The sequence below is a fragment of the Miscanthus floridulus genome, chromosome 8 (genome assembly GCF_019320115.1).
Source record: "Miscanthus floridulus cultivar M001 chromosome 8, ASM1932011v1, whole genome shotgun sequence".
NCBI classification, from domain to species: domain Eukaryota; kingdom Viridiplantae; phylum Streptophyta; class Magnoliopsida; order Poales; family Poaceae; genus Miscanthus; species Miscanthus floridulus.
Window position 1 is genome coordinate 39,524,325 of NC_089587.1, and position 72,089 is coordinate 39,596,413.

At 47.8% G+C, this 72,089-nt stretch overlaps 1 protein-coding gene, 1 long non-coding RNA gene and 1 pseudogene across 2 annotated transcripts; 2 read left to right on the forward strand and 1 right to left on the reverse strand.

Moving 5' to 3' along the window:
- The first annotated feature begins 4,679 nt into the window (after positions 1-4,679).
- Positions 4,680-29,916, forward strand: LOC136476219 (casein kinase 1-like protein 4). The gene is made up of 16 exons (XM_066473978.1): positions 4,680-5,035; positions 5,138-5,178; positions 9,544-9,613; positions 9,703-9,851; positions 10,298-10,397; positions 21,060-21,129; positions 21,254-21,322; positions 21,523-21,594; positions 23,894-23,978; positions 24,068-24,194; positions 24,287-24,369; positions 24,543-24,597; positions 24,828-24,952; positions 26,242-26,446; positions 28,972-29,071; positions 29,503-29,916. Exons 1-14 carry the CDS (start codon positions 4,960-4,962, stop codon positions 26,395-26,397), a joined length of 1,278 nt encoding a protein of 425 aa, XP_066330075.1. The 5' UTR covers positions 4,680-4,959; the 3' UTR covers positions 26,398-26,446; positions 28,972-29,071; positions 29,503-29,916.
- A 566-nt stretch (positions 29,917-30,482) lies between these two features.
- On the reverse strand, positions 30,483-32,586 carry LOC136476220 (lactoylglutathione lyase GLX1-like; annotated as a pseudogene).
- A 621-nt stretch (positions 32,587-33,207) lies between these two features.
- Positions 33,208-35,861, forward strand: LOC136476221 (uncharacterized). Its single transcript, XR_010763452.1, has 3 exons — positions 33,208-33,815; positions 33,910-35,429; positions 35,610-35,861. It is a non-coding gene; the product is annotated as an uncharacterized lncRNA (long non-coding RNA).
- Positions 35,862-72,089: the final 36,228 nt, after the last annotated feature.

Below are 72,089 nucleotides of genomic sequence, written 5' to 3' on the forward strand. Positions count from 1 at the left end.
AGTTGGACCCCAGACAAACAAGCTACCATTGCAGCAGCCTCAAGCTTTCATCCACTTATGCTGCCTGCAAGAACACTCAGGTATGCAAAGGTAATTAAAAGTTCATCTACTCCCTCACTCATTTTTATCTCCATCTAACTTGATTATGAAAATTCATGCTTCCCTTGTTTATGTCATATGCTCTAGTTTGGGTGTACTCATATATGGTACATCCATAGGCTTTTTAAATTAAGTATGGTGCTTAGGTTAAAATAGCCTTCTTTAATCAAAATTAGACATGGTATTTAATTTTGATTAATGAACTTGAGTAATCTCATAAACAATGGAGGTAAAACATAATGGAGATGAATCAAGGCTATGATTATTTCTACAACTTTACTTTAGCCTTGCTTGAGTTAAACTAAAAAAAAAGTTGGACGAACACATAAAATAAAAAATAAAATAAACAAATAAACAAATAATACTAATAAGAATTTAGGCTCCCTAATTTTTTAGCTGTTAGAGCCCTTGTTTGTTTTCATTTTTTTCGTTGAATAAAGCAGGTACACGAATAAGTGTGGGGGAGATCTCTCAAGCAGAACAACCACACATTCGAGATCTCCCACCAACACGTTGCACAATATCGGGTCAGTCCAACATGCAGATGGACAGGACAAATAGCTCAAGAGAGAATTGACTGAACTTCTGGTTCAGCCAAATCATCTCTGATCCCTAAACTCCTTCCTCTTCAAATGATGGTTTGTGCAACATTTCTCTCAAACTCCCTACAATAAAGAAAAGCTAAAACTAAACAAATTAAAAATATAAAACAAATGACACTCCATCTCTATGCTATCCTTTGATGAGAATTTTGCATACTCTTTATTCCTCGTCAATATTCTTAAACTTATGAACAACTTATCATAGGGACCCCATTTTATCTAGGTAATTGGAATATGAGATATAGTAGGATAGAAATAAAACTTGCTCACTTTTACAAAGTACTTGGGATTTATTTATAAAATCAAAATCTCGATTAGCATGCTCCTCAAATTATTATAATTCCTACCAAGGCCATATGACAATATTCCATGATACAAAATATTAGTCATATGCTGCTTGTTTTTACATTGAGCTTTGTCAAATTGTTATGACCCTTGTTGAGATTCCTGTCATGGACCAATGATCAAGATTCATGCACATCCACAAAATAAAATGCTGACTCTTACACTGAGAGTTACACAAAAATATACTTTTCCGTCCACAAAAATAAATACTTCATTTATTTTTTCATGAGTCTCTCTCTAAAGTTTTCATATGCCAAAAGAAAAGTATGGGCTATGCTAAAAAATATATCCATGCTAAAAAGCATAAAAAAAGTCCATGCCAAAGAGCATGAATAATCCCATACTAAGAAGCATGAAGAAAAGCAAAAGAAAGAAAGAAAGATAGCCCATACTTTCAAATAAAAGGCAATCATAAAAGAGAGAGAGAGAGTCATGACCAAAGGAGTACAAAAATATTTAGAGTTAGGAAAAATTTCAAATCCCATACACTTGCATAATCTTGATCAAAGTGTATGACTTGCATCTTCTTGGATCCGATTTTTGACTTAGCAATATTATATGATGTAAGTATGCCTCTCTTTCTTACCTACTACCCAAAACTCCACAAAAAGCCTTTAGAGGTAGGATAAAAAGAAGGAAAATATCAAAAGCCTTTGGTGAGGGCTATACACATTGAGTGATCGAGTGAATCATTTTGAGGAGCAAAGTTAAATTTCATGTTTTTAAAATCGAACAAAACCCAAGTTTCTGAGCAAAGTGAAGTGAGAGGATTTAAATTCTTACTGTTCCATTATCCAATCACTCAAGATTCTATGGTAGACACTCAGAATATTCACAGGTGCAGGTGAAGCTTGGAATAACTTGTATGCAGATATCATATCAAGGAGATGACCCATCTTAGCCCTTAAACTTTACTCGAGGATGAGCAAAGGACTAAGTGGGGGGGGGAGCTTGTTAGCGATCCTTAAGTCACAATTTTTATCGCCAACATTCGTATAAAAATTCACTCAAATAAAAACCAAACCTAGTAATAGGGCTTTAAACTAATAATTTCCATAGGTTTTGGTAAGTTGTGCATTTGAAGGACACATGCATGGAATACATATGAAAAACAGTCAAAGTGCGCAACCAGGAAAGCGTAAACGTAGACTCTACACAAAGAAATAAGAAGAAGGCCCACTTACCTGAAGAATCTAGGGCCAAAACCTATGTGGCTGCGCTCCTGGGCCAACAACAAACCGTCATGCGAAAGGCGGTGGTGGGGAGGCCACACCTGGGTGCGGCCACACCCAGGGTGCGCCTGCACCACCAACTACGCCAACCGCCTCTAGCCACCACATGTCATCTCCTAGTGATCCCTCCATGATGGTTGCATGGGTGCATGCAAGGAAATCCTCCCCAAACCGACCATCTCATGACTATATATAGATGGGAGAGGCCTCCTCATTCATCATCAATGCAAGAGACAACACAATGTGACAAGAAGAGTAGAGCTACACTCCTATTTTTAGTCTTAGCTATTTTTAGTGTAGGGAGTGAGTGAGGAAGAGAAAGAGTTGGAGAAATACCGGAATTGTCGGCTACCTCCTCTTGTGTACTTGGCGAACTTTGTACACTGAGCGGAAGGAATGCCGGGAGTGTCGGCTCCCTCTTTACTTGTACCTCGACGAATCTAGTACTATTTGGAGTGCAAGGTTCGTGTTTATCTTCGGTGGTGAGTTCTACTTTAAGTTAGTTTTGTTTATTATTTACTTGTGGGTTCGTCGTCCGTTCCCGTGCTGGATGCTCTAGCAGAGGGCCCTAATAAAGACGGATAACCCTGATCACACTAGAGTAGTAGTCGATAACATAGACGTGGTGTCTAGGCTAGAAGCTACCTTCGTTTGCCTCGTATCCTCCGGTTGAGGGGTAGGCGGCAGATGGTGACAGCCCTATCCGTCCTTCGTAACCCCCCACGTTTGGATACATCGTAGAGCTATAGGCCGACAATGCTTGGCAGACCAAGTGTTATCTGGTGTCCGAAACAAGTCTATAGTGGCAAAACTATCTGAACTTAGGATCTCTATCCTTAGAAAACCTCACTACCCGAGCTATCTTTCTTCTTGTTACCTTAGGTGAACTAGCTAAGAGACTTTTACACATTCGTTCCTCGTGAAAATACAATACCCTGAATACTTCTGGGTGAAATACTACCACAGTAATTCCGTGCGCTTGTGGATTATTTCTGTATGCGTTAAGAAATACCAACAAGAGCCACATTGAGGAAATGTTTGAACCATGAGGCAACCCTTATCCCGGCACGAGTATGGTGGTTCGTCCTTTTGGTATCCGTGTGGGTACAGTTGTACACCTCTGCAGAGATCCTTTCGAAAGTCTGAAGTCCTTCGGGACGAAACCTTTTTTGTTGTTCTTACTTCTAGACTCAATGTAGCGTTGATGACGAAACTTGATAATGAGATGAATTACAATTTTGATCATTTAACCATGTTCTCAATGTTACTTTCCAATGAACTTATACTTGTTAAGAATCGAAACATGAGTCATGAGCATGTCATCCTATTAATGAACGCCACGCTTGTCTGCAAAGGTACAAATGCTTGATAATTCACTTTGCATCCACCAAATATGTACCTTGAAATTAAGTCTTGTGAGTACGCAACGTACTCATGGTGTTACCAATAAGTTGTTTTGCAGGTATTTTGGCTTGGTGACCGTCGAGCCAAGCTCAATGAAGTCGAAAGTTAGCGGACCTTGAGATGGGCATCCCCAACGTGAGTTGCATGTTATTTTGATGATAGCGTTAAGAGTCTGAGAGGGAACCTATGATATAGAAATGGGTTAAAGCATGATCATGTAGGCAGTGTATGTAAACTTACATCTTAGATATTTTATGTAATGGTCAATGATGTTTCAGCAATTAAGTCCATTTTTTCATATATAATGGTTGTGACGAGCAAATTGCTTGATGAATGACTCGTGTTGTGTAGCTCAACCATAAAAGTTATTGAAGATGAGGTACGGATGACACTCTCCTGAGGATCTCGGTGTCGACTTAGGGTAATATGGGTCAGTCGAGTGAACGACACCCGGGTTACCCACGCGGGCGCTCCGAAGACCTCACAAACTCACTCTCCAAGTCATCTTTGGAGAGCCATTTGCATAAAAATCGTGTTCTATGTCTTTTTATTTTCCAACAGTTTTTCTCCATTATAAAAAAACAGTTTTTCTATATCTTGCGTAAATTCTAGAGGGTCATTCTCGTTTTCTATATTTGTCTAGCGAGAAATCCGAAATAGAAAATATCTATATTCTCATAACCAAATAAAGAAGCGGTTGGAGAGTACTTCTTCGTTAAAATCTCCATTCCTAGCAATTAGGATAGCGCCTATTTGCTTTTAGGACTGAAAATTATCCTACCTAAGACATCCAAATTTTGACGCTCGGAGCCTGGGGCAGATATATATAGATTAAAAAACCATTGATGTCTCTGGTGTTTATAAAAGAATAATTATTGATCTTGTTTTTTTGTTAAATAATTATTGATCTTGTTTGTTTTAAATCAACAATACTTTGGTCTTATATTTTCAAAATCCATTGGTGCTGCCAGGTGAAGACGTCAAAATAGCCTGGCTCGGAGCTCAGAGAAGTTTGCTGCTGCACTTTGAAGCCAAGCAAGCAAGCTGCTCCGACATCCCTTTCTGTCACCGTTCAACGTTGCGTGTGCGCTGCAAATCTAATCCATTTCCGACCAGAAGCCTTTCAACCCGCCGCTTTGCCTCTTCCGTCTTCGGTACCCATTTCGTCGCAGCAGTCGGAACCCTAGTCCCCCCCCACATTTTCCTTCCGCCCGCCGTCGCGGCGCCGATAGAGCTAGGCCTGAAAGGCGTAGGATAAGGTGGTGTTGGAGGAGGGGATGGACCGGATCGTCGGCAGCAAGTACAAGCTGGGCCGCAAGATCGGGAGCGGCTCCTTCGGGGAGATCTACCTCGGTTCGACCCCAATCATGACCGCTGTTATTCACTTTGCTTGGTGTTTGGATCTGACGAGGTTTTGGTGCTGTGCTTGTTGTTGTCCCGTCCCTCTCTATGCAGCGACGCACGTCGACACCTACGAGATCGTCGCCGTCAAGATCGTGAGCACCTCCCCTCCCTCAGCGTTCCCTCGTTTTTGTTTGATTTTGTTGGAATTCGTCTAGGGTTTCGCGGCTTCTGGTGATGCCTATTGCGTGGCGCAGTAGGTTATGAGGTGGAGCTTGAAAATTGCGTAATGTTGATTCGGCGTCCTGGATCCCTAGGTTTTTTGTGCTCTAGGTTACTTGCAGCCTCTTGTGCATGTATGCGCGGTCCGGCTATTACAAGTTTCTAGTCTTGAGTTCATTTTCTGGTAGATATTGAAGTATCAGACCTGGGCAACATGCCTTTATGTTACTGTTTATAGGTACTGTGGAGCTGCGAATTTCACAAAGGAAAGTGGCGCTCTTTTGTGTTGAATCCCCTTCGATCGTTGTTGTTTTATGATTATGAGTTGCTGCTAGTAAGAGGAGCAATGTTTTTGGAGGTGTACGTTAAGGGTTCTGTGAGCTCCCAGAGTTTCTAACTTTCCAGTGGATATGTGGTTTCAAATAGTTTTCCCGCCACCACAGTGATACTTTTGTGTTACCTTAGTCTCATAGATGGAAATGCTATCTAAAAGGTCTTCTGATATGAATCTGTTTTTAATTCTATCCAGTTTCTCTTCATGTTAGTTTATATCAACATATTACGTTTATCTGCGATGCTTGCCGCCTTGCACTGAAGCATGTATTGTGAATGTGAAATAGGAAAGTACAGTGCTATGTTCGACGTAGGGGTAGTGTTCACCAATAAGAACTGGAATGGATCCCTGATGTTTAGTAAATAATAATTTGACATCTAAATACTAGGAAACACCTCTAGGCCATGGGAGTATCAGACTAATTGTCAAACACTCTATTGTTGGCATGCAATCTTGTGACCTAAGCTTGGCAGAGCCATCACATGTCTGTCTATTCTGTGAAATTTTCTCCAGAAAATATCAACCGATGTTGTTATTTGTTTCTTTGATTTCTTTATTTTGTAAAAAGCTCAAAACATTCTTGCTCACAGAGTTGTCATTTGGCAATGTCGTAGTGTAATGCATTGTAAGATTTATTTCTCTTCTGTCAGAGCTATGCGGGTTGTGTTGGGTTGGCACTTCATGACATATAATTTTTCTTTTTCGGTGGTTTTGCTTGCACCACATACTCGCAGTCCAACTTTTAGAAGTTTTTTATGAGTTGAAACACTGTTAGAGATTGAAGTATTAGAACTGGGTAGCACACCTTTATCTTGCTGTTTAATGGTATTGTGAAGCTGTGAGGTTAACGAAGCAAAGTAGCTTTCCTTTGGAATCATGGGTTTGACATGATATGACCTGTTCCCCACTAAAAGTAGTGTTCTTTTGGAGGTGTGCATTGCTTTAGTTCTATGTAGGGTTCTGTACTTTTAAGTTTTCCAATGGATGTTGTGGTTTCAAATATTTTTCTCACCACTGCAGTCAACATAAAGGTCTTGTGATATGAATCTGTTTTTGATTCTATCCAGTTTGTCTTAAGCTAGTTCATATCAATGGATTATGACTATTTGTGATGTTTGGTGCCTTGCATTGAAGCATGAGACTGAAATCGGAAAGTGCTAGTGATAAGTTGCGTGCAGGGGTAGGTATCATTAATAAGAATTGAACAGGCCTAATAACTTCTAAGTAAATAGTGTTTTGACATTTATATGCTAGGAAGTTGCTCTAGACCATGAGACCCATGAGCAAACAGTCCATTATTGTGGACCATCAGCCAGTGTGTGTAGTCTGGGCAGCTTGCCTTTGTGTTGCTGTTTGTTGGTATCGTGGATCCGCGAATTTCATGAAGAAAAGTGCCGCTCTGTTGCCAATTAAATCCCCTGTGATATTGGGTTTTATATAATTGTGTTGCTTCTAGTAAGAGGAGCAGTGTTTTGGAGGCGTGTATTGCTTCGGTGTTCTGTGAGGTCCCATAGTTTCAAATTATCGAGTGGATATTGTGGTTTATAGTTTTCCTGCCACCAGTGATACTTTTGTGTTACCTTAGTCTCAGATGGAAACAAGGCAATGTAAAATGTCTTCTGATATAAATCTGTTTTTGATTCTATCCAGTTTCTCTTATGCTAGTTGATATCAATAGAGTATGTGTATCTGTGGTGCTTGTTGCCTTGCATGGAAGCATGCACTATGAAATAGGAAAGTACTAGTGCTATGTTGCACGTAGGGGTAGCTATCACAAGTAAGAACGGGAATGTATCCCTAACATTTAGTGAACAGTGATATGACATTTATATGCTAGGAAACATCTCAAGGCCTTGAGAGTATTAGACTAATAATCACTAAACATTCTATTATTCTATTATAGTATTATTGGTGTGCAATCTTGTGACCTAAGCTTGGCAGAGCCATAAGCCACATGTGTGTCTATTCTGGGAAATCTTCTCCCGGAGACATCAAATGATGATGTTGTTTGTATCTTTGATTTCTTTATTTTGGTAAGTTTCATACGTTATTGCTTGTAGAATTGTCATATGGTGTGGTGTAATGCAGTACAAGTTTAATTTCTCTTTTGTGGGAACTATGCAGGTTGTGTTGAGTTGGCACTCCATGACATCTAATCATGTCAAACATGTTACTTCTGGTTTCAGGATTGTGCATTCTATTCGTATTTTTTCTTGTACACACAATAGAGTTGTGTGCCATTATATTAGAGATAGTCCTAGAAAAAAAGGTTTTTTGTTCGGTAGTTTTGCTTGCACCATGTGCTGTGCAGTACTTTTAGGAGTTTTTGAGTTGAGATGCTGTTAGAGATTGAAGTATTAGAACTGAGTAGCACACCTTTGTTTTTCTGTTTAATGGTATCATGAAGCTGTGATTTAACGAAGCAAAGTAACTGTTACTTTGGGAAATTAGAAGAGAGACAACAGATTCATAGATAACTGATGGACCTTCATACACTTAACATTATATTTCCTTTTGGATCATCTGTTTGACATGATATGAGCTGTTCCCGCTAAAAGGAGCAGGGTTTTTTTGGAGGCGTGGTAAAAAGTCTTGATATGAATCTGTTTCCAGTTTGTCTTAAAGCTAGTTCATATTAATAGACTATGACTTTCTGCGATGTTTGGTGCCTTGCATGCAGGGGTAGCTTTCATTAATAAGTACTGAACGGGTCCCTAACTTCTATGTAAATAGCGATTTGACACTTGTATGCTAGGAAGCTGCTCAAGACCATGAGAACAATCACAAACATTCCATTGTTGGGTTGCAATCTTGTGACATAAGTATGACTGTATGAGCTTGGCATAACCATCAGCCACGTGTCTGTCTAGTTTGAGAAATTTACTCCCAAAGCCATCAAAGGATTTGGTTGTTTGTAACTTTAATTTCTTAACTTTATTAAAATCTCCTGAATTGTTGCTTGTAGAGTTGTTGTATGGTATGCTTTAATGCATTACAAGTTCAAATTCTCTTTTGTAGGAGCTATGTGGTGTTTCTTTAAGTTGGTATTCCATGACATCTAATTGTGTCAAACGTTTTCTTACTGTTTCATTCTGCACTACTAAGTATTTGCTCTTTGTACTTGCACTGTTTTATTTCCCCATCACTAGCAGTGTTAGCTGGACACGGTTGCAGGTATCAGAGTTCGAATTGGGATATTAGTGTTCCGATTTGGCAAACTCTAGAAAATAGGTTAGAGGATCTAATATATATTAATTTTCAGTTATATAAGGTCAATTTTAAGTCTTTTGGCACAAAACAGGCTCCTAATGAATGCCATAGGTACTAACCTATATAATTACTTATGGTGAATATAGGTCCACAAGATAAATGGGGAAGGGGGGAAAATAGAGAAAAAACAAGACGGGCTTCCTTGTACTTGGCCTGCTGGCCCATCCAGCCCAACTATAGAGACCTTAATAATAATGCCGTAATCCCTCCTCTGCTCCTGACAGACACACAGCGGCACAGCTGCCCCCCGCAGTTTGAGTTTTTTTTCCCCCGTTAGTCACATATGTTGGTGTAATGGTGTGTGAGCCACATATCCTGCAATTTCCATATCTTTTTGTCCTGATTAGGGAAATAAGAGTTTCTTCATAGTCCCTCATATCCAAAATCAATATGTTCGGCTTGTGTACATGACACTTTTAGGCAGAATCTATCCCGTTAGTTGTATGTGACTACTGATCTCCCACTAATGAGCAATGAATAGAACAATCAAGTGCAAACAGTTCACTCAGAAAACAAAATGAAAACAAAACCATCTCTGTAAAATGACATCTATTAGGATAGGATACGTAGTTATTTAATGAAGTTACAACTGAATGGAGCTATTTGACTTTTCACAGTACAAATTAATATATGCTGTAGATGTATATTTGACATGTTTTTTTTGGAACTTATGTTGCATTATTATTATGTACAGGAAAGCAGCAAAACCAATCATCCACAGTTGCTATATGAGGCCAAACTGTACAATGCTCTTCAAGGAGGGAGTATGTGTTTTGAGTACATACAAATCTTACTTCGCTGATTGTCATACCATTATTTGTGTTGTAATTGTTGCTATTTTGAATCCATGTAGCTGGTATCGCAAACATAAAATGGTGCGGCATTGATGGCGATGAAAACATCCTTGTTATTGATTTACTCGGACCAAGCCTTGAAGATCTGTTTGTTTATTGTGGCCGGAGATTCTCACTGAAGACGGTCTTGATGCTAGCGGATCAGATGGTAATAATTCTTCTTCAACCTCCCTAGGTTTTATTTACTAATAATGTGATGAATTTGTGAAAGGTGCCAACCACTTATGTTTATTTTTCAGTGATGCCTGTCTAGCACACTTTTACTCCATATTAGTCACAGTGCATCCCACAATTGCTATTTGTGCATATGCCATTAGCACCTGTTTGTGATCCACTGGATTGTGGCATATGTTAGGGAACACTCAAATTTAAGTGGATTGCACCCCATTTTAAGTGGATTACACACAAATAGCTGCCACTGGAGCACACTCAATCTCAAGTGGCTTACACACAAATAGCTACTTTGGGATAGCACATGAGCAAAACAGTGAAAAGGCCCTGTCTTTCTGTTCCTTATTGAACCTTACAAAATATCATCTCTTTTTTTTACCCATGTTGTAGTTGGTTAGAACTGGTTTTGTTTTACTATTGCAGATAACAAGAATAGAATTTATGCATTCTAAAGGCTATCTGCACAGAGACATCAAGCCTGATAACTTCCTCATGGGCCTTGGTCGAAAAGCCAACCAGGTTGGTATGTGGGCCCTTTCTGTTTTAGCTTGCAGATTGTTATACAACTAGAAGCATACCCGCACGTTGCTGCAGGGATCACAAATGATTTGGATTGAAAGTAGACGACTTATATTTACTTGCGTGAAGGAATAAACTATTATAAATGAATTGTAGTCAATGGTGTGGTATGCCGACGTGGACAAATAAATGCATGTTAGTGGCTTGCTGACGTTGATAGCTTGAATGTAAGCATGCAAGGTGGGGCGGGCCGTCGCTTCAACCCACTGGGATGCCCGCGCCACCAACCCACATAATACCACAGCCTAGACCACTTAGAGTGGGCTGAAGTGTCCGATGAAGTGACAAAAACATTGACCTTTCTACCCTGGGGGGGTATTTAGGTTGAGTGCTTTATGTAAGGACAAATTTGGAAAGAGTGAAGTGCATATATATAGTGGAGAAGGCTAGTCCAGATAAACATCCCTTGGAGGTCTCATTTTGTGTGTGAGTGAAGGTTAGGGTTAGAGGGAGAAAGGGAGGAGGGGCTCTTTGTTCTTGAGCAATTTGTTATTCTAGATCTGTATTAGACTAGGAGAAGCTTGTAATCGTACATCTTGAGGTAATCCAGGTATCAATCTTGTGCAAGTTTGTTCCCCGCTGGTTAAATCTGAAATTTATCTTTTTTAGATTTTCGGAGCCAATGTTTGGGGAATTTTTATGTGCTGCTTGGGATGAGTTATAGAAATGTTTTTGGAGTGTTTTGGTACCCTTGGAACTTGTTCATGTGATGACTTCAAGCCCTGCAAAAATCCTCATTTCTTGCATCCTTTCGTGGATTTCGTGAAAATTCTTGAGCTGGAGTTCTTTGATTCTTCTTGAGTGGTTTCTAGGTATATGTCTTCCTTTCAACATATTTCCCATTACTATTTGCTTCCATGAGAAAACCTGGTTTCAATAGAGGAATTCTTCAGTTCATAGTGAATCTCTAATCTTTTTGTAGTTGTTCTTTGGGCTGAAGTGTCTGACCCACATCGAGCTTGAGAAGTTCAGTGTTGATCCCATCGAGCTCCTTCGGTGGACGACGCCCACCTCGCCCCCGAGCCCAGCCTCAACCCCGTGTTCGTGGCTATACCGGCCGAGGAACTCGTCGCCCACCTCAACCGCCACCGCCGCGTGGCTGACTTCGCTGACACGGCGCTCGTGTTTGCCGTGTGCGAGCGCAGGCTCACGGAGGCCGGGCTTGTCCCCACGGGAGACGAGCGCATGGACATGATGCGGGACGAGATCAGGGTGCGCGAGGCCTAGCCCACTTAGATAGAGTGGGCTGAAGTGTCTGACCCACATATCCCGACGGCAACCTACATCACCGCCACTTCCACTCCATGGCGAACGCGGCCACCTACCTCAGACCATGTTCCACTTTTGGTGTCTATTTCGACCCACCACACGTGTTCCAGTTCGAGAATTGTTGGCTGCTTCATAACGACTTTGAGAGCAAGCTGACCCACACCTGGTCTGATCAATTTCTCCGGGAGCATGAAGTGGTCTCATGTGTAAACGCTAGTGTTCCCCTGACCAGCGTAAGTCCGACCTTCGGATCCTCATAAATGCCCTTGATCAATGCCACCACTGCCACCTCCACTACCGGCGCTTCAGAACAGAAGTTAAGTGTCGATCCCATCGAGCTACAACTGCGAGCGAAGCATGGCCTCCTCCAGCTCTAGATCACGTGGCCGCGGATCCAGCTCCCAAGGCAGCTGTCGGGCCCCGCCAGAGCTCCTCCGGTGGATGACGCCCACCTCGCCCGCGAGCCCAGCCTCAACCTTGAGTTTGAGGCTATGCCGGCCGAGGAACTCGTCGCCCACCTCAACCGCCACCGCCGCACGGCCGACTTTGCCGACACGGTACTCATGTTCGCCGTGTGCGAGTGCAGGCTCGCGGAGGCCGGGCTTGTCCCCTCGGGAGACGAGCACATTGATATGCTGCGGGATGAGGTCAGGGCGCGCGAGGCCTAGCCCACTTAGAGTGGGCTGAAGTGTCTGACCCACATATACCGACAACCCACATCACCGCCGCCACCACCCCATGGTGAACGCGTCCGCCTACCTCAGACCATGTTCCACTTTTGGTGTCTATTTCGACCCACCACACGTGTTCTGATGGATAAGTCTGGCTGCTGTGGTCTTTGTGGGGCTGTTGTGGTATTTGTGTTTTTAGGACAGCATCTTAGACTGAGGACAGCATCTAGGACAGCATCTTAGACTAGCATCTAGAGGACAGCATCTTAGCATCTAGGACAACATCTTAGACTAGCATCTTGGCATATGCTTGGCTGGCTAGCAGCCTATAAATATGTATCCCCAAAACATCGGGTTGGTATGGCATTGAGAAATAAACTAGAAAATTGTCTCAACTCCTAGTGTTATTCTCTTTCGATGAGAGTAAGAATTCTGCTACTACCAAGAGTGAGAATTCAGCGACTAACAATTGGTATCGGAGCCGTATTATCCTGTAGCCTGAGCATCTCCTGCTCATCTCCTCTCCCAGCCACACAACAGCCCCAGCTGCGAGCAGCAGCTCCGGCCGCTCCTGCTCACTCCTCCCTCGCGCAGCTCGTCTGAAGTAGCCCTCTCCCCATGCAGCAGCCCCCCGGTAGCGCGTCATGTCCGCAGGACAGTCTCAGCGCTCGGTCGCCTCGAGCACGCGGCGTCGGCAGGAGGCTGAACTTGCCGCGGCAGAGGAACGCGAGCGAGTGGCGGCAGAGACCGCTGCGGCGGCGGCAAGGGCGTCGAGGCTGGCAGCGGCGGAGCTGGCAGCAGCCAGAGCGGAGGCGGAAGCAGCGGCGGCGGCGAATGCAGCGCGTGTGGCGGCAGCGGAGGTCGAGGCTCTGCGCGGCAGCATCGGCAGCTCCATTTCCGCTGACGACACCGCCGACGCGGACCTCGAGCTGCTAGAGAGGGAGGCAGCGCGAGCGCGGGCGGCGCAGTGGGCAGCCGCGCACGCCCACGAGCGTGGCGGCAGCCTAGACAGGCGCGGACGCGCTGGCGACGCTCTTGGAGGAGGCGCGCACGGCGTTGGCGCTCCTGGGGCAGCCGGGCATGCCCACGAGCGCGGCGGCAGCCCAGATAGGCGCGGACGCGCCGGCGGCGCTCCTGGAGGAGGCGCGCATGGCGGCGGCGCTCCTGGAGGAGGCGCGCACGGCAACGGTGGCGGACGGGTCGATGGAGAGCGCGGCCTTCACAGGCAGCGTGGCTCTCTCCCCGGATCGGTACTGACGGGTCGATGGAGAGCGTGGCCTTCACAGGCAGCGTGGCTCTCTCTCCCCGGATCGGTACCGTGGTTACCATGGGCTCCAGGCTGTTGTCAGGGACGTCGGTCCCGGCGGTGGGTGGCCTACCCTCACCAAGACCAACTACGTCGAGTCGGCTGCGGTGATGAGGGTAAAGCTCCAGGTGCGGCACATGTGGGAGGCAGTCCGATACGGCGACGTCGACTACGACCTAGATCGACGGGCGCTGAATGCCCTCATCGCTGCAGTCCCGCCTGAGATGCAGTTCTCGCTTACCAACAAGCGGACTGCCAAGGAGGCTTGGGACGCCATCGCTGCGGCATGCATCGGCAGCGACCGCGCCCGCAAGTCCACACTACAGGCACTTCGCAAGGAGTGGGAGAACCTGGCCTTCAAGCCAGGTGAGGACGTTGATGACTTTGCTCTCCGTCTCAACACTCTGTTGCAGAAGATGGTGCAGTTCGGCGATGACACCTACGGCGAGGAGAGAGCTGTCGAAAAGCTCTTTCGCTGCGTCCCCGAGAAGTACAAGCAGATGGCTCGCTCGATCGAGTCCCTACTGGACCTCTCCACGATGTCGATCGAGGAGGCGATAGGTCGCCTCAAGGTCGTCGACAGCGATGAGCCATAGTCTCTCTCGGGGCCCATCACCACTGGCGGGAAGCTCCTTCTCACTCGGGAGCAGTGGCTTGCTAGCCAAGGTGACCGGAGGAAGGGGAAGCCTTCTTCCGCGACAGGCGGTCGCAAGCGTGGCAAGCCACGCAAGGCACGCAGAGACGCCCAGGCCGGGGCGCGAGGACGTGCCGAGGGTGATGCCCGCGGAGGCGCCCAGGGCGGTGCCGTCGGTAGGCACAAGCCGGCACGAGACGACACCTGCCGCAACTGCGGCCAGCTTGGCCATTGGGCCAAGGACTGTCGACAGCCACGACGCAGCCAGGCCCACGTCGCACAGGCGGAGGAGGAGCCGGCTCTGTTCATGGCACATGCAAGCATCGAGCTACCTCCAGCGGCACCGGCCGCAGCGGCTCTCCACCTTGACGAGCCAAAAAGCACACGCCCTCCTCGGCGACAGCTCTGGCAACGACAAGACTGACGGGTGGTGCCTCGACACCGGCGCCACCTATCACATGACCGGTCGACGGGAGTTCTTCACCGAGCTTGACTCTAGCGTCCGAGGCTCCGTCAAGTTTGGGGATGCCTCCGGCGTGGAGATCAAGGGCGTCGGCTCCGTCATCTTCACCACCGTGTCTGGTGAGCACAGGCTGCTCACCGGAGTCTACTACATCCCCGCGTTGAGGAACTCTATCATCAGCTTGGGACAGCTGGATGAGAACGGTTCGCGCGTGGTGGTTGAGGATGGAGTCATGAGGATTTGGGATCGCCGTCGTCGCCTTCTTGCCAAGGTAACCAGAAGCGCAAATCGACTCTACGTCCTCAACGTGCAGGTGGCACAACCCCTCTGTCTCGCTGCTCATCGGGACGACGAGGCGTGGCAGTGGCACGAGCGTTTCGGGCACCTTCACTTCGAGGCCTTGAAGCGGCTCAGTGCCACGGAGATGGTGCGAGGCCTGCCGTGCCTCGACCATGTGGACGTCTGCGTGTTGACGAAGCAGAGGCGACTCCCCTTTCCCCAGTGGGCGAGCTTTCGAGCCAAGGAGAGGCTCGAGCTTGTGCACGGGGACTTGTGTGGCCCGGTGACACCGGCCACACCGGGAGGACGACGCTACTTCTTGCTGCTCGTCGACGACCTCTCCCGCTACATGTGGGTGATGGTCCTCGGCAGCAAGGGAGAGGCTGCGGACGCCATCAGGCGTGCGCAGGCTGCTGCGGAGGCGGAGTGCGGCCGCAAGCTGCGCGTGCTGCGCACTGACAACGGCGGCGAATTCACGGCGGCTGAATTCGCGTCGTACTGCGCTGACGAGGGCATTCAGCGCCACTACTCCGCGCCGTACAGCCCGCAGCAGAACGGCGTCGTTGAGCGGCGCAACCAGACGGTTGTGGGATGGTTCGGGCCCTCCTCAAGCAGAGGGGGATGTCGGCTGTCTTCTGGGGAGAGGCGGTGGTGACGGCCGTCTACATCCTCAACCGCTCGCCTACCAAGGCGCTCGACGGTAGGATGCCGTACGAGGCTTGGCATGGGCGCAAGCCGGCGGTCTCCCACTTACGGGTCTTCGGCTGCCTCGCGTTCGCTAAGGAGCTTGGCCACATCAGCAAGCTTAACGACAGGAGCACTCCGGGAGTGTTCATCGGCTACGTGGAGGGCTCGAAGGCCTACCGCATCCTTGACCCGAAGACACAGCGTGTGCGCACGGCGCGCGACGTTGTGTTCGACGAAGGGCGAGGATGGGTGTGGGACAAGGCAGTGGACGACGGCTCGGCTCCGACGTACGACTTCACTGTCGAGTACGTCGACTTCGAGGGAGCTGGGGGAGTAGGCGGCTCTGCTTCGGCGAGCGCGTCTACCCCAGTCCCCGAGCCTCCACCGACCTCGGCGCCTGCTACTCCGACAGCACCACGCTCTCCAGCCAGGACTTCGGCTGCGATGAGTTCTTCGCCGGCTCCACCACAGCCGGCAACGCCACGCACTCCAGCACCGACAGGCACCACTCCGGGCACGTCTACTCACCACCAGCTCGTGTCGAGCACGGCCCGGTTGAGCTCGCTACTCCGCTCTCTCACGACGAGGAGCGCGTCGACGCGTACCATGACGGTGAGCCGTTGCGGTACCGTACGATGGAGAACCTTCTCGGCGACCAGCCGGTGCCGGGACCGGTGCCTCACGACCTGGAGGCGCAGTTGCACCTTGCGTGTGACGACGACGAGCCTCGGTCGTTTGCAGAGGCCGAGAGACACGCGGCATGGCGCGCCGCGATGCAGTTGGAGATGGATGCGGTTGAGAAGAACCGCACCTGGGAGCTTGCTGACCTTCCTTGTGGTCACCGCGCGATCACCCTTAAGTGGGTGTACAAGCTGAAGAGGGATGAAGCCGGTGCCATCGTCAAGCACAAGGCTCGCTTGGTGGCACGAGGTTTCGTGCAGCAGGAGGGGGTCGACTTCGACGACGCCTTTGTTCCCGTGGCACGGATGGAGTCCGTGCGACGACTCCTTGCGCTAGCTGCCCAGGAGGGCTGGCGTGTTCATCACATGGACGTCAAGTCGGCGTTCCTTAACGGCGACTTGATGGAGGAGGTCTACGTGCACCAGCCGTCGGGATTTGTGATCCCCGGCAAGGAGGGCAAGGTGCTCCGCCTGCGCAAGGCCCTCTATGGCTTGCGGCAGGCACCGAGGGCGTCGAATGCCAAGTTGGATTCCACGCTAAAGGGGATGGGCTTCGAGCAAAGCCCGCACGAGGCGGCCATCTACCGACGGGGCAGTGGAGGTAATGCTCTGCTGGTGGTTGTCTACGTCGACGACTTGATGATCACTGGCACCAAGGATGCGGAGGTGGCGACATTGAAGGAGGAGATGAAGGCCACCTTCCAGATGAGTGACCTGGGGCCTCTCTCCTTCTACCTGGGAATCGAGGTGCACCAGGATGACTCCGGGATCACGCTTCGACAGACCGCTCCGATGGAGGAGAGGCTGAAGCTGAGCCGCGACAGCACGACGGAGGAGGTGGACGCTACGCAGTACCGGCGTCTTGTGGGGAGCCTTCGCTACCTCGCCCACACACGGTCGGACCTGGTATTCTCCGTCGGCTACGTTAGTCGGTTCATGCAGCGACCGACAACGGAGCACCAGCAGGCTGTGAAGAGGATCATCCGCTACGTTGCGGGGACACTCGACCACGGCCTCTACTACCCTAGGTGCCCTGGGGCGGCACACTTCGTCGGGTACAGTGACAGCGACCACGTCGGCGACATCGACACCAGCAAGAGCACGAGCGGGATCCTCTTCTTCCTCGGCAAGTGCCTCGTTAGCTGGCAGTCGGTCAAGCAGCAGGTGGTGGCCCTGTCCAGCTGTGAGGCCGAGTACATAGCGGCCTCCACCGCTTCGACTCAGGCGCTCTGGCTTGCTCAACTGCTTGGTGATCTCGGCAGAGACACTAGAGCGGTGGAGCTCATGGTGGACAGCAAGTCTGCTCTTGCCCTGGCAAAGAACCCCGTCTTCCATGAACGCAGCAAGCACATCCGGGTGAGGTACCACTTCATCCGAGGCTGTCTTGAGGAAGGGAGCATCAAGGCGAGCTACATCAACACCAAGGACTAGCTTGCGGACCTGCTCACCAAGTCCCTTGGGAGGATCAAGTTCCTTGAGCTCTGCTCCAGGACCGGGATGGTTCAACTTTCCCACAAGACGACGCACAAGATTTAGGGGGAGAATGATGGATAAGTCTGGCTGTTGTGGTCTGTGTGGGGCTGTTGTGGTCTTTGTGGGGCTGTTGTGGTCTTTGTGTTTTTAGGACAGCATAGGACAACATCTTAGACTAGAGGACAGCATCTAGGACAGCATCTTAGACTAGCATCTAGAGGACAGCATCTTACCATCTAGGACAGCATCTTAGACTAGCATCTTAGACTAGCATCTTGGCATATGCTTGGCTGGCTAGCAGCCTATAAATATGTATCCCCAACCCCTCGGGTTGGTATGGTATTGAGAAATAAACCAGAAAATTGTCCCAACTCCTAGTGTCATCCTCTCTCAATGAGAGTAAGAATTCTGCTACTACCAAGAGTGAGAATTCAGCGACTAACATGTTCTAGTTCGAGAATTGTTGGCTGCTTCGTAACGACTTTGAGAGCAAGCTCACCCACGCTTGGTTCCAGCAACAGTTTCTTCGGGAGCATGTAGAAGTGGTCTAATGTGTAAACGCTAGTGTTCCCCTAACCAGCGTGGGTCCGACCTTCGGATCCTCATAAATGCCCGATCAATGCCGCCACTGCCACCTCCACTACCAATGCTTGAGAAGTTCAGTGTCGATCCCATCGATCTACAGCTGCGAGCGAAGCATGGCCTCCCCTAGCTCTAGATCATGTGGTTGCGGATCCAGCTCCCAAGGCAGCTGTCGGACCTCGCTGGAGCTCCTCCGGTGGACGACGCCCACCTCGCCCTCGAGTCCAGCCTCAACGCCGAGTTCGAGGTTATGCCGGCTGAGGAACTCGTCGCCCACCTCAACCGCCACTGCCGCACAACCTACTTCGTTGGCGCGGCGCTCGGGTTCGCCGCGTGCGAACGAAGGCTCGCGGAGGCCGAGGAGCTTGTCCATGCGGGCGACGAGCGCATGGACATGCTGCAGGACGAGATCAGGGCGTGCGAGGCCTAGCCCACTTAGAGTGGGCTGAAGTGTCTGACCCACATGTCCCGACGGCAACCCACATCGCTCCCACCTCCACTCCATGGCGAACACAGCCACCTACCTCATACCATGTTCCACTTTTGGTGTCTATTTCGACCCACCACACATGCTCCAGTTCGAGAATTGTTGGCTGCTTCATAACGACTTTAAGAGTAAGCTCACCCACACCTGGTCTGATTCGCTTGGTTCCAGCAACAATTTCTCCTAGAGCATGAAGAAGTGTTGTCTCGTGTAAAAGCTAGTGTTCCCCTGACTAGCGTGAGTCCGACCTTCGGATCCTCACAAATGCCCTTGATCAATGCCGCCACTACCACCTCCACTACCGGCACTTGAGAAGTTCCGTGTCGATCCCATCGAGCTACAGCTGCGAGCGAAGCATGGCCTCCTCCAGCTCTAGATCACGTGGTCGCGGTTCTAGCTCCCAAGGCAGCTGCCAGGCCCCGCTGGAGCTCCTCCGGTGGACGACGCCCACCTCGCCCCCGAGTTCGAAGCTATGTCGGCCGAGGAACTCATCACCCACCTCAACCGCCATCGACGCGCGGCCTACTTTGTTGACACGGCGCTCGCGTTCGCTGCGTGCGAGCGCAGGCTCGTGGAGGCTGAGGAGTTTGTCCGCGCGGGCGACGAGCGTATGGACATGCTGCGGGACGAGATCAGGGTACGCGAGGCCTAGCCCACTTAGAGTGGGCTGAAGTGTCTGATCCACATATCCTGGTGGCAACCCACATCGCCGCCGCCACCACCTCCACTCCATGGCGAACACGAATACAGGCGTCGGCCTCATGGCACCCCCTGCGCCATCACCGCCGCCGCCACCCCCACTTCCGGCGCTTGAGAAGTTCAGTGTCGATCACATCAAGCTACAGCTGCGAGTGAAGCATGGCCTCCTCCAGCTCTAGATCTCGTGGCCACGGATCTAGCTCCCAAGGAAGCCGTCGGCCCCCCATCGGAGCTCCTCCGGCGAACGACGCCCACCTCGCCCTCGAGCCTGCCTCAACCCCGAGTTCATGGCTATGCTGGCCGAGGAACTCATCACCCACCTCAACCGCCACCGCAGCACGGCCGACTTCGCTGACGCAGTGCTCGTGTTCGCCGCGTGCGAGCACAGGCTCACGGAGGTTGAGGAGCTTGTCCGCGTGGGCGACGAGCTCATGGACATGCTGCGGGACGAGATCAGGGTGCGCGAGGCTCAGATCCACAGGGCTGCCAAAACGGTGGAGGTGCTGCGGACCGAGATCTGCGCGCTGCAGCAGCCTAGGGCCGCCGACGCCAAGGCGCGCGCGCGGCATGGCTCTGGAATCAGCGGGCGCAGCCTGACGCAGCAGGTTGGTCGTGGTCGCGAGCTCGCCACACAAGACTTCTGTGCTAGTAAGGGCGTGCGCTACGACGCTGGCGTCGACACCATGCCTGCCAGGGGTGTGGTCGTCGGCGATGATTATGTTTGTTCGAGAAGTTCAGTGTGTGCAGTACTAATGTTTGTCGTTGTAGTTAAGACACCTTTGCGTGCAAGCTGTTTTCCCGGGATGGATTCACTGGCTCACATGTTTTCCTTGGATCGATTCTACAAGCGCTGCGGCCCTTTATGGACTGCTACACCAACCCACAAAAAGATAGCGGCAAATGTGGGCTGCCGCATTAGCTCTCGTAGGACTTGCGGCTCGAGCGGACGTGGGGCGGGCTGCCCACCGCCGCCCCATTTGCATCCTTACTTGCATGAATAGATATGTGCCATAATTGCATGCGTTAGTGGTCTGCGGATGTGGATGACTTGCATGTCGTGATAGAATTCTATTGGGGTTTAGGATTTTAAGCTGTAGATACAGATATATAGAATATAGATATATACATTTGAAGCTGGGCCGCTGGGGTGATGCAGATTTGTGGATTGTAACAATCTTGCATGTGTATTTACTACAATCTGGTTACAACCTGACCGTCTGTCTCAATCTGCAAGCTAAAACAAACAGAACCTTAGTTGGCCAGTGATGCTTAGATTGCACTATGAATTTTATCGAACAATCAGGAGAGTTGCGTATCGTTAAAGGAGAAGAATGATTGCGCCACAAATGTTTATTTTGATTATTTTGTGTTCCTGTCAGGTTTATGTATTGACTCTCGTGGCTCCAAGAGATATCGTGATTCAACCACCAACCGTCATATACCTTATAGGTAGCCAGTGATTTTGAAACACATTTCTTCCCAAACTTCATATTTTTGTTTAACTTGCATTTTATTCTTCTTTTTGCAATTGTGGTAATCAATGTTTATTGTAGTTAACATACTTGTTTTACAGAGAAAATAAAAACTTGACTGGCACAGCTCGCTATGCTAGCCACAATACTACTCATCTTGGGATTGGTGAGTAATATATGGCCGTTCTATTTCCATTTATCTCTTGTGCACATGTATATTGTAACACTAAAATAGACCATGTTTCTATATGATTTGTGCACACTTCTATTGTAACACTAAATAGCATGGTTCTATAGACTTATTAAAAACATTTATAGGCTTGGTGTTTTCCTTTGGTCCACTATCACTAACTTACTTTTGTTACCAGAGCAAAGCCGCGAGAGATGATTTGGAATCGATTGGATACGTTCTCCTGTATTTCCTCAGGGAAGGTATGATTTTGTGTTAAAGATCTCTTTGTCTTTTTTTCAACATTGTCCCTAGAATAATGCTGCATGTGTAGCGGTCATTTATAAAAACCATTGTTTTCTGGCTTCTGTAATGTTTTTTAGACAGTAAATGTCCATGCGAAATAAAATATAGTTTACACCGTTTTTCCCATTTGGACTCTTGCATTCATACCCCTTGTTTTCTATTCAAATTGTGGTTTGCCCCTGTTTTTTTTTAACTTTATGAATTTACCCCTGCGTTTTTAAAACGAAGCACCACTTTGCCCATATTCCGTCATCCTCCCCTTAACGGAGTTAACTTTTGTACAGGAGGACAAATATGACCATGTGATTTTGCCCTGGTTTTGTAGGGCTGTTTGTGATTTTCCCCCTAATTTGGAATAAGACATTTATATAGTCTTTTGACAAAAATGGTTAGATTTGGTCAAATGTATTTGGCACAATTTGCAATTATGTCAAATCAGATTTAATATTGAAAATACATCGCATCCACTGTGCCCTGCTCCGCATCCACTGTGCCCTGGTACACCCCTGCATGTCAAACCATTCCAGCACATTTCTCTTAGAATAGAAGAAAAAAGAGAAAAAAGTTATTTTTGGAATCAACAGAAGTATCCATCGTTTCTGTTAAGGAGAAGAACAAATTAGCGCAGCTGAACCAAACAGAACAGACCCTCTCGCCCTGGCAGGCTGGCAGCAGCATGTTGGAGTATAAGTGAATTGCCCACCTCTTCCGATCTGCTTAAGCTTTTGGGTTGAATTGGTCGGTGCATGCAACTTAATAGCAAGACGAACACACAACAATGGAAAACAACAAAAAAGCAAGCAATTTGCGTTTTTAAAAAGATCTTCTTGATCCTGCAACTTATCATCGATCTTGTGAAGGACCTTCACTTTCTTGAGGCAGCCGTCACAGTGGATATTCACTTTGAGCACACAGGTCTGGGGACAGACAAACAGGGGAAAAAAAAACGTCGTCGAAACAGATTGGGAGAAGACATACAGGCGAAAGCGAAACGAAATCAGCCCGCCGCGCCAGCCGCGCGTGGCCGCAACACCCTCCGCGCTCGCCCTGTGTGACCGCTGCACCCGCCCTGCGCGGGCACGGTGCGCTCGCCCCGTGTGACCGCTCCCGCGTTGGCTGCGGCCACCCCGTGCCAGCCCGCCTGCGTGCTGCGAGCGCCTGCGACACCCCGCCATTTGCGTCACTGCCTGCACTAGGTTCAGGCTATCTAGACGGGGGGATGGCTTGGTTGGGTAGCTTGGATAAGGGCATTTTGGTCATTTTGCATCTGACTTTGTGTTTTATTTATTTTTAAATCGTTTAATCCCCCTCCAACTTACGGACATCCAAACCCGGACACGCCCCGCCCGCGGTGGGGTTTTGGGGGTGCGGATGTTGTCACCGTGCCGTTACGTGCCCGTCTGTCCGTTCCAAGTGGAGGTGGCTCCCCCTTTCTCTTGCTCGGTTCGTGGAACCGGTCGTGGGCTGAGCTGGGTTTCCTTCTCGATATCGCATTGAGTGGCCCATTGCTTGTGAGGCTGTGACCACGGGGGTGCTGGCGCCCCCTGGCACGTCATCCTCATCTCGCGATCTGCGCTCATGGCCTGGCCCATGATATTTCCTGGGTGAAATATTAGACCTTTAGCAAACCCACATCTAGGGTTTGGGCTACAAGATGAAAGCAACTGAGAAGAGGCGTAGACTGGGTATGGGATCGGACAATCCAAAACCTGCATGCGGAGGGGAGACGCGATCGAGCTAAGGATGCAGGCGGCACTGACTTCGAGTCCAGGCGACAGCAGATCGGCTGGGAGGCAAGCCTGCAGGCTGCTGCTTGGGATCTGTCTGAGCAAGGTCGACGAACGAGGAGGGGATACCAGGGACCTGCTGTGGCTGTGCTTCTGGTGGGCCACCGCAGTGGGAGGCTTCCTGGACCAGGGGCAAATGGCTCCTTCATTTTAAAATAACGAGGGTAAAATCACAAAGTTGAAAAAATAGGGGTAAAATCACAATTAAATTTTTGAACGGGGGCAAAAACACCATTTTTTCCCAGTATATTATGTCGTTATATGCCTGAAGCGAAACAATTAGTACAGTTGTCTCAATATGCCAGCTATCTTTGATCGTGATTTCTTGTGTACGAAACATTTTATATGCTAGCTATCTTTGATCATAATTTCCTGTGTATGAAACATTTATATGCCAGCTATCTTTAATTGTGATTTCTTGTCTATGAAACATTTTATGGACTTGGTGTAAGTGTAAGTAAACTATATGTTGTGTCCAGTCTTCCTTGGCAGGGCTTGAAAGCAGCCACAAAGAAACAGAAGTATGACAAAATAAGTGAGAAGAAGCTTTCAACTCCTATTGAGGTGGTTTGAGTAACTTGCTTTGCATTTATGAATGTTAACTCCTTTGATATCTTTGACAGGATGAGTACTCATGAGTTTTGTTATTATAGGCTCTATGTAAATCCCATCCTGTGGAATTTGCTTCCTATTTCAACTACTGCCATTCTCTGACATTTGATCAGCGTCCTGATTATAGTTTGTTGAGGTGTATCTTTCGAGATTTGTTTGACCGCGAAGGTAAACATTTGGAATTCTGGTGTGCAATCTCCCATCATATCATATTAATAATGAAAAGCTTGATAACTTGTTTATTATTTGATCTTCTCTAGGCTATCAGTTTGATTATGTGTATGACTGGACTTTGTTGAAGTGTAAGCAATCCCAGAAGGCTAAGGCTAAACAAGGATGCTCTGTAAGTACTGCTTGTTTTTGGAGTTATAACTTCCCTCAGTATTTCATTTTCCTTTAAAATATGTTGGAGGTTTTCAGAAAGTGATATCTTCTAATATAGATTTGATGCAACAAATGAAGTGTATCTTTCCCAATTGTTTTAGGAGTTTTGCTGATTGTTCTCTACCATGGCAGCATGATGCAGGCGTAAGCAGCCGTCCAGTTACAAAGAATGTGGACAAGCACCAAGGTAGTAGCTTGCTCAAATTGTTTTCTATGTACTGTAGTATAAAACTAGTGCTGTTTATAGTCATTTTCCTCTTTTTCTACAGTACATTGTGCTTTCTGGATTTCAAGTTTTTCTATATAATTCTTCTGTTTTGTGGTGTTATATTTTTTTTTCAAGATAATATACCTTTTTAGCTGTAACTTCTATAGGATGTCTATTCACAGTAGCATGTTTATAACAACCTTTTTCAGTTGGTGTTGCACGCCCAATTGACGCTTCAGGTCTGCTTGAAGCAGAACAACGCCCGGCAATCAGAATGCAATTCAAGTGCAGTGCAGAAAACAGCCGTTCAAATAATCTGCATCCTGAGAGATTGGTAAGCCAAGTTTAATTAATGAGTGTTGGATATAATCTTGATGTACTTGGCCATAATTGTATTGTGTGGAGTAGGCTATGAACTCGATATACACATGAGTTTAGAAGTGTTGCACTGTTAGCATGTAGTAGTGCACGCTAGAGAGCAGTTGCATTGGAAGTGGTCTAAGCACACATTAGTCATAAAATGTATGGCATGAGTTTAGCTGTAGAGTTAGTGAATAAGAGTGAGTGAATAAATCATGTAGGGTGAGTTACAACATCTACATGTACGTGGTTAGACCTGGGATTGGATTGGCTTTAGTCCAATATCCAATTGGCTTTTGGCACTTGGGGCAGGGTCTTGGGGCATGCCAAGGCCGTTGCTGGCGCAGAAGGCGAGGTCGTGGAGCGCGCCAAGGTGGCCATGAGACAGCAAGCGTGGAGGGCTCGCCCTGGGACCAGGACACGTAGCAATCACCATGGGTGGTCCGGGCGTCCGTGTCGCTGCGGGAGAAGCTGGCATAGAGCAACGAATTCCTGCTCCTCAGCTTCAGTCTGATTAGTATTGGTGGAAGCTCTGTGCGGATGTTTGCAGCAAACATGCAACTAGTATTGGATGGATTTGAATTTAGATGGAGTTGGATTGGATATCTCCACTAACTATTAGGATTGGACTGGATAGGAGCACAATTTGAATTGGACGCTGATTGGATTCCTCTAAATCTCTAATTGGATTTGGATGTCCGTCCATTCACAGGTCTATGTGGTGCACACATCAGTGACATTTGTAGGTGAATGTGTAGTGTCCATTCACATGTCTATATGTGGTGCACACATCAGTGACATTTGTAGGTGAATGTGTAGTGCACTCATGCTAGTTGACTCGTGAATTTGCCTTGTAGTTTTGTACTTTTGTACTATAAATATTGAGAACACAAGGCAAAAAAAAGAAGCAGTATGTAGGCATGTAGCTTCTATGTAAATGGGTGTGACTGTGTTCATCCTCCATAATTGTCTTGAGAACGAACTATACTGAAAGGGCTTCATGAGTGTGAGTTTCCGTAAGTTGTGTGCGCTGGGCACTTTGAGAGAGCCTGACAGATTCAGCTTCAACAAGGAATGTTCACCTTTCTGATTGTTGATGATGCTGTTATTTTTTTTTCTGCTTGTACTATCTTTACGTGCTATTTGAATTTTAGAGTCATTTTGGTCTTCATCACAGCTCTATACATTTTGTTATCTGTTAGGCTTCAAAGTATGTTTTACATTTCTTTGTGGTATAATAATGTCCCCCATTTTTCACTGCAGGGAGTGGCTGCTAGCCCTAATAATGCATTGCTGCAATCCACGTCACTTGGCCATACTGATGCTCCAATGAACAATGTGACACATTCGAAAACACAGGGGTCCATAGATCCACACACTCGTGGAAGTTATAGTCCAGGGCCCTCTAACCGCATTTAACCTTTTGGATAGTTCGTAAAAGCTTGCGGGTCCATTCAGTAAATGACTGGTGAGATTACCTTTGATGCTACTATGTCTCGCATCTTCTTTGTAGGCTGTATTGGTGTTTCCCTTGCTTACATGCGGCATATTAGGTATCTCAGTTGAATATTGTCTCCTTGTAGTTGGTTATGGACGTAAGGTCTTAAGGTTGCATGCTGGTAGTTTTTAATGCTTGCAGGCTAGATTGTAATGATTGCTACTGTGATCAGTTTCGCACTGAGCAAGTATCAAGGAGTTCAGATGAAAAATATGATCCAAAGCAAGTATCGAGCTGGGCCAAGAGATAAAATGTTCCAATAAAAAAATCAATTAAAGAAGTGAAATGCATAGCATAGCAAGCAAAATAGATAGGTTAGGATGTCAAACATTGAGTCCACTGAATACTACCATGAACATGAAAATAATTAGAGGGAGATTGCAGATTGACCTGTGGTGTAAGCAAAATATCATGATAGTCTGGAACAGATAATTTGTGGAAAGACTTGCCACCAAAAATACTTTGTAGTGATGTTGATTATTGAATGCTAGCCAAGGGAACTCTAGCTCAAAATGGAAAGTGGTGTTTGGTGTGGATCAGGAGTATTTCATATGGCATTCGGATAGCTTTTAATGCTTGGAGGATTATAGATGCATACACCAGCATATTCAACAAAAAAGAGTGAAGGGTGGAGAGGTTAGTGGATTTTGGTCAGGCTTTAGTTGTACTGTGATTCGGTGATTAGAAGACGTACCTCAGTTTAGAGTTTGGTCAAACATACGTTAGTTTAGAGTTGGGTCAACATAGACCTTAGGTACACATCACAACATGATTGGGTCACACTTTAGTGTATTTGAGCTACTTGGTTGGTGGCCATGTCTAAAGAAGCGTTTTATAGGACTCAAAAACTGCATATAAGAGTATCGCTACTCCTGTCAAGATTGGTGAGTGCATGTGACTAGTGTGGCTATAACAGCTGGGTTTGAACTCGAATTATATTGCAAACAAGTTCTATCATGGTAAGCATGGCTACAACTAAAACAATCACTTGATATATAGATGTTCTAGCGCTCAAACGATATGATCATGTCTGTTGTTCAGAATCTTTCTAAACATGGCATGTTACGATTCATTATTAAAAGTTTTTGTATTTGGGAACTGAACTCAATCCTAAACCAAAATTTGGTATCCTGACAAGATTTGGCCTCCATTTGTTAGTTTCTTACTCCCTCCGTCCCACAATAGAAGTTGTTATGGGATGCGTGCAGGTCAAACTTTTTCAACTTTGACTAGGTTTGTAGAAAATGCGTGCAACATTCATATCTCCAAATAAGTTTATCATGAAAGTATATTCAACGATCTATCTAATGATACTAATTATGTATTATAAATATTAATATTTTATATATATATAATTGGTCAAAGTTAAAAAAAGCTGACTTCTCGGGAAGCGAGAATGACTTCTATTTTGGGACAGAGGGAGTAATTTTTTAACATTCACCTTTTGTTATCACAAGATCTTATTTTTTCTTACAAAATTTTGGTTAATTCATGGGAAGACATGCGGGCATATAACTAGTGTCACAATAAGATTTCAGCTTGGCAAAACCTTGCCAGCATTAAATAACCCCCTTTTGTGAAGTAATGTTTTGTAGGTGGTATGGTATGTTTAAAATATTTCCTGAGTCATTATGAGGTTTCTAATTAGTGAAGAAAAGCCTTGTTATGTTCCTAATATATATATATATATATATATATATATATATATATTTTCTTTTTTCTGAATAGGTTCAAGCCACCTCAATCCGGTGGAAATCTGGAAGTTTTTAATTACTTGTATGGTTGATCCTAGTAGTTTTACCATGCACATAGAATCGTCCATGCGTAGATTATGAGTTAAATCACAATAATGGTCTATGCACATAGAATCGTCCATGCGTAGATTATGAGTTAAATCACAATAATGGTTTAACTACGAGGGGACCATTATTGTGATTTAACTCATAATCTACGCATGGACGATTCTATGTGCATGGTAAAACTGCTAGGATCAACCATACAAGTAATTAAAAACATTGCTAACAAGTTTTTTTTAATAAAAATTGAAACTTGGCACCATAGATGGGACTAGTCTAAAAAATTTAGATGAACAACTGTTTCTGAAAAATTATATAAAAATGACAATTTTTAGTGTGTGTGCACTAGAGGACAAATCTCTTTTTTTGTCTTCTAGTGCACATGCATCTGAAATTTGTTATTTTCCTCTGGATTTTGAAAAAAATGATTTTGCATGTCAACTTTTGTGACAAAAAAGGATCTATGAATGTGTCAAGTTTTCATTTTTTTTGGAAACTTCATAGTATGCTTCAATGGTTTTTTTCACTATTCCATCAAGGTGGCTTCCACCAAATATTTTCCTGATTTAGTAATGCCACTTTTTTGGGGGCAAACTTTAAGAGATGGTTTTTTCACCAGCAGACAAACCAATGTTTCTGTGGCACTTTATTGGGTATTCTTCCTGAATTTCTTAGTGACCTGTATATTTGCTATTGTAGGTTGCCTGATGTGGTTTCATGGATGCATTCTGAACAAACATTCAATGCCATTGCTGGAAATAGCTGTCTGGTTTTTATGGGGACTTCTGTATTGCTTGAGGTGATTACTACCAACCAGAAATATGGTTGATGCTGGTCATGAAATCAGCATCAGTTAGCTGTTCTGGTCGATTTTTATTCTTTTCCATCTGTGGATAATATGAAAACTTGCTTAGGAAAGTTAGATATCTATTTTTGTGTTCTACACGAGTGGATACATTGTAACTCACCTATTTGGGATCATTGATTCAGGGTCCTTTACAAATATAATAATGGTGCTGTATTCTATGCATAATGAAAATTTGGGGTTTCACCAGGATAGCTTTCATTCATTTTAATTACAGACCAACAGCAGTGCGAGTTACAACTTTTTAACTTGTGTAAGGCAAGTTACTTTTGCTATTTGTGCACATTCTATTGCAAGTAACTGGAATGATTTCGCTGTATTATTTCTGACCATATTTCATTTTGATGCTGTCAATTTACTTGCAGAAAGTGATGTACTATCTGACTTAGATTGGCTGCAGCTTCCAGTGTGTTCAACACAATCAATGATTGCGGAGAGGTATCTGGGAAGTTTTGATTGGTCAGCATACACAATCAATGATATATGCTTGCATCAACTAGGATAGCGCCTCTTTGCTGAAAGTGACGTCATATTCTACTAGGATTGGCTGCAGTTTCCAATGTGTCCAATGTGTCTGACAGCCAAATCACCATACAAAAATCAGAGTTGGAAGTTTATGGTTGGTTGATTCATTCATACATCAACTAGAAGAACCCTCTTTGTTGAAAGACTGTCATATTTTACTTGGATTGCCTGCAGCTTGCGATTTGCTTGATACCAAATCGCACCATAAAAAGACTATGAAGAGGTCCGGGAAGTTTACGATTGGTTAGCATCCATGTATATGGCTTCAACTTTCAAGAAACACATGTTGTGGCTCATGGGCTCGAGATTAAAAAAAAGAGTTAAAACTTCAATCCACAACGATCTTGTTGGGCAGAGGTAAATATCATGCCATCTTCCTGTCATAGACATGGTGACATGGTCGCTTGTGTTTTATTTGAATGAGAGGATTGAATATACTGCTTATAACATTGTGAGGAAGTCCTACAACATCTTGGTTTTTTCTGGTGGTGTTTTTTTGGTTGGCATTCTCTCTCCAACTGTCATAAAAACAATGAACTGTACATAAATTCTTAAAGGGCTGTTTAAGTCTTGAGGCGAAATGAGATGATATACTTGATAGAAGTGTCCATATTTAGGTATATCATTTTCCTGAGTGTTCAAAGATATCATTCAATGATATAACGCTGGTTCCAAAGTGAATATTTTTAGTTATAAAAAGTTGAACTGTATCTAGGAGTGGAGCCATCTCTGTAATTTGTCGAGTCTGAACAACTTTGCCCTCTTTTCCAGAATTCAAAGCTGCCCAATTTAGTCATGCCTAGAATTGTGCAACAACGTGTAACAGAGCAGAATGAAGTCCACCTTTAGTCAGGTGCTTATAAATATTCTTGGTTTAACTATAGCCGAGTTTTTGAGTTTTCACAGCTGGAGCCGTCTCAGTCTGTATAACTCTGGTTCGTGTTTTCGAGACGGAATCCTGTTGCTGGGCGTCTGAGCTCATTCGTGTGGCTACTCCAGTTCCTTGGCAAAGTCGATGTTGTCGACGAACACCTGCATTATGATATATGGACACTGTAAGAAGTTTTTCCCTAAAAGAGCAAAGAGACGATCTTCTATATAGACCAAAAGATGGGTGCATTGAATAGTACTGATTTCCAGCCATCAGGGTCCAGGATGGATGTGATCTTTGTGTTGATCCCCGGCAAGGGCCCTGGCTCCCGCACCACCTGCCCTCCGGACAGCTTCACCACCTCCGCGGTCTTGTAGACATCATCGGTGCCAATGGCAATCTACTTGAACTCAGCATCATGTGTCCAGAGTTAAGCCTCTTGACTGCTGATGACCATATCGCGAAGAAAACCAAATTGCACACCTGGGCATATGCATTCCCCCTGGCATACTCGGTGACACCATAGTTGTAGGTCAGCTCCAGCACCGCGTTCTTGTCTTCAGGGCCGTAACCCATCATTGCCACTGTGTACTGCAGGAGCAGTTCCAGGGAAGTCCATGTCATGACACAAGTTATTTGGCAATTAATAACTACTAGCTAACAGATTGATGGTTTCTGCAACCTGATCACCTTGTATTCAGGGTTATCTCGCTTCCGGAGCAATTGCATGCCGCAGGCCTGTGGTTTAGGCGAGAAGAGACTAGTGAGGATTTTGTGGACAACAAAGCTTATGGAGCATATAAGCCTACACCTACCTTCTCATAGAAGCTTATGGCATGGTCAAGATCGCCGACGCGGAGCATCACCTGGCACAAGGGCTCTGGAGTTCCAGGTCTCTCAATGATCTCAAACTTGTAGCCATCAGGGTCCTCCACGAAGGCGATGACGGTCTTGCCGCCCTTGACAGGACCGGGCTCCCTGGTGACCTTGCCTCCCTTTGCTCTTATGAGCTCTACTGTCTTGACCACCTGTTTCACTCAAATCATCCGGATTCCAAGCATGGTTCTACTATGTCAATAATTGAGGCAGCATCTCAATTCTAACCTGATCGATGGGGAAGTCTTAGATTTGCTATCTTACATCCTCGACTCCGATACCGAAATGGCCAAAACCTGCGCCAATATCATATTTGTCGACCCCGTAATCTGCGAATGGATTCTGCAAAATCAGGAACCTGAAAACTGGGGAACTGTGACTGGTGCCGAGTGTTAACAGCACTGACTGTAAGTGAGCTCGACGACGAAATGCGATTCCTCGGGGCCGTATCCTAGGAACGCGTTGGTGTACTTCTCCTCTGGTATGTCCCTCTTCCTGAGCAGCTTCATCCCCAGGCACTCAGTGTAGAACCTGCATTGCATTGTATCAGCTGTTGCAGTTCAGACTTCAGAGCGAGCTGTGACTTGTATCGTGGTAACGAGATGTACTTGATTGTCTTGTCGAGGTCGCCGACCTGGTAGACGACGTGGAGGAGCCGGCGGTTGTCCTTCTTTGTCCCACGAGAAGGCCTCGTCCGTGCTGGCGAAGGTGGCCGCCTGCGCGGCATCCGCCGAGGCCCGGATTCTTTGCCGCCGCGCCGGCGCCGGCCACGTTCCTGGTCAGCGTCAACGGCCTCGTCCCGGCCACCTGCTCGGACTGCAGCGCCGCACCTGCTTGCGATTAAGAAACAGCCCCCCCCCCAAAAAAAAAACGCAACAGGTCAGGCAGCAGAGGCTATAGCTGCGCGGCTACTGCTACAGGTCACGTGACGAGCGGTGGTCACCTGCGGCAGCGGTGGAGAGGAGCAGCGACCTCCGGGGGACGGGCGTGGCGGCGCAGGCGACAGCCCCGCGGCCGGCGGCCACCGGTAGAGTCCTCATCGCGGTGTCTGCTGGCCGACCCGGTTTGCTTGGCGCGCCTTTCTCGTGCTATCCTTAATTCCGGGCCGCTCGCTTCGGTGCAGCCAGAGATCTATTTGGCGCGGACGGATGCGCCGCTGCCAAGCGCGAAAGCTGTTGGGAGACTGGACTGGTAGGGAAGGGCGGTTGAGCTGGTGATGACACCTGTCAAGATGTGGGGCTATGGGACCCGTGAAGAGCCGTAAAGCTGGATTTCACAGGATGTTTTTTTTATAAAATTTCACAGGATGTTGATCACCTAGCGTGCGACCGTGCGTACCGGCCGCACACCCTGTTAGTGACAATGGAAGCACTAGTTTCATCGGAATGCCTAAGCAGGAACAACCGGTTCTAATCAATTGTTATAACATCAATCGCAGTTGTAACCGATCACAGCAGCACCAACAGCAAACACAACTGTTGTAGTAGGGTACTCCAACTGCAGTTGCTACTGGTTGCAGCCAAACTTCGCACCTCTGTACCCTATAAAACACCTAGTAAAATTATCGTGCATGCATCCAACAACTACCTGCTCTACAGTCATCATCTTAACTACATCTACACCACAATATGTACTCAGAAATACACCGTACTAAAAACATACGCACCAGATTAACTCTCGTATCTTCTCTCTCCTTCCTCGAACATATCCGACGGTCGTCCTTCAATACATCTGCACCTTGTGGCTCCGCGTGCCCTCTCTCCGCCCCCAGCCCCACGCCCGCGCCCTCTCCCTCCACGGTTCGATCCCTCCTGCCGTCTTTTTTTTTTAAAAAAAAATGAAACGTCGTTCTCTTCTCCGCTCGATTGACAGAAGCGGCACGCCTCTCAGCTTCCGCCGCCGCCACCTTGGTCCCTGCGTCGGCGAGCTCCCCAGCTCCGGCGGCCACCTCCGGTTCGCCGGCGATGGCCGGATCTGGTGGATCCGGTTCCCGTCTACCTCTCCCACACCTTCTTCCTTATCCGTGGGAAAAGTTCTTCCTAGGTTGGATTAACCCGGCAGCATTTGACGGCGGCACAGGGCGCGGCCGCCGCCGCAGTAAGGGAAATGGCGGCGGTGCTCGTCCGCGGCCTCCGGGGGCGACCTGTGGGCGCTGGTTGATGCTGCGCTGAACGCGGCCACGCGGGACTGCGCCGACGGCATCGTTGAGTGCCTCTACGCCGCCGCCGGCGGCTATAGCAACTGCGCCGAGCATCCGCCGCCTGTTGCTGCTTTAGCGTCGGGGGGCTGGATGAGGAGGACGGAGACGAGGCGGCTCCGGATTCTCTAGTGGTGGAGGCGGAGGCGGAGGCGGACGCTGATGCGCAAGCCGAAGGCGCGGAGGAGCAGGGCGTGCTAACACAATGGGTGGGCCAATCGGTTTGCTTGCTTGTTTCAGATGAGCAGTAGCAACTGCCATGGGAAGGGTAAGGTTTTGAAGCTTATGTTCATGTTCGTGCAGGAGACTGACATCGGGCGACAGATGAATGGTCTGCGCAAGCACTCTTCTGCCGAGGTCAGGCGACTGGTGAAGCAGCTCATCAGATGATGAACATGGACACGAACACTGTTAAACTGGAGAGATGATTTTCTGTTTCGAATATATGCTGCCTAATTATCCTCTTTTGTGGAACCTGGTATTGCTTGCAACTTGAAGTAGCAGATAACAGATTGTGCGATGAAAGTAGCTATTATCTGTGGTGACACATCTGTATTTTATTAGAGCCTTGTATGTTTACCTTTTATTTATTGATTTTAGACTATATGTAACAAAGACACCTTCATTGTTCGAGCCTTACAGGTTTCAGCGTTTCAGTATTCTCCCAGCCCACACAGGCATCGTGAGTGCAACATATCATCTTTTAAATGCAGTAAAAATGTACTTATGGAGGTACACTCTTTGTTTCTATAACTTTAGATGGTTCAGCTTCAGAGAGGGCTAACAATGGTTTTGAGTCAACAATGTATGCAAAGCGTAGGACCAGCTGATGTTAGGAGAATTTGCTACTCTTTGGATAAAATGTTACTGCTTTGAAAACATTTTACACTGGAAACTTGTAGTACTAGCATAAGCAGTAGCAGAACTGTATCAGGAAGGACTCATATTCAAAATTCTGTTGTTTTTGCTAAAGTGATCTCAGCTCACTCATTGTGGCCTGAACAATTAATCTGGCCTGCTCTTGAGGGACAGGAATTGATGCATTTGCTTAATTGTTCTATTTTGTGAATAAATATCAATTAAGTTTGACATTAATGTGGCCCGTAGCATTAGCACGGGTAAATGTACTATGTAAATTTAAAGTGCCGGTTGGAAATATGAACTGATCTTTCATCATGATTTCCATGTGTTCAGGTCGTTGAAGCTGCACTTATTTCTAGAATACAAAGATTGGAGCAGAAAACTGTACACGATGATGTGTTTTTTTACATATAGCTCTTGCTCTTCTTGTAGAAAACTGTACACGATGATGTGTTTTTTTACTGCATACTCCATTTAAGCATTGTCACTTACATGCTTCTCAATCATTGGCTTCAAACCTTTAAGCTGTTACTCCCATCCCCTAATCCCCTACTTCATTGGGATTTCAATTTAGGCAACTTTCATTATAGTGCATACAGTGGAATTCAAACAGCAATGCTTCCGGTTATTTCCATCTCTTATATGCCTTCCAGAAGCCGAACTGCAAATTCACAGTCCATCTGTTTCCTATAACACATTTCCCATCTTAGCTAATCCGAGCTCCTGATCTTCAGATACATCAACCAGTACAAACAATAAGAGATTGTATACTCCCAGTTTTGGCTACTAAGTGACAGACTCTATAGCAGACCTCAGACAGGAATGTCTGTGCCAAATGTCATTGCAGCACTTTCAGAAAGTTAATCCATTAATTTGTCCGTTAGCTTTTGACTTTGCTCCTTTGAGATACAGTAGGAAGAGCCCTACCAAGTTGATTATGCATTTTCAATGTGCCGATCTAGGTATGGTGGGACTTAGTAGTTCACTACTGCAGTTAGTAGTTTTTTTGCTTTCATTTCATTGTGAAATAAGCTGCTTGGTGGTTTAAACGCCACCATAGGTCTTTGCATTTGTGTTGTATCATATATTACCCCAGCACTTAAAACTTCCATGACAAATATTGCTTTCCACTTGCATCTCAGGTGGCTACATTGCTAGAAGTTCTATCAAATCGATTGACAGTTGATGTGCTGGAGCAGCTTTGTCTAGGTAAACAAGCATTGGTATACAAACTACATTATGGAAGCAATTTCAGGGGCCACTTCTCAAACTTTATTTTGATTTTATTTGTGTATGTACTCATGTGTCAAAGGTTGAGCTGGGTTCACAGGCAGGTGACCTCAAACAGATGCTTATTGATCTCCTGGATGAAATTGCACACTTGATAGATTGAGTTATAACATGACCTATTATGCCTTGCTATGCACTGAGTGTTTTTTTCAGATTAAACTAAGAAAAAAATATCGTCGTTTGGTTGTTTTCATGTGCATCCCTGAGATGAACCCGTGGTGTTAGCACGGGCACTATATTTAACGTGAAAAACCCTCAAATAGGGGCAAAAAGTAAAAACCACTAGCCAAATCTTCTTGCACTATTTGTTTGTGGGATTACATCAAGTTCATCTATAGATAGCACTAGAGGTAACCATACATCAAGATTCTACAGAACTTGGACAACGACAATAAAATTTGGGGCTGCTACATAGGGTGAAGAAAGACCTCGCCAAATGATGTGGAACTCAAATTAGAGGCACCAAGGTAGTAGATTTGAAACTTTGAACCCTTCTTGAATTATTGCAAGATCTCCCTAATCTTCCTCTTCTCTCTCTGGTGCTCATGAAGGAGCTGAACTGAACTGTCTGTACTGTGTTGTGTAGATGCTCACAAAGCTTCCCATCCCTTCTCTTGTAAGACAAGATGTAAAATTCTATATGGACACAAGTTTGATCCACTTTCTTGAGCTACCCCTATGACATGTGGGGCTGCTCACTAGGAGCAATTACTCTCCTCATGGCCCACTCATTAGGAGGATTTCTTAACACCACCTGTCGGGTTCATAAACCTAGGGTCCCTCATGGACCTGCTTCCCAGCAAAAGCTCGGCCCAGCAGACGACGTTGCGAACGACACGCAACTCCTGGGCCAGCCCAAAAACTAACGACAGGCTAGAAGGGTGATCCAGTCTCCGATTGGAAGGCCTGGCCAAGGAGGAGCAGCGCTTGCTTCCGACTCCGGCCCGCCTCTCCGACCCGAAGGCCTGGCCAAGGAGGAGCAGCACTCGCTTCCGATTTTGGCCTGCCTCTTCGACCGAAAGGCCTGGCCAAAGCGAGGACGACGCTCGCTTCTGACTCCGGCCCGCCTCTCCGACCGGAAGGCCTGGCCAAGGAGGAACGACGTTCGCTTCCGACTCCGACCCGCTTCTCCGACCGGGAATACACCAAACCTTTGCTTACAGCTCTTCTCCGACCGGGAGGTCGGAGCCGACTAGGGAACGATCGATCGGGGACGCCCACTTGGTGAGGACCCAGGAAACGGATAGAGCAAGTAAGGCAGGGCGCTGAAGTCAAACCGCAATACTGAGGACGTACCCTGCACACTTGTAGGACAGTACTGTCAGGCCATGTCAGAAGGATGCCCTGCAACCTTCCAGACATGTTAGAATACGAACAGTGTTGTAGGCGCCGACATTTGACCTACAGTATGGTAGGCGCCAACATTTGCCACACCAGAAGAACACGGTGGAACCAACCACATGCATCCAGCCATCAACAGTGTTGTGGGTGCCGACCAACCGTCTTGCACCCTACGGCATGGGGAACAAGACTAGGTAGCACACACACACACACACTTATTCTCTCACACTATCTCTTGTAAAGTCGTCCTCTTTATCTATAAAAGGGGATGCGCTCTCTCCAAAAGGAGGATAATTTGGACAACCAATGATCGATTCACATAGGACCCGAACAACCAACAGACGGTTGATTCTGATTCTCTCTGCTTGGCTCTAGAACTCTAAAAGCCAGACAGAGCATGCGTTCGAACACTTAGCGCACGTCGGAGCTCCCGTCACTCTTGGCCCTTCGGACCGGAGTCCAACCGGACCTCTGATACCCCCGATCTTACTTCCTCTCGTTTGTAACCCCACAACAAACTTTGAGCACCTGGGCTCATGAATAAAGTCTCCGACCGACTCAGACTGGACATACGGCACGTTGCCTGAACCAGTATAAACTCTGTGTCATTGAGTGTTAGACCACATCCGATCACAACGTACGGCAAAACTATAAATATTTACGTGTTGGTCACTTTTCGCACCGACAGTTGGCGCCGTCCATGGGGAAGACGTCGTACGTTCACACTTTTAGTCATCTGATGACCCACCTTTCTACCATCTTCGGCATGGCGGGCTCAAGCGATACGACTCACTTCGGCTCGCTGGAGTTTCCCATACTGCCACCTATTGGGATGTCGGTTCCTCCCGTCTTCGAGCCATCCCATGCCTTCCTCTTCGAAAGCCTGGACTTCGTCGCTGATCGGCTCGGCGTGCTTCACCTCCACAAGGAGGCACTCGTCCTGGCGCCCATCGGAGGAGGAGCGCCTTCATTGGCTTTGGGCCACTCGACACCTCTCTGACGAGGCGTCTACGCTTCGCTCTAAGCCCACGCTGGGCTAAAACCCCACTGTGAGTAACGTACATACAGTTCTTTACTCGCTTTTTCATATTTTTCGCCGACTCTCTGGAGGGACCCTATTGTCACTGCCACGACTGCCATACGACCGGTTCCCCTATGGGCTCGCCTCCCCTGTGGACGCATACGCCTGGGGGCTCTGAAGGATGCTGGCGCCACCCCTCTCACATATGAATTCATGGGGATGGCGAGCTATGATCCCACCTCTTTCCATGACCTCATGGATGATGAGGTTGAGAGCGATGGCTCCAGCATCGGCAACGTCATGGCACCCAGCCACCCTCTGTCCTGGGAGTGCGCTATGGCGGACGCCCCGGGACAGCCACCGGTGGTGGCGGAGTCTCTATAGAGCCACGCCCCTCCGGACCCTCATGCGGAGGCCCTTGCATGTGCATAGGAGCATGGCGAGGAGCTACGACAACTGCGACAGAACCAGCCGCCACCTGCGCCGGCGCAACACGATGCGCCCCCATGCGCGTGACCCGACGAGCGGCGCCCGGGGTCACGCCCTCCAGGTCCAGCGCAACATCATGGATGGGGGGGGGGACGATCCCTCATAGTTCGCTCGGGCTGGCCAGAACATCACCGCTGTGGTGATGCTTCTGCGTGGCCTTCCAGAGCCTGTCGACCCTAGGAGCAGGCGGTCCACTGGAACCTCCGGGCACTGGTGGAAACCGCCACCGTTCAACAGGTGGAGAGCTCCGCATCGCGACACCGACTCGTGGCCTCTCTCCCCACTAGGGAAGTGGGGACGCACCAGACGAATCGCTCCATCCGCTCGCCGCTATAGCCGCCAGGCGTGGAACAGGAGGCCGCAGCTGCGCCATGACCTGACCTGGTGCCCGCTCCACACCGACCGCCTGTGCGCGAGCGCCTCGGGCCGAACCGAGATGCTTGCAGCATCATCAACAACCGGCGTCAGGCCCAGCATGACGATAACGTCCATCGGGCGGCGGTGAGAGTAGGCAGCACGGGCTCCGACCGGACCATCGAGGGGACCAGTGAGATGCACCCCAGGCATGCTCGCCGACCCGACAACTGGAGTCCTAGCCCGGATGGCCTGGGACCATGGGCCTTTGGTCGATGCATCCAGAGAGCACCGTTCCCACAGCACTTCCGACCACCTACCAACATCGCCAAGTATACCGGAGAGACGAACCCTGGTATATGGCTTGAAGACTTTCGGCTCGCCTGCCGAGCCAGAGGAGTGGATGATGACCACTTCATCATTCAGTACCTCCCCATCTGCGTGGGGGAACATGTTTGAGCATGGCTCAAATTCCTCCCGCACGACAACATCCGCGATTAGGCGAACCTCAAGAGGATCTTCGTCGGGAATTTCTAGAGGACATATGTCCGCCCAGGGAACTCCTAGGACCTCAAGAGCTTCTAGCAGGAGCCCAATGAGTCTCTATGGGACTACATCCGTAGGTTCTCGAAGCGGTGCAACTCCCTTCCTGATGTCGTCGACGCGGACATCATCAGCACGTTCCTCTCTGGAACATCCTGTGAGTCTTTGATTCACAAGCTTGGCTGTCTGAAGCCTCGGACCACCCGCGACCTACTCGACGTCGCCATGAACCACGCCTTCGGTGAGGAGGCGGTCGAAGCGGTCTTTAACGGAGGCTAGGACAAGGGCAAGGCCAAACGCGAGGATCAAGACAAGGGCTCTTCCACACATAGGGGCAAAAAGAACAAGAACGATCGGCGCCGACTGACCAACTCCGCGTTGGTCGTCGTGGCTGATCGCGCGGGCAAGCAGCCCCAGCAGGGCCATCCTGGCCACTTCGACAAGATCATGGATAGTCCATGCACCAACCATGCCTACCCCATCAAGCACCTCTACAAGGACTGCGAGCTCCTCAAGCGCTTCCTACAACAGGTCAACGGGTCGAAAGAAGGAAAGGGCAAGGAGGCGGTAGTCAAGAAAGGAGGTGCGGCAGGCAAGGATGGGGACGACTTTCCTGACCCCGAGGAATGCATCATGATCTTTGGGGGATCCGATGCCATCTACTCCAAGCGCCAGCACAAAGTGCGCTATAGAGAGGCATGCATCGCCGAGACGGCCATCCCCACCTTCCTTCGCTGGTCGAAATCTCCGATCACTTTTGATCAGAGGGTCCATCCTTCCCATGTAGCTAGACCGGGTTGCTACCCGCTCATCGTCGACCCCATTGTTCGCAAGAAGCGCCTCACTAAGGTGCTGATGGACGGAGGCAGCGACCTCAACATCCTCTATGTCGACACCCTCGACGCCATGCACATCCCCCGGTCAGACCTCCACCAAGTGAGCTCTCCCTTCCATGGCGTGATCCTAGGGACGCAGGCGTACCCGCTCGAGCAGATCAACATGCCTGTCATGTTTGTCGACCGAGCCAACTTCTGCTTGGAGGTACTTACCTTCGAGGTGGTGGACTTCCTGGGGTCTTACCACACCATCTTGGGACGGCCATGCTACGTCAAGTTCATGGCAGTCCCCAACTACACCTACCTGAAGTTGAAGATACCGGGACCGAATGATGTCATCACTGTGGGTAGCACCTTTTTGCACGCCTACACGTGCGACTGTGAGCATTACGAGCTCACCACTACCGTCATCAACTAGTCCGAGCTCTCGTGGCTCGGGGAGTTGTCGACCCTAGTAGTCCCGGACTACAACAAGCCAATCTCCTTGACTGCCTTCTGCCCTCTCGAGGAAACTAAGGCGATGGGGATCGACCCCACTGACCCTACCAAGATTGTGCGGATCAGGACCCAGCTCCCGACCAAATAGGAATGCGAGCTCGCCGACTTTCTATGCGCCAATCGTGATGTCTTCGCATGGAAACCTTCTGACATGCTAGGCATACCATGGGAGGTCGTTGAGCACGCACTATGCCTCGTCCCAGGCTCAAATCCCACCAAGCAACGCCTGCGTTACTTTGACGACGAGAGGCGCAGGGCCATAGGCGAGGAGGTCGCCAAACTCCTAGCAACCGGATTCATCAGAGAGGTATACCACTCCGACTGGCTTGCCAATCTTGTTCTTGTTAAAAAGAAGACCGGGAAATAGAGAATGTGCGTTAATTATACTAACCTCAACAAGGCGTGTCCGAAGGACCATTTTCCTTTACCACGAATAGACCAGATAGTCGACTCTACCTCAGGATGCAAAATCCTCTCCTTTCTGGATGCCTACTCAGGCTATCACCATATCACGATGAAAGAGACCGACCAGCTCATGACTTCATTCATCACCCTATATGGTTCGTATTGCTACGTAACCATGCCTTTCGGACTGAAGAACGCTGGTGCCACCTATCAATGGTGCATGCAGCAATGCTTCGCTGATCAAATTGACTCGCTCGACCAGCCTGACCAAGTCGAGCGGCCAAAACCAACAATCGCCATCTATGTTGATGATGTAGTGGTCAAAACGGCTCAAGCTTGCGACCTGATCGCAAACTTGGCCGCAACGTTCGTGAACCTTCGAAGGTTCAACATCAAATTGAATCCCGAAAAATATGTTTTTGGGGTTCTGAAGGGGAAGCTGCTTGGATACATCTTGTCCAAACGCGGCATCGAGGCCAACCCCCAAAAAATCATGGCCATCTCCAACATGGGCCCTATACGCAACGTCAAGGGCGTATAGAGGCTCACCAGCTATTTAGCCGCCCTAAGCCGATTCATCTCCTGGCTCAGCAAATGGGGATGCCTCTCTACAAGCTTCTCAAAAAGACGGATGCTTTTGTTTGGACTGAGGAAGCACAGTAGGCTTTGGAGAGCCTCGAAGCATCACTGACGTCGGCCCCAATCCTTGTCGCTCCTGAACAGGGAGAACCCCTCCTCCTCTATGTCGTGGCAAGCAACCACATGGTGAGCACCACCCTAATCATCGAAAGGGAGGAGCCGGGACACCACCGGTCGGTGTAGAAAGTGACCAACTAGTGAATATTTGTAGTTTTGCTATACGTTGTGATCGGAGGTGGCCTAGCACTCAATGATATAGGATTTATGCTGGTTTAGGCAATGTGCCCTACGTCCAGTCAGGGTCGGTCGGTGACTTTATTCCTAAGCCTAGGTGCTCGAAGTTTGCAGTGGGGTTACAAATGAGAGGGAGAAAAATGGGGTGTACAAGAGGTCCAGTCAGCTCCGACCAGAAGAGCCGAGAGTGACAGGAACTTCGCTATGAGCTAAGTGTTCAAGCTATTGGACTAATGATCTAAAGGAGCTAAGCTAGGATCGATCGGTCTCTCCCCCTTGTTGGAGGGAGCGCATCCCCTTTTATAGATGAAGGGGATGGCTGTACAGGTGAGAGGGATAGGGTACGGATGTTTTTAAGCCTTGTTGCCCATGCTGATGAGGATTGGATAATGGTAGGCGCCCACAACACTGTTTATGTTACTGTAGAATGTTTGGTGCATGTGGGAGGTTGCGCTATCTTCTTCAAGAAGGGTGGACGTCGGTACCTGCAAATACTGTTTGATGCCTAGAGGTATGTGAGGAGTTGCGCTATGTTCACCCGGTACGGCAAATCCTGGTGCCCATACCGCTATCGATGTCCAGAGACACGCGGGGGGTCTTACCGTATGGGAGTTTTAGCGGCCCCTACAATACTGTAGAGGGAGATGTCGGCGCCTACAATACTGTTTATGTCAGGTGGCTGCAGAGTACTGTTATGTGTAGGGTATGGTCCCTGGTACAGTGGTTTTGACTTGTGAGCCTTGCCTTGCCTTTCTCCGCACGTTTTCTGGTTCCTACCGAGCGGGCATCTCCGGTCGGATGGCTCCAGTCGGCTCTGAGTGCGCCGGTCAAAGAAGAGCGGTTAGCAAGGTTCCTACAAGCCCCGGTCAGAGGGACGTGGGGTCAAAGTCGGAAGTAGGGCTCGGGACAGGCCTTCTGATCAGAGAGGCCGTCCGGAGGTGGCTGAAGCCCGAATTGAGCGCTCCGGTCGGAGAGGTGGGCCAAAGTAGCCGACGAGCGGGCGTTGCTCTTCTTGGGCCTGGCCTTCCGGTTGGTTGCTGGACCGTTCCTTTGCCCTATTGTTTTTAGACTCTTGGGCCGAGCCTTGGCGCAGGAGTCGGTCCCCGAGGGACCCTGGGTTTATGAACCCGACACCACCTTAAGGTCCAACGACCCATATACTTTGTGGTGGAGGTACTCATTGACCCCAAGGTTTGGTACCCCTAGGTGCAAAAACTCCTATATGCCGTGCTGATGGCGACCTTGAAGCTCCTGCACTACTTCACCGACCACGAAGTCTCGGTCATCACTTCATACCCGCTTGGAGACATTATCCGCAACCGCGATGCCGCGGGCTAAATCTCCAAGTGGGCACTCGAGCTAATGGGCCACGACATCAGGTATATCCCCCGTACCACTATCAAGTCTTAGGCTCTCGTGGATTTTGTCGCCGAATGGACAGAGGTCCAGCTCCTGACCCCAGACGTCACTCACGAGTACTGGACGATGTACTTTGATGGGTCTATAATGGCACCCGGCTCAGGGGCTAGAGTGGTTCTAATCTCCCCAGATGGGAGTAGGCTCCACTACGCAATCTACCTCCACTTTTCAGCCTCAAACAACACCACGGAATACAAGGCCCTCATCAACAGACTGCGTATCGCCATCAAGCTCGGTGCTACGCGACTCTACGTCTGCGGTGACCCAGAGCTGGTCATCAACCAGGTCATGAAGGAGTCCTCTTGCAAAAGCCCCCTTATGGTAGCATACTACCAGGAAGTGCGCAAGCTCGAGGACAAATTCTAGGGGATCGAGCTACACCATGTCCCCCGAAAGGACAATGATGTTGCCAATTTTGTCGAATAATTGGCTACCAGGCGGGTTCCGTCTCTGGACAGGGTCTTCATCAATGACCTTCACGAATTGTCTTCATGCATCCTGGAAGGTCTGATCCAGACACACCCCGATGTTGACCCGACGCTCGGGGGCTCCGACGCTAGTGCCTCCATGACGACGTCGCCCGCCGATGTTGCCATGGTGGCACTCGATCAAGCCAGCTGGCGAGTGCCGCTACTCGCCTACCTCCTCGAGGAGGTTCTCCCACCCGAAAGGACTAAATCACGATGGATCGCTTGACGCGCCAATGCATTCATCGCGATCAGTGATGAACTCTACAAACAAAGTCTGTCGGGAGTACTCATGAAGTGCATCCCTATCGACCAAGGCAAGCAGCTCCTCCTCGAGGTCCATGCCAGAATCTACGGACATCACGTGGCCCCAAGGTCGCTGGTCGAAAAAGCCTTTTGCCATGGTTTTTACTGGACTACCGCACTATGAGATGCAGAGGAGGTCGTCCACAGGTGTGAAGGATGCCAGTTCTACACTCGGCAAAGTCATTTGCCAGCACAGGAGCGCCAAACCATCCCCATCACCTGACCGTTCACGGTCTAGGGCCTCGACATGGTAGGACCCCTCAAAAAGGGTCCGGGTGGCTTCACTCACCTACTCTTAGCGGTCGACAAATTCACCAAGTGGATAGAGGCGAAGCCCATCACCAACATCTGCTCGGAACAGGCAGTTAAGTTCTTCCTCAACATCATCTACCGGTTCGACGTTCCTAACTGTATCATCACTGACCACGGAACTAACTTCATTGGGAAGAAGTTCCTAGACTTCAGTGATGGATAAGACATCAGGATTGACTAGGCCTTGGTCGGACATCCATGTACTAAAGGTCAGGTCAAGCGTGACAATGGCATGGTCCTCTAAGGACTTAAGCCACGTATCTTCGACCGACTCAACAAGTACGCCGGACGATGGGTTGTAGAGGCCCAGCTATCCTCTAGAGCCTAAGAATGACCCCGAATCGATCCACAGGGTTCACACCCTTCTTCCTGGCCTACGAAGCTGAAGCAGTGCTGCCCTCCAACCTCGACCGAGCCATGGAGGCTCAACAAGACGTAGTCGACCTGCTCGAGGAGGCCCATGAGATGACCATTATCCGCTCTGCTCGCTACCAGCAAACTCTCCATAGGTACCACGAAAGAAAAATCAGAGGGGGATCCTTGAGGTCGGAGACCTCGTGCTTCGAAGGACTCAATCGACCAAGGAGAAACACAAACTCTCTCCACCATGGGAAGGACCCTATATGGTGATCGAGGTGATCCGACCGGGCACCTACCGACTGAAGGACGACAACGGCGACGTTCTCACCAACACTTGGAACATCAAACAACTACGTCGTTTCTTCCCTTAAAAATTTGGTCTTACCGCTTTCTTTCATTCAATGTTTGCTCCTACAAAGCACCCTGGCCTGAACACTTTTGTCCCGGGTCGCTCGGGGGCTCCACAAGGGTGCGATACCACCTCTTTTTTTTACTATCTTATGGTAAATACCTTTTTACCCGAACAAAAGGGTAGTTCGTTCCTTTAATTACCTTACGTAACTTTGCTTTAAACATTCCAATCGATCACACCCCGCCATGACCTACGGTTACGAGTGGCTGAGCCTTGCAGGCCATGCTTGGGTTCTTAAGGTTGCAGCCTACGGTTCAAACGGGCAGGTGCGAAAAAGATAGAATAAAAAATAAAGCTATGCTAGGGTAAAAATAAGGAACGGATGGGACAAGGTTTCCCTCACAAAGTGATTCCATCACAAAATGAAGTCAATGTATTCATGGATACAAAAATGTTTACACGGGGACTCCCCCATGAACTTATCCCTTATACATATTGCCTGTTTCTACTTTACATTCTATTGCGGCTGCTCGACGGCATCGGCTACCGGCTCGACCGACGAAGACAAGGGCTGCTCGTTCTCCGACAGGGCGACACTCAGATCGGTTGGAGGTGGGGCGATGTTAGCTTCTGACCTAGGCTCCTCTTCATCTATAGGCTGGGTGACATCCTCCTAGGCCCTGGCGCGTGCCTTCAGTCGCGCTCGCACGGCGAGCCTCCATCACCCATTGCGCGGAGACTTGCTCTGCCACCAACTGTGCGTGTGGCAGCAAGCTCTCCCTGAGCGCATGGATGGTGTCTGGGCTCCTACCGTCGGTGTACCCGCTGTAGATGGTAGCGAAGTCCAGGTCTAGGTGGTGTGTCACCACCAAAGTCAGCACCCCTGATGTCCTGTAGAACATCCCGTCGGAGATAAGCGCCCGAACTTCATCCAGGACCTCCGCCAGTCAGATGGCGGGCGTGCTGGTGCTCAACGCTGACCCAAACATGTCCAAGACGATGACCTAGGTGACATTGTGGATCTGGTCAAGCTCCCCCTCTAGAGCACGTCGCTCTTCAAGGGACTTGGCTAGCGCCTCCATGCTCCGACCGATCATCACCTTGGCCATCTCCAGGTCCTGCTCCAGTGAACCAACCCTTCTGCCTAGTTCTGGAAGAAGGATGACAAGCTCAGAAGCAAGTTAAAGGAAAAACCAAGACATCAACCAAAAGTAGAAAAGGTACATACCGAGGTGGGTGTTCTCGAGGATGGAGTCCTTCCTTCTGACGAGTCACCTGCTCGCGCAGCCGAGCATTCACCTCCTCCGTCCCAAGCACCTGGACTCGGAGCACGAGCACTTCCTGGTCAACCTCCGATCGGGCCTTCCGCACTAACTCTAGAGCCTCTAGGGAACTCTAGAGCGCCACCTCGGTCTCTGCTAGGGACTTCTAGAGCACCGCCTTGGTCTCCGCCTGGCGGACCTTCGCCGCGTCATGTCCCCGCTCAGCGACGGTCACCCTCTCCACCATGAGTAGTTCCACCGCCCATGCCTCCATCGCCTCGGCCGCCCAATCTTAAGACTCATGGTGGGTGAACTCTAGCTAGTGCTCGAGCTCGGTGAGCCGCCGCAATGCCGTGGCCTCCCGCTCCATCCGAGCATGCTCCTCCCGGAGGAAATGGGATTTGTGGCTCGACATCTCCTCTAAGCCTTACAAAATGAGAAGCAAGCATGCTGAGGCAACCAGTGAGAGACCAATGAGTCATGGACAAATGTAGAAAACTTACCTCTATGATGCTGGGCAGGTCGACCGTGACCGCTTGATGGATGACCTTGACCCGCTCCAAGGCCTCCTCGAGCTTCACCCTGGTTCGGGCGAGAATGGACTCCATGGTGAGTCCTCTCCCCCCTAGTATGTCCTAGAGCTGCACCTCCTCCTCATCCCAAAGGATGAACCACACCTTCCTCGGGTCGTCAGAGTAGGGCCACACTAGGTCAGTGGTCGCCCCCAACCCACTGGAAGGCCTAGCCGATGACTAGACCACCGCCAGCTCCTATGACGGCGGGATGGCCGATAGCTCCACCCTGGTGCCTACCTCACCGGGGTAGGAGATCTCCACCTCCTCGACCTCGCGACCTGCTGGCGGTTGTTTTACCTCTGGTCTAGCAGTGTCTCCTCTTGACCCCAATAGCTCCGACTAGGAGGGAGAGGCACGCGTCCCTTCGCCAGGTGAGGCAGGGAGCTTGGTCTCCCCCCTCTCTTCTGCTGCTGCCAACGCGGGAGGGATCACGAGGGTCACCTCCGACCAGCCACCACCGTTGCCACCGGGATTGCCGCCACCACCTCCGCTACCGCTGCCGTTGGGCCCGCGATCAGCCGGGAGGGCGCAACCCCTAGAGCGGAAGACCGCGCCGCCGCCTGCCTACTCTCCCCACCATTGTAGGCTAGGCCTCCACTCCTCCTACATGGGAGGCGGGGCGATGCTCAACCCCTTCATTATCTGGCTGCTATCAAACAAGTATAGGTCAGTCATGCTAAAAAAACTCAACTATGAGGTCGAAAAGAAACAAAGAAAGCATACCGGGATGTAAGTGGCAGGGCTCTGAAGCCCCGACTCAACGGCAATGGGCCCACTAGATGAGGGCCGCTCACAGGTCATGAGCCACGCCCCCTCACTTCGACCGGTGGGGAGTCAACCCAGCCGACTCCCGATCGACCCGTGAGTTGCCGCACCCACCGGCTCAAGGCACGTCGACCGGAGCAGCTGGCGGGATGTCCCCCATTGTGGGTCACATGATGGCACCGGCCCCAATGATGCGGGGGTGCGAGCCCTCTCCTCTGACCGCCTGGCCTGCCCTACCATGCCTAGAGCAGGCGAGGACAAGTTTGGCAACGCCTCCGAAGGGTGCGACGACCACGTCCGCTTCACCTCCTACTCGCCGACGGTGTCCAAGCTTGCGACGTGCTTCTTTGGCATGAGAACATCACCATGCCTCTCTACATCTCACCCACTGCTGGCAAACGTGGCCATAGGCTCACGATGCTCCATCGAAGTCACGACGACCTCCCGGCCTTCCTCATCCTTGGAGGAGATCACGTCGTCACCCATCTCCGTGGGTTCCTCTGACTCGAGCTTCGCCTTGATGTCGCTCCTATTTTCCCTAGCCCGCATGCGCCGGGCGATATCCTGCTCCTTCTGGTGCCTCCTCTGAGCCTTCTCAGCTCTCTTCTTCTTCCTGCCATCCACCACCTCCTTCAGGGCAGCTTGCCGAGCCATGCCCTCCGGCCCCTTTATAAGATGCGGCTGGGATTTATAACTGGTGAGTCCCTGTGAAACAGATGACTTGAAGCCAAATTATAGGAATGCAAGATCGAAAGGGACATGAAATAAGGAGAGGAGAATATACCAGATTGGGTAGCTTCCTGGTGTTTAGAGGTCTAGGCCTTCCCTCAAGGGTCTCCTAGGCCTTCAGTTGCAGCACCCGGTCGAGTCGGCTCCAGACTTCGTCCTTCGCCAACTCCACCGGTGACGCATGGTCGAGGTCTGTCAAGCTAGAGTATAGCCACATCAGCCATGTCCTTTCTGCCAGCGGGGCGACCTGATGGTGGAAGAAGGTGTGGAACACCCGCACCCCGTTGAGGCCATGCTGCAACAGCTTCTGGAGCTCCGCCCCGATGATCTCTAGCTTGTTCTGCCAGCTGGAGAGGCCCCACGACCATCTCTCCCGCCTCTCTGGTCTTCTTCCGGTGAATGGCGGGAACATCGTCTCCACCAGGTTCCTTATGTTGAACCACTCCCCATGCCACACCTGATTGGAGTCGTAGGGGTGTACATGGGGTAGGAGCCTGATGCACTAGGCTTCTTCTGCAGGGCGAAGCCCCCGACCGGCACGGTCCTAGGCGGCTTCCCCTCTGACAAAGGCTGCCCGATGAAGATCTGCCGGAAGAAATCCACATGCGGCTCCATCCCGAGAAAGGCCTCGTAGATGGTCATGAAGCCGACAACATGCAGCACCCCTATCGAGTTGAGGTGCTACAACTCCAGGCCCACTCATTGAGGAGCCTGTGCAGGAACCAGTGCGTGGGGTATCCTAGCCCGTGCTCATGGAAGGCGAGGAAGGAGATGATCTCGCCAGCCTGATGTCGTGGGAAAGCCTCCCCCGCAGGAGCCCTCCAGTGCGCCACCTCCTTCGGCGAAAGCAGCCCCTTCTCGGCGAAGGCAGCCAACACTGTCTCATCAACGTTGGATTGCCTCTAGCTCGACATTGTGCTCCGGATTCATGAATGGATCTATGAGTTCTCGTCTCCCTCGTTCTACCCTTTTTCTCCTAGGAACCGCTGTGGCACACGAACACTCTTGGCGAGAAGGAAGAAGGAGGAGAGGCGGTAGTTGGGGAATAGGTGAAGGAATGGGATGAAAACCCTCTCCCTTCCCCTATTTAAGGAGGAGGCACAACAATTGGGGAAAGGTGAAGGATTGGGGCAAAAAACCCTCTCCCTTCCCCCATTCAATGTGGATGGGATGCGGTGGGACATGTCCTGACCAATGGGATGCGCCCTGCTAGACGAAACGATGCCTATTAGATGGGACATGGCCTGGGCATGGCCCACGACTACCGCACGCCAGGTGTAGGAAACAAGGCGCAACCGCACGCAGGCGGCCCTTCGCCTTCCCTGGCAGGACCTAGAAGGGCCCAATAATGGGATCTCCGCCAAGGAAAGACCAACGGGCTTCCTAAGTCGATCGAATGGCTCAGGCGAATACCGAGAGACGAGTAAGGAGCAGAGGGACACCCCATGTGGGTCATGCCGACTCCATCACAAACGATGAGCACAGATCCTATTTGAACATATCTAATAAAAACTCCTCAAGCCTGTCACTCGAGTCATCAAGGTAACTCTACCAATCCCACTTACTTTATTTTTTTTGATACATGATCATTCATTCATCCATTCTCATACACGCATTCGCACATTCATTCATTCAGCCCATACATCCAAAGCATCGCATATGCAGTTAAATGCATCACAACGCTCCATGTTGCGTCACGAAGCGGAAGTTGCCTCATTCGACTTGAACAATAACTGACTGGGGTTCGAAGGCCAGCCCATGAAGGGCTCGAGGATGCCTCACGTCAAACAGAGCCAGTGGAGAAAAAAGATGAGCCACAGTAGCCCTCGCCCAATCTGCTCTGAAGCAAACAGGGTCATCTCAACCTTCTCGTTCGATCCTAACCTTGAGCCATGCCCATAGAATCTCCATCGAGGGGAGGCCAGTGGGCCACCTAGGTCGGTCTCCGAAATGACCCAGGCATCTGCCGGGATGCGGGTTAAGGAGCAGTGGAATGCCACATGTGGGCTATGTCGACCCCATCACGAACGACAGACCTGGATTCCACTCGAACGTACCCATTAGTGAGCTCACCGAGCACATCACTCGAGCCATTGAGGCAAGCAACATTAGCTCAGCCCCTCTAGTTGTGGAAACCAGGGATGGGGTAATGCACAGAACTAGACCAACCCCAACCAAGCCCAACGGGGCTCAGGGGCTTAGGTCACCCGACACCGACTCAAGAAATCAACCCACCGCGTAGGTCACGGGTGGGACAAACATGGGTGAACACCCTGAATGATAGTCTGTGGCCCTAGGAAAGAGTACCAAGATGTTGACCCTCCAACTGACTCACCAATCGGACGTAGGCTTAGGGGCTACACCCGCGGGTGCGCTCGCGCGCACCCGCTATCAAAGACAAAAAAATTCCCCTGCTGCCAAAACGAAACCCCTAGACAATTCTACTCAAATCGCCTGAGGGCTTGGGGGCTACACCCATGGGTGTGCTCGCGTACACCTGCCATTAAAACAAAAAATTCCCCCACTGGCAACATGAAAACCCCCTGAGACAATTCTATCCGAATCGCCCGGGGGCTCGGGGGCTACACCCATGGGTGCGCCCACGCGCACCCACTGTCAAAATGAAAGATCCCCTAGACGATTCTACCTAAATCGCTCGTGGGCTTGGGGGCTCCTGTCAGGTTCATAAACCCAGTGTCCCTCATGGACCTGCTTCCCAGCAAAAGCTCGGCCTAGCAGATGATGTTACGAACGACGCGCAACTCCTAGGCCGGCCCAAAAACCTAACGATAGTCCAGAAGGGCGATCCAGTTTCCGACCGGAAGGCCTAGCCAAGGAGGAGCAACACTCGCTTCCGACTCCAGCCCACCTCTCTGATCGGAAGGCTTGGCCAAAGAGAGGATGATGCCTGTGAAGGCATCGAGGCCCCTAGTTGGGTTTCGGTGATTAATGACAATACGTGATTATTGTGACTAACGTGTGTTTTGCAGAAACAATTGAGTTAGGTCATGGTAATGGAGATCGATTGGGCAATCAAGGTTGTCATGCCCGTACGATGGAAATCATTTCGGTTTTCAAAGGATGGACGACAAGGTTAAGGATGAACTAGTTCTAAGTGTCGATTGGAGTTGGAGAGACACTTAGAGTAGTTTAGGACTTTGTTTTTCCTTTGGTCATACTATTAAGGGGGGTATGAACGGGTAGCTTGACCTAGGTGAGACTAGTGAGTTAGGCGTGGTGCACACTTGTTAAAACTAGCACTAGGTAGCTCCACAATAGCCCTTTGATCCAATGGAGCAAACTTCATTCACATATGTTCGAGAGTTGGAAGTGAATGGAGGGTCAAATATTGACCGAACGCTGGCTTCGGTGTGACTGGACGCTGGCTCAGAGTCCGGTCAGTTCATTTGACCAAGGTGAAAGTGTCTGGAAGTGACCGGACGCTGAGGGCCAGCGTTCGGTCGACTCCAGTAAGGTCCCAGAGAAGGAGAATCCTGATCGGACGCGTCCGGTCAAAGCTGACCGGACGCGGATCAGGTTCTGGTTACTGACCGAACGCTGCTCAGCAAGTGATCGAACTCTGGAGGTCCAGCGTTCGGTCGACATTAGTAAGGTTCAGTGAGAGGAAAACATGACCGGATGCATCCGGTCAGTGTTGATCGGACACTGCCAGTGTTCGGTCAACTCTTAGCCACTGGAGCTCGGGGTATACTGACCGGTGCATCCGGACAATATGATCGGAGCGTCCGGTCACCCCGCAGAGGCACATAATGGTTCATTTTTTAGCCGGTGTTATAAATACAACCTCCGCTCATGTGTTGGGGTACTTTTGCTCATTCCAACAGCTGAGAAACACCTTAGAGAGTGCCAAGAAGAGTAAGGTCCTAGTGAGGTGATTGAGATTTGAGAATCCCAAAGAGAGCCCTTATTAGTGAAGATCAAGAGTAGCAAAGTGTGCATCCACATTCTCATTAGGCTTGTCGTGGTCAAGTGAGAGTTCGTGCTTGTTATTCTTGGTGATCGCCATCACATAGACGGCTTGGTGATGATTGGGAGCTTGGTGATCATCCGAAGAGCTTGTGGATAACCCAACTCAAGTTGTGAGCAGTTGTGGGTGATTCACCGTGATGGAGTGTTAAAGAATCAACCCATAGAGAGCACTTGATCCTTGCACAGATCAAGAGGGAGCTACACCCTTGCGCGGGTGCTCCAACAAGGACTAGTGGGGAGTGGCGACTCTCCGATACCTCGGCAAAACATCGCCGCGTTCCTCCTTCTCCATTTACCTTAAGCATTTACTTTATGCAATTCAATTCTTGTCTTTACATTCATAGAATTGCCATGCTAGAGTAGGATTGGAACTTAGGTTGCAAGTCTTTTATGCGGTAGTACAATTAGAAACACTATCTAGGCACAAGGGGTTAATTGGGCTAACTATAGGATTTAATTATTGCAAAGAAATTTAGAATTAGCCCAATTCACCCCCCCTCTTGGGCATCTTGATCCTTTCAGCCTGCTTCCGACTCTGGCCCACCTCTTTGACCAAAAGGCCTAGCCAAGGAGGAACGATGTTCGCTTCTAACTCCGACCCGCTTCTTTGACTAGGAATACACCGAACCTCTGCTTACAGCTCTTCTCCGACCGGGAGGCCACACTGACTGGGGAACGACCGACCTAGGATGTCTGCTCGGTGAGGACCCAAGAAACAGACAGTGCAAGTAAGGCAAGGCCCTGAAGTCAAACTGTAATACCGAGGACCATACCCTGCACACCTGTAGGACAGTACTATCAGGCCATGTTAGAAGGATGCCCTATAACCTTCCAGACATGTCAGAATATGAATAGTGTTGTAGGCGCCGACATTTGACCTATAGTATGGTAGGCGTCGACATTTGCCACACCAGAAGAATGCGGTGGAACCAACCACATGCATCCAACCGTCAGTAGTGTTGTGGGCGCCGACCAACCGTCTTGCATCCGATGGCGTGGGGAACAAGACTAGGTAGCACACACACACTCATTCTCTCACACTCTCTCTTGTAAAGCTATCCCCTTCATCTATAAAAGGGGATGCGCTCTCTCCAAAAGGAGGACGATTCGGACAACCAACGATCGATTCACATAGGACCCAAACAACCAACAGACGGTTGATTTTGATTCTCTCTGCTTGGCTCTAGAACTCTAAAAGCTAGACAGAGCATACGTTCGAACACTTAGCGCATGCCAGAGCTCCCGTCACTCTTGGCCCTTCGGTCTAGAGTCCAACCTGACTTCTGATACCCCCGTCTTACTCCCTCTTGTTTATAATCCCACAGCAAACTTTGAGCACCTAGGCATAGGAATAAAGTCTCCAACTGACTCAAACTAGACGTAGGGCACGTTGCCTAAACCAGTATAAACCCTATGTCATTGAGTGCTAGGCCACATCCGATCACAACGTATGGCAAAACTACAAATATTTACATGTAAGTCACTTTTTGCACCGACACCACCTATATAAGGTTGTGTTTGATTCCACCCTGAGAGCATGTCTAGTCCATGTATCAACATTAGCCATTCAATTTCAAATGCCTTAGTCGAGCGGATCCCCTAGCCTAGGCGAGGGGTCAAACCAAACATGCTTATAATCACACAAATCTATATAATTAGATGTAATAGTTAAAAAGGGGGACCCAACCCTTGAGTCACTCCCTACACAAGTGGCTCGAATGACACCTCCATCCTGAGCCACCACCACCCTCTCCATCCCCTACTCATCACCTCATTGTTGTTGGAGGGCGCATGAGGCCTAGCCCACTTAGAGTGGGCTAAAGTGTCTGACCCACATATCCCGATGGCAACCCACATAATCACCGCCACCACCTCCACTCCTTGCTGAACACGTACGCAGGCGCCAGCCTTGTAAGTGCAATCAAGCCCTATTGTGGGTTTTGGCATTGATGACCACCAAATTAGAGGACTAATGAGATTTATCGAGATGACAAATAGGGAATCAAAAAATGAGGATGATGTATAGGTTGTAGGTGTCCTAATTACAAAAGGTGGCTAGATCTAGCTCAAAGGAGGTTTAAATTCTTTTATGTTTTGAAATTGAGTTTAGGGAAAGCCATACTATTAAGAGGGATTTTAGGACAGTTGGTCAACTGTTGAACCAGATGCTCAAATTCTCAGACTTACATCCTCTCACCTAGTCAAAACAGCCAGCCAAATTTCACTTCAACTTACCTATTTGGCTAGGGCGGTAGTGCTGCCCTGTTAAGAGCGGCAGTGCCGCCCTTAACTAACCATTGGGCTCAAGGGGTATTTATACCCATTAGGTCCGGCCCACAACGGTCATCTTCTTCACGGAGTCATTCTGCTCAAAACAAGACAGAACCAAAGCTCACTTCTCTCCTCCATTATTGCTCCACCATCCCTCAAGCAAATCCTTGATTCCAACCATCAAAACTTGAGAGAAAAGGTAACAAAACTCAATTGGAGAGCAGATCCACTGATTCCCAAAGTCTAAGAGCATTTGGTTCATGTTTGGCCGGCGGTTCTAGGGTTTGTTACTCTTGGAGCTTGCTCCTAGCCGGCTAGGCGTCGCCCTTGTGCTTGCTAACTCATGTGGCAGCCTTGGGAGGATTAAGTAGCTAGTGGGGTTAGGTTCATCTCTATAAAATCTCAGCTGTGTTAGATTTATATTCGTGGAATGGCAGTGTCGCCCTAAAAGGCCGGCAGTGCCGCCCTCTGTTCTAACAGAGTTTTGAGTTGAATTTTTATAGGCCTATTCACCCCCCCCTTTGTAACACCCTAGGTGTTTGGCTTCCACATTTGCACTTGCATTTCATGAACATGAGCATCATTCATCCATTCATGAGCTTATATTGCATGAAACATGTTTTCGAAACATTGCAACATATTGTTATATTTCATGTGTGTTTGTTTTATGAAATGAATAGTGTGCAACACTCAAGTGCAACATGTGCAACTCACTTTAGTGAAACATGGTTAGTTAGTACTATGCAACAAAATCATGAAACATGTGAAACATGACTTTGAAACAAAGGTAACATTTCACTTGTTTTTCCTTGTTTCAATGCATGTGATGCTTGATTTTGGTGTGACCAATGTGTGGTGTGGCTAATTATCCTCTTAAGCAACTTAGTTATACTTGGAATGTCATTAGGAACAATGTTCATGTTGATCATTTTGCCTAATTAGGTTTCCAAGTCATGGTTTGACCATTATGGACCCCTAGAGCTCCTGAGTTTGACTATTTAAAAAGTGTAGCTTAGAGTGTTTGCATGTCTGAGCAACCTAAAGCAAAGTTGTAGAAAATTTTATAAGGAACAAACTTTGTTTAGAAGCCAAGTCATGAAAATGTGCACAACATGCTCAAAAAGGTCCCACAAGTCAGTTTTGGGGTTGTATTCAACACTTAGAAATTTTCTAAGTGTGAAGACTGGATTTCAGTTTCATGTACCCGACTTGTTCACATTGTAGCTCCCTAACCAAGCCGAACCAGCTCTAGCTCCAATTGGCAAAGTTGAAGATCTCACTTAGTACTACAACTTTGTCAACTACACCATGAGCTGAATCATCACGGTTTAGGAGATATGGAGCGATGAACTTGCTCTATCAGTCGGCACCGTGGAGCACTGAATCGGGAATTTCAGACCTGGCACAGTGGCCGACCGGCCATAGGCCGTTGCCGTCGCGTGGCCACCACGTGCTTGGCTAGGCCCTGACCACGCTTACGTGCTGGCCAGCGTGAAGAGGAGGATGCCTTCTGCCTCTCCGCTCAGCTCTCAGTCGCTTCCTCCCTCTCGTGCGCGTCCGTAGCACGGAAGAAAAACAAGCCAGCCGCCGTCGCCATTGCCCCGCCGAGCTCGCGCTGCGCTCAGCTGTCGCGTCTTACCTCGCTCCAGCTAGCCCAAAGCTCCACCGTGTCCTCCTCTACCTCCTCCACCTCTTAGCTGAGCCTATCGAGGTCGAAGGTGAGGGCACATTTGTCACTTCCGCCGCCACCGCCATGAGCGCGACCTCGCCGGAGTTCGAGGCCGCCGTGGTCGGGATAGCTAGGGTCCCTCTCATCCTCCTTTTCCTTCCTTGCTAGCTCCATTGTGATCTTCGTGAAGCTCTGTACCTGAGCTCGGAAGAGACAATGGAGGCTCACCATCGCTAGCATGGTCACCTGGAGCTCCGCCGAGCCGCCGTGCGCCATGGCCGCCCTACCTAGAGCCCGCTAGAGCTTAGGGTTAGTAGGTCCAATCGATGCGGGGGATCATGGCGAGCACGGAGGTACCCTCCTCGTCGCCGGTGAAGCCGCCGTCGGCGAGCTTCCCGCTGCTGCGCCACGTCGCAGCCGCCTCCCCTGTTTTCCTCTCGCTGACCTGTGGGGTCATCTGACCCGAGGGCCCCACTTGTCAGTGACTGTGTATTGGAAGCCAGTTCAAATATTTCCAGTTTTGAATGCTGTTTTGTAAAATTTGTATCTCCAGTTTTGTAGATCCAAATTGGGTGGTTCCAATTTTGTTAGGATCATAGTGAAGTGTAGTATTTAGGAAAAATATAACATGAACACTTGTAGTGGAAATTTTGGATGAATTAAATAGGAACTTGAAATGTGTTTTTAAATGCATGCAAACTTGTTTAAATTATATCTGGAGTTCCTGTGCTCCAAAAATTATGAAATTTTGTTGGTAAGCTATTCTTGCTTAGTAGAAGCTCTGGTAAAAATTTGAGAGTCATTGCATGTATGGTTTTTGAGTTATAGATTTTCCTTTTATCATTGAATGATCCTTGTGTGAATTTTTGTAATTTATCTAGGAATCCAATGACCATGAAATTTTGTGGGGAGTATCCTAGTACCTTAAGGATGCTAGGAAAAATATAAAATCTATTGCTTGACACTTTTCACTAGGGTTTCCTAATTATGTCATTTTAAGCCATTATGTCTTATCATTTTTGTGTAGGATGTTATACTTGCTCAAATGATGTGAAATTTTTATAGTGGTCTACTTGGAGCATGTAGTACCTACTGTAATTTTTGTAGATTAAATGGTGTAGTTCTCATATATGTTTGTTATTTCTCTTAATTAATTAAATAAATTAAGAAAGGCATTAAAAGAAATGAAATTGATGGTGAACACCTTACTTTCTGGTGTTCTTGTGACATGTGTGATGAGTGAGTAAAGTTAGTTTTGTCCAATTATATGTTTGCAACATAAGTTAATAATTATTTTTCTGCATTGTGTCTTTCGGGACAGTTCTGGGGACTTTACAAAGTTTCCCATGATATTTGGTTTGCTGGGAATGTGGTGAATACAAAAGTTGTAGATAACTTATGTATCTAGCTCCTGTCAAAATTTGGTGGCATTTGGCCTAGTAGTTTAGGAGCTACAGCTGTTCAAAGTTGGATTCACAGAGTTGCTTGTTCTCTGTCTTGTTTGGACCTGATCATGTAATTCTGTAAATTCGACCTGGTAAAGGTTGGAATCATGCCTTGAGGTCTAAAAATAATTGTAGGTGATTTCATAAGCTTTCCAAATTGTCTTGTTGCATGTCATTTGGAATTGTAGATCTTCAGTTATGGTCAGTTTACCGTACCGCTGTATAGTCTCTGTTTCGCTGAAATATGAATGGTTGTGTGCATGCTTTGTTGCAATGTTCTTGTTGATTGTTTAGGTGCTAGCCTAACTTGAGAACATGCTTAGGTGCAGGTGCTAGGTCCTTAACTGAAGATGAGCAATTGTACATTAGATTGTATAAACTTGGTAAGTAAAGTGATTTGAATAGAGCCTAAGTCGGAAAATGCGGACTGCCGTAAGCATGTGCATTCCCCGAGCATCCCTAACTTCGTTCATGTGCATCCATGATATTTATCTTGTGCATTCATGCAATAGGTGTGCCGAGGGAGTGACACTGCTGGAGTTCGAGGGAGCAAGCCAGGAGGAGGAGCCCGAGGTGCAGGAAATCGATGAAGCAGCCGCCGAGGAGGAGTTGCCCTGAGTGCCCTGACCACCGTCCTTCCTCTTTCCTAAAAGGCAAGCCCCGAGCATATTAAGTCTCCCATGTTTTTACAAATACCTTGAGTATCTTTTATTCGTTGATGATGCATTAAGTATAGGAATTGGTTGGAACCAATTGTTGCATTATATATCCATCCTTGTCCAGATATCGCACTGGAATCCCTATTTAAGTTCAGGAACGGGTTAAATGCTTAGCCATGCTTAGTGCGGTAGAAGTCAGGTGATTTCCTATCACCTGCGAGCTTTAGGATGAGGTGGATCACGGTTGGCTATATTTGCTATCGTGGAAAAGAACCATGTTAATAATGAATTAAGACCGGGCGGAGTCTTGTGCAGGGTTGGACATAGTGACTCCGTCTGTGTCATTTAAGGACCGATACGCTGTACGTCCTCATGTCATGTTGAACGCTAGCCTAACACTTAGCTGGCCGGATAAGTTGTTCCGACCGCGAAGCCTAGTAGCTCGACTCAGGCCGGGGACGCGAGCAGTGGCGTGCATTCTAGAGGTAGTAAGGATGTGCGGAGAGCCATTGGCATAAGTCCAAGGCGGGTTAGAGTCCCGAGCAACCTTGGCAGAGTGGTTCTCTGAGAATGTCGATCTGTTCGGACTCAGCGACTCCTGAATCGTACCAAAGGTGACTTGTTTGCGACCCTGACTGGGGGAAGCAGGGTTTGTGTTTAGGAATACCCCTCCAGCTGGATAGGAATCGATTCGAATCGCCGTCTCTCCGGATAGTGAGAACTTGACTGAGCAGCGGCAACGTAGATTCAATTAATTTAACGATATGGTTAAATGGATGATGATGATAATGTTGCCACGATTTATACCTGCTATGGTTATTAATGTTTGCATCTTAATCAAATGATTGCTTAGTACAGGTGCTAATATAGATGACAGGTTAATGGCTAAAAGTCACTGCTAGTTCAGGTTAAGAGTTGATCATTATTACTTATGCTTTTCCGCAAAAAGAAAGTGTCAGCCAGATCCACTAAATTAAGCTATGCATGATCCTTGGTGTCATTTGTTTTGGTTTCCGACGGGTAAGTCTAGCTGAGTACATTCTCGTACTCAGGGTTTATTCCCTCTTGTTGCAGATGACCTTCTATATCAGGGCTTCTATAAGTATTGTCTCCACCCGGCGGGTGACGAAGACTAGATCATGGGCATGATCTCTGTTTCTCCTTATCTGAATGCTTTTGCGGGTTGTGATCAGCAAACCAGTATTTGTATTTGAACTCGGGTGTGTAAGTTAAACTATTTGCTTCCGCATACTTTACAAGACCTAGTTTTGTAATAACGATGACTCTGAGGTGTTGTAACCTATTTGCAAACCGTCTGTGAAATGTTGTAACGTACGATATGTTATGTTGAATTACTATGATCTTGGTTGTATGCAAGTTGGTTTGAAATCCTTCGTGGTTTCAGTTGACTACCGGGTTTATATGGGCTCAAGTGCGAGAATTTGATCGTTTCGGCGATTGTTTTTGTACTTGTGCTCTTATAAATTGGTCGGTTCTGTGACAGCTGGCATCAGAGCTAGATTCAACACTAAACATGTCATACGGGTATTTAAAACAAAAGCTTTTGTTGTGAAAATGGTTTTCCAACTTATAGTTATATATAAGTGTTCAAAAATCAAAAATTTTATGGTGTACTAGTGATCACATCCCTTGTAGCCCACTTAAGGACTTCTAGGTGGCTTATATATAATTACTAACTTGGGGGAAATTGATTGTTTCTATTTCGTCGTCCATGCGGCGTGCTATTGCATGGGTGCCATTCGCTTGAATGGTAATGTATGGATCAATTGCCTCTACGCTAAGGTAAGTGTGAGTTGTGAGAGCATGACCGTCCAACCGTCGGTCTAGGGGAGAGTTAGTTGTGGTTACTGGAGTATTTACATGTTGCATACATGTATATATGAAGGTACTTAATTGTGGGTACATCTGTCGGGTAGTTTGGATACCTAAGTATATATATCTGGGGATGTATATATGGAGAGTATCTTAGTTACTACTTTTGTTATTAGCATTATATCTTGTTGGGTTGGGCTGCAATGAAGTTTTCTGTAGGTACGCTAACAACGCACCATGTAGATCGACTAGTTACCGCTAATTGAGAGAACGTATGTATGCCACCGTATATTCCGCTAAAACTTAAATTTTCTTAGGTTTGTGAGGACATACGGAACAAGCATGCATCATATTCACTCATGTCATTCATATTGCATTACTCCCTCCCTTATAATTGCTTATCCCAAGTATTAAGTTCAATCTCTCAGCAAAATAATCCTCTCACATGAGTTGCATCCCTTTTTGATACAGATGGCCGCGCCCGTGTTTCCTACTGGTAGCAGCACCTTTTTGGACCAGTTCGGTATGCCCACCTTGCTCTAGAGGGTGCTCAGTTCAGTTGGGTACCCAAGAGCACCCGGCTACATGTGGAGGCAGGCGGTGCCTATTGGGAGATGTACCATGGTACGTTGTGACCTTTATAGTGCCGCAGAACCCCACGAGACCGTTGTGGCATGGGTGGAGCATTGAGACTGATGGGCAAAGCCCATGGGAAGCCACTCAAGTTGCTGCCCTTGATGTGCTTATGGATATAGCACAGAGCTTTGGGGATGAGTTAGTGGGTGGACCAGCTTCATCCATTCCTCGAGTGGCTCCTACTGAGGCTGAGTGGACTCAAGAGGTTGGCTAGGCCTTGGTTCGAGGCCGTGGTGAATGTGTTCAGAGCGACAATGCTGGAATGAGTGCTATGATGGCCGTCTTGAAGCTTTGTCAAGTCAGGCAAGGACACCCTTTCTAGTGTGCTAGAAGAAGCTAGCAAGGCAATGGTAGCCCTAGCACAAGTTCAGGTTGCGTGCCCGCTAAGTATTGCCGTAGGGCGGATGCATGTGGGCGAGCTCAGTAAGAAGTTAGATGAGATTCGAGGTATTGCAAATTATCGCCTATAGCAGTGGGGTCAAACAACACACTGAGAGAGATGAGCTTCATAACCAGCTAATGAACATCACTATAGAGAGAGATGAGGCAGCATAGGAGATGGATCGTGTGATCCCATCATAGAGATGCAGCTTTAGAGTTGGAAGAAGAAAGATGTCAGGGCTAGATCATGGCTAACCACAATGCTTTCCAAAGGGAGCATGAGCTCCAAGAACAGCTTGAAGAGCTTCAGGTTGAGCACCATCAACTAAACAACCTGTCTGTTTCCTATTCCTCACCCCATACCAAGGTATCCTAATGTGGGTGGACCTCAAGTGATTAAGGCCGATGAAGAAGAAGAGGACATGTAGATGGATGACAATGTAGCTGAACCTACAAATGAAGAAGAAGAGGAAGATCCAGAAGAAGTCCAAGGCGTCTCTGATGTGGACAGCGATCACTTCGATGAGTAGTTAGTTAGCAAGTCTCGCTAGTTTAAGCTTTTGCAGTCATTGGTGTAATGGACCTAGTACTATGACTGATGTGGGATGTACCTTTTAATTCAAACTTGGCCATGTAATGTACTTTAATCCTGCTCCCTTCGGGATGTGTATCTTGTTGGTTAAGTTTAAAACTTGTCATGTTGGAATGCACTGCGTATGGCGCTAGTAATCCTATTGATGATGTGGTGATTGGAGAATGAATTATTGCCTCTGTTTATTGTATGAAGTTTCATTCTCTCCAGTAAATTCAGTTTGGCATAATTACATTGTTCCTCTCATGTGCTAACATCACCAATAATTGCTGGATTGCACATGGTTGCAGATGCCTCACACTCGTTCCACTAGTGCGGCTGATGATGATGAATCTTCCACTACCACCACCACCCACACCAATGGAATTGATGGCAATTCTTGCGAAAGGACAGCACACTATGGCTGAGGCTCTCCGCATGATTGCAAATCGTGATGGTCGTGGTGCACGCCAAGGACCAGAACCAAATCAGTATAGCGACTTCAAAGATTTCCTTGACACGAAACCCCCGATCTTCAAGGAGGCTAAGGAGCCCCTCCAAGCTGATGAGTGGTTGAACACTCTAGAGCAGAAATTCCATCTGCTTCGCTTGACATGAAGGTGCTAAAGACCTGAAGTATGCATTCTCACCAACTGCATGGGCTAGCTAGTATTTGGTGGAGTCATCATCGGTCCACTATGCCCGCTAATGCCCAAATCACTTGGGATCAGTTCAAGTCTGCTTTTAGGGGAAATTATATTCCTCCTGGTCTCATGGCAATCAAGCATACAGAGTTCATGAAGCTGACCCAGGGGAACAAGAGCTTGAATGAATACCTGCAGGCTTTCAATAACCTTGCAAGGTATGCTACTGAAGTTTGTTGACACTGATGCCAAAAAGATCGCTAGTTTTAAGCGGGGACTTAGCCCCAAATTGATGAAGACCATGGGAAATTGCAAGTGTGCTCATTTTAATGAGTTTGTGAGTGATGCTTTATCGCAAGAGAACAACAATGCTGTATATGCTGCTTCAAGAATTGTAAGAGGGCCTATGAGGCGGGTGCCTCACAATCCAAGGCTCTAGTTGCACCAAAGGGCTCCATTCCAGCCCTCTCAGTATCAGCTGCTAAGTTCCACCCACCGCAAAAGAAGAATCCAAGTCAGGACTAGGATTTCGCAAGGCCTTTATAGTTGCTCTTCCTAAGGGCACTATCAGTCAAGGTAGTTCCAAGGCTCCTCCAAGCAACATGCCATGCTAGGAACTGCAACAAGACATGTCCACTAGGCAAGGGAGTGCCCTTACCCTAAGAAGAATAACTACCAAGGTGGCCGTCAGGGATAGGTGAACCACACTAATATTGCTGATATTCCTTCAGGAGAGGTAGTAACTGCTGGTAAGTTCCTGGTTGATCAACACCCCTGCAGTTGTACTATTTGATTCAGGTGCTTCGCATTCTTTTATTAGTCTTGCATTTGCATCCAAGTTTCATGTAGAAAACATACACTGTTGAGGGTGAGGGTTATTGTATTAGGGCTACCAGTGGTACTATCCCAACCTAAGCTTATAGTTGGGGACGTGCAATTTGAAATAGAGGGGCGAAGTTATCCAGGTTGATCTGGTAGTGTTACCGGGGCTGGGTATTGACGTGATAATGGGAATGAACTGGATGAGCAGTCATGGAGTGCTTATTGATACATCGACTAGAGTAGTCATAGCTCAGAGATCCTAGTACCCAGGAAGGTTTTCTAGTACAAGCTACCTAGGGACCTCAATCTTTCTTGTGCGGCTAATGCGGTGCAAGCAAAGGCTATGATAGATATCCCTATCATGTGTGATTTTTCGGATGTGTTTTCCCGATGATTTGCCCGGATTGCCCCGGATCGAGACGTGGAGTTCAAGATAGAGTTGCTACCCGGTATAGCGCCCATCTCTAGAAGGCCTTATAGGATGCCTCCCAATGAACTAGCCGAACTTAAGACCTAGTTGAATGAACTTCTAAAGAAAGGCCTTATCCATCCTAGTTCATCTCCGTGGGGGTGCCCAGCTATCTTTGTAAAGAAGAAGGATCAATCACTACACATGTGTGTAGATTATAGGCCTTTGAATGCAGTCACCATCAAGAATAAGTACCCTCTGCCACGCATAGATATCTTATTTGATCAGTTATCTAAAGCAAAAGTCTTTTCCAAGATTGATTTGAGATCTGGGTATCATCAAATCAAAATTCGGCCTTGAGGATGTTCCAAAAACTACATTCTCTACAAGATACGGTCTGTATGAGTATCCTTGTTATGTCTTTTGGATTGACCAATGCCCCCGCACACTTCATGTATTTGATGAATTCGGTGTTTATGCCCGAGTTGGACAAATTGTGGTGGTATTTATAGATGATATCCTGGTTTATTCTGAGAATGAAGAAGATCATGTTGAACATTTGCGAGTGGTTCTCACTAGATTGCAGGAGCACAAGCTTTATGCAAAGTTCAGCAAGTGTGAATTCTAGGCTTCGTGAGGTACCTTTTCTTCGGACACGTGTTGTCCGATGGTGGAATTATGGTGGATCCCACCAAAGGTGCAAGAAGTGTTGGACTGGAAGGCTCCAATCTCGGTGCACGAGGTTCAGAGTTTTCTGGGATTGGCTGGCTATTATCGTCGCTTCATCCTGATTTCTCTAAAATAGCCAAGCCTATGACTCGGTTGCTGCAAAAAGACATGAAGTTTGTCTGGACTTCTGAGTGTGATGCGACTTTCCACACCCTACGAACTCTTCTAACTTCGGCTCTGGTTTTGGCACAACCGGATATCGAGAAACCTTTTGATGTAGTTCTGCGATGCATCAGGTATAGGTTTAGGAGGTGTTCTTATGCAAGAGGGTAGAGTCATTGCTTATACCTCTCGCCAACTTTGGAAGCATGAGGTGAAACTATCCGACGCATGACTTAGAACTCGCTGTAGTTGTTCATGCTTTGAAGGCCTAGAGGACATTATTTGCTCAGGCAATGTGTGCAATATCTACACTGATCATAAAAGTCTTAAGTACATCTTCACTCAACTAGGAGTTGAATATGCGTCAGAGAAGATGGCTCGAGTTGATCAAGGATTATAACCTCCAAGTGCACTATCACCCTGGCAAGGCAAACGTCATTCGGATGCCTTAAGCAGGAAATCTCATTACCACTCTTTGATTGAAAGCGACTTCCATTTGTCGAAACTCCTACATCCTGCAGTCCTTTCACAACATCACTGTCAGTTGTACTCTATAGAGTCAAATTATCGAGCTATAGAAGACAGATTCAGGTGTGTTCCACATCAAGCGTAAGATGAAAGAGCAAGAAACCAAACATTTTAGGGTAGATGAGAATGACGTGTTATGGTTCAAGGATAGGTTGGTGGTTCCGAAGGATAGAGAGCTTAGAAATCAAATCATATCCGAAGCCCATTCCTCTAAATTATCTATTCATCCTGGTAGTAACAAAATGTATCATGATTTGAAGCCTCGCTTTTGGTGGACCAAGATGAAGAAGGAGATAGCCGCTTATGTGGCTAGGTGTGACACATTGTTGTCGAGTCAAAGCTGTGCACATGAAAGCTAGATTGCTTCAGCCACTCTCTATTCTAGGTTGGAAATGGGAGGAGATAAGTATGGATTTTATTGTTGGGACTCCCTACTACTCAGAGGAATTTTAACTCCATTTGGGTGATTGTAGACCATCTGACCAAGTCTGCACACTTCATTCTGTCCACATAGATTTCCGTCCAACTGACTATGCGGAGTTGTACTTTAATCAGATAGTCCGACTTCATGGGATACCTCGCACTATTGTCTCTGATAGAGGACCACAGTTCACTGCTCGCTTTTGGGAGCACTTACATGGATTATTAGGAACTAAGTTAGTAAGAAGCTCTGACCTATCATCCGCAAACCAATGGGCAAACTGAACGAGTAAATCAAATCTTAGAAGATATGTTGAGAGCATGTGTCATCTCGGCTAAGGGTTCATGGGAAAAGTGGTTGCCCCTAGCTGAATTCTCTTACAATAATAGTTATCAAGAGAGTATCAAGATGGCACCGTTTGAAGCTTTGTATGGCGGAAAGTGTAGAACCCCGATGAATTGGGTAGAAGCCGGTGAAAGGAGATATTATGGAATTGATTTTGTTCAAGAAGCCGAAGAACAAGTCCATACTATCCAAACCCATATGGCCGCAGCTCAAGCTAGGCAGAAAAGTTATGCTGATCATCTGTAGGAAACCTATTGAGTTCGAAGTTGGAGACTTCGTTTATCTGAAAGTCTCACCCATGAAGAGTGTCCAACGCTTTGGTGTGAAGCGAAAGCTTGCGCCGAGATATGTTGGTCCGTTTGAAATCATTGGACAAAGTGGTAAGGTAGCATACAAGATCTAATTACCTCCTGAGATGAGTGCTATCTTCAATGTCTTTCATGTATCCCAATTGAAGAAATGTCTTTGCATCCCTAAAGAGAGAGTTCCACTAGGGGATATCGAGTTAAAATCAGATTTGACCTTTGAAGAGAAACCGGTCTGAGTAATTGACACTCAGGAGCGAGTGACTCGGAGTCGGGTGGTCAAGTTTTACAAAGTCATGTGGAGTAATCAGGGTAGTGAACGCGATGCAACGTGGGAAGAGAAGATTATTTGAGGGACGGTTATAAGGAAATTCTATCAACAATGGTACGCTTGTCAAATCTTGAACGAGATTTTTATAAGGGGGGAAGGCTATAACACCCTAGGTGTTTGGCTTCCACATTTGCACTTGCATTTCATGAACATGAGCATCATTCATCCATTCATGAGCTTTTATTGCATGAAACATGTTTTCGAAACATTGCAACATATTGTTATATTTCATGTGTGTTTGTTTTATGAAATGAATAGTGTGCAACACTCAAGTGCAACATGTGCAACTCACTTTAGTGAAACATGGTTAGTTAGTACTATGCAACAAAATCATGAAACATGTGAAACATGACTTTGAAACAAAGGTAACATTTCACTTGTTTTTCCTTGTTTCAATGCATGTGATGCTTGATTTTGGTGTGACCAATGTGTGGTGTGGCTAATTATCCTCTTAAGCAACTTAGTTATACTTGGAATGTCATTAGGAACAATGTTCATGTTGATCATTTTTCCTAATTAGGTTTCCAAGTCATGGTTTGACCATTATGGACCCCTAGAGCTCCTGAGTTTGACTATTTAAAAAGTGTAGCTTAGATTGTTTGAATGTCTAAGCAACCTAAAGGAAATTTGTAGCAAATTTTATAAGGAACAAACTTTGTTTAGAAGCCAAGTCATGAAAATGTGCAAAACATGCTCAAAAAGGTCCCACAAGTTAGTTTTGGGGTTGTATTCAACACAGAAATTTTCTAAGTGTGAAGACTGGATTTCAGTTTCATGTACCCAAATTGTTCACAGTTGTAGCTCCCTAACCAAGCCGAACTAGCTCGAGCTCCAATTGGCAAAGTTGAATATCTCACTTAGTACTACAACTTTGTCAACTATGCCATGAGCTGAATCATCACAGTTTAGGAGATATGGAGCGATGAACTTGCTCTGTCAGTCGGCACCGTGGAGCACTAAATCGGGATTTTCAGACCGGCACAGTGGCCGACCAGCCGTAGGCCGTTGCCACCACATGGCCGCCATGCACCTAGCTAGCCCTGACTACGCTGCATGCTGGCCAGCATGAAGAGGAGGATGCTAGCTACCTCTCCGCTCGCTCTCAGTTGCTTCCTCCCTCTCGCGTGCGTCCATAGCATGGAGAAGAACAAGCCGTCGCCATCGCCATTGCCCGCTGAGCTCGTGCGCGCTCGTTGTCATGTCTTACCTTGCTCCAGCTAGCCCAAAGCTCCATCCTATCCTCCTCTACCTCCTCCACCTCTTAGCTGAGCCTATCAAGTTCGAGGTGAGGGCACATTTGTCACTTCCCTTCCCTTCCGCCACCACCGCCATGAGCACGACCTCGCCGGAGTTCGAGGCCGCCGTGGTCGGGATAGCTAGGGTCCCTCTCATCCTCCTTTTCCTTCCTTGCTAGCTCCATTTGTGATCTTGTGAAGCTCATACTGAGCTCGAAAGAGACAATGGAGGCTCTCCATCGCTAGCATGGTCACCAGAGCTCCACCGAGCTGCCATGCGCCATGGCCGCCCTACCTAGAGCCCGCTAGAGCTTAGGGTTAGTAGGTCAATCGAAGCGGGAGATCGTGGCGGTCATGAAGGTACCCTCCTCGTCATCGGTGAAGCTTGCCATCGGCGAGCTTCACCGCTGCCATGCCGTCACAGCCGTCTCCCCTGTTTCCTCTCGCTGACCTGTGGGGTCATCTGACCCGAGGGCCCCACTTGTCAGTGACTGTGTATTGGAAGCTAGTTCAAATATTTCTAGTTTTGAATGTTGTTTTGTAAAATTTGTATCTCCGGTTTTGTAGATCTAAATTGGGTGGTTCCAATTTTGTTAGGATCATAGTGAAGTGTAGTATTTAGGGAAAATATAACATGAACACTTGTAGTGGAAATTTTGGATGAATTAAATAGGAACTTAAAATGTATTTTTAAATGCATGCAAATTTTATAAATTATATCTAGAGTTCCTATGCTCCAAAAATTATGAAATTTTGTTGGTAAGCTATTCTTGCTTAGTAGAAGCTTTGGTAAAAATTTGAGAGTCATTGCATGTATGGTTTTTGAGTTATAGATTTTCCTTTTATCATTGAATGATCCTTGTGTGAATTTTTGTAATTTATCTAGGAATCCTATGACCATGAAATTTTGTGGGGAATGTCCTAGTACCTTAAGGATGCTAGGAAAAATATAAAATCTGTTGCTTCACACTTTTCACTAGGGTTTCCTAATTATGTCATTTTAAGCCATTATGTCTTATCATTTTTGTGTAGGATGTTATACTTGCTCAAATGATGTGAAATTTTTATAGTGGTCTACTTGGAGCATGTAGTACCTACTATAATTTGTGTAGATTAAATGGTGTAGTTCTCATAGATGTTTGTTATTTCTCTTAATTATTCAAATAAATTAAGAAAGGCATTAAAAGAAATGAATTGATGGTGAACACCTTACTTTCTGGTGTTCTTGTTGACATGTGTGATGAGTGCGTAAAGTTAGTTTTGTCCAATTATATGTTTTGCAACATAAGTTAATAATTATTTTTCTGCATTTTGTCTTTTGGGACAGTTCTAGGGACTCTTTGCAAAGTTTTCCCATGATATTTTGGTTTGCTGGGAATGTGGTTAATACAAAAGTTGTAGATAACTTATGTATCTAGCTCCTATCAAAATTTGGTGGCATTTGACCTCGTAGTTTAGGAGTTACAGTCGTTCAAAGTTGGATCACAGAATTGCTTGTTCTCTGTCTGGTTTGGACCTGATCATGTAATTCTGTATATTCAACCTGGTAAAGGTTGGAATCATGCCTTGAGGTCTAAAAATGAATTGTAGGTGATTTCATAAGATTTCCAAATTTTCTTGTTGCATGTCATTTGGAATTGTAGATCTTCAGTTATGGTCAGTTTACCGTACCGCTGTATACTCTCTGTTTCGCTGAAATATGAATGGTTGTGAGCCTGAGGTGCAGGAAATCGACGACGAAGCGGCCACCGAGGAGGAGTTGCCCGAGTGCCCTGACCACCGTCCTTCCTCTTTCCTGAAAGGCAAGCCTAGAGCATATTAAGTCTCCCATGTTTTTACAAATACCTTGAGTATCTTTTATTCGTTGATGATTCATTAAGTATAGGAATTGGTTGGAACCAATTGTTGCATTATATATCCATCCTTGTCCAGATATCGCACTGGAATCCTATTTAAGTTCAGGAACGGGTTAAATGCTTAGCCATGCTTAGTGCGGTAGAAGTCAGGTGATTTCCTGTCACCTGCGAGCTTTAGGATGAGGTGGATCACGGTTGGCTATATTTGCTATCATGGAAAAGAACCATGTTAATAATGAATTAAGACCATGCGGAGTCTTGTGTAGGTTTGGACATAGTGACTCCGTCTGTGTCATTTAAGGACCGGTATGTTGTACGTCCTTATGTCATATTGAACGCAGCCTAACACTTAGCTGGCCAGATAAGTCGTTCCAACCGCGAAGTCTAGTAGCTCGATTCCGGCCGGGGACGCGAGCAGTGGCGTGCATTCTAGAGGTAGTAAGGATGTGTGAAGAGCCATTGGCATAAGCCCAAGGTGGGTTAGAGTCCCGAGCAACCTTGGCAGAGTGGTTCTCTGAGAATGTCGATCTGTTCGAACTCGTGACTCCTGAATCATACCAAAGGTGACTTGTTTGCAACCCTGACAGGGGAAGCAGGGTTTGTGTTTAGGAATACCCCTCTAGCTGGATAGGAATCGATTCGAATTGCCGTCTCTCCCGGATAGTGAGAACTTGACTGAGCAGCGACAATGTAGATTCAATTAATTTAATGATATGGTTAAATGGATGATGATGATAATGTTGCCACGATTTATACCTGATATGGTTATTAATGTTTGCATCTTAATCAAATGATTGCTTAGTACAGGTGCTAATATAGATGACATGTTAATGGCTAAAAGTCACTGCTAGTTCAGGTTAAGAGTTGATCATTATTACTTATGCTTTTCCGCTAAAAGAAAGTGTCAGCCAGATCCACTAAATTAAGCTATGCATGATCTTTGGTGTCATTTGTTTTGGTTTCCGACGAGTAAGTCTAGCTGAGTACATTCTCATACTTAGGGTTTATTCCCTCTTGTTGCAGATGTCCTTCTATACCAGGGCTTATGTAAGTATTGTCTCCACCCAGCGGGTGACGAAGACTAGATCATGGGCATGATCTCTATTTCTCTTATCTAAATGCTTTTGTGGTATGTGATCAGCAAACCAGTATTTGTATTTGAACTTGGGTGTGTAAGTTAAACTATTTGCTTCCGCTACAAGACCTGTTTTGTAATAACGATGACTCTGAGGTGATGTAACCTATTTGCAAACCGTCTGTGAAATGTTGTAACGTATGATATGTTATGTTGAATTACTGTGATCTTAGTTGTATGCAAGTTGGTTTGAAATTCTTCGTGGTTTCGGTTGACTACCGGGTTTATATGGGCTCAAGTGCGAGAATTTGATCGTGTGAGCATTACGAGCTCACCACTAGTCACAAGCTCACAGTCCCGAGCTCTCGTGGCTCGGGGAGTTGTCGACCCTAGTAGTCCCGGACTACAACAAGCCAATCTCCTTGACTGCCTTCTGCCCTCTCGAGGAAACTAAGGCGATGGGGATCGACCCCACTGACCCTACCAAGATTGTGCGGATCAGGACCCAGCTCCCGACCAAATAGGAATGCGAGCTCGCCGACTTTCTATGCGCCAATCGTGATGTCTTCGCATGGGAAACCTTCTGACATGCTAGGCATACCATGGGAGGGGTCGTTGAGCACGCACTATGCCTCGTCCCAGGCTCAAATCCCACCAAGCAACGCCTGCGTTACTTTGACGACGAGAGGCGCAGGGCCATAGGCGAGGAGGTCGCCAAACTCCTAGCAACCGGATTCATCAGAGAGGTATACCACTCCGACTGGCTTGCCAATCTTGTTCTTGTTAAAAGAAGACCGGGAAATAGAGAATGTGCGTTAATTATACTAACCTCAACAAGGCGTGTCCGAAGGACCATTTTCCTTTACCACGAATAGACCAGATAGTCGACTCTACCTCAGGATGCAAAATCCTCTCCTTTCTGGATGCCTACTCAGGCTATCACCATATCACGATGAAAGAGACCGACCAGCTCATGACTTCATTCATCACCCTATATGGTTCGTATTGCTACGTAACCATGCCTTTCGGACTGAAGAACGCTGGTGCCACCTATCAATGGTGCATGCAGCAATGCTTCGCTGATCAAATTGACTCGCTCGACCAGCCTGACCAAGTCGAGCGGCCAAAACCAACAATCGCCATCTATGTTGATGATGTAGTGGTCAAA

Coding starts and splice junctions, on each gene's coding strand:
- LOC136476219 (XM_066473978.1), top strand. CDS start 4,960: ATGGACCGGATCGTCGGCAGCAAGTACAAGCTGGGCCGCAAGATCGGG. Junction 9,852..10,297: donor TGATGCTAGCGGATCAGATG/GTAATAATTCTT, acceptor TTACTATTGCAG/ATAACAAGAATAGAATTTAT. Junction 10,398..21,059: donor TCGAAAAGCCAACCAGGTTG/GTATGTGGGCCC, acceptor TGTTCCTGTCAG/GTTTATGTATTGACTCTCGT.